The sequence below is a fragment of the Chionomys nivalis genome, chromosome 1, assembly GCF_950005125.1.
Source record: "Chionomys nivalis chromosome 1, mChiNiv1.1, whole genome shotgun sequence".
Classification (NCBI taxonomy): Eukaryota; Metazoa; Chordata; class Mammalia; order Rodentia; family Cricetidae; genus Chionomys; species Chionomys nivalis.
The window spans coordinates 21,108,630-21,180,718 of record NC_080086.1 but is presented as its reverse complement, the minus strand read 5'-3'; the positions used below and the strand labels follow the sequence as shown (position 1 = coordinate 21,180,718).

General features: G+C 39.5%; 2 protein-coding genes and 1 non-coding gene across 6 annotated transcripts; 1 reads left to right on the top strand and 2 right to left on the bottom strand.

Annotated features, from left to right (window-relative positions):
- Positions 1-15,760: 15,760 nt before the first annotated feature.
- On the bottom strand, positions 15,761-33,501 carry LOC130873141 (C-type lectin domain family 2 member H-like). Of its 4 annotated transcripts, none has more exons than XM_057767738.1 (5): positions 33,276-33,501; positions 32,678-32,857; positions 18,030-18,205; positions 17,372-17,478; positions 15,761-16,382 (listed from the first exon to the last, which is right to left on the bottom strand). In XM_057767738.1, exons 2-5 carry the CDS (start codon positions 32,772-32,774, stop codon positions 16,256-16,258), a joined length of 507 nt encoding a protein of 168 aa, XP_057623721.1. In that variant the 5' UTR covers positions 32,775-32,857; positions 33,276-33,501; the 3' UTR covers positions 15,761-16,255. The 4 variants fall into 4 exon arrangements, with proteins under 4 accessions (XP_057623721.1, XP_057623711.1, XP_057623702.1 ...); XM_057767728.1 differs by having other exon boundaries at positions 15,762-16,382; positions 32,678-32,851; XM_057767719.1 differs by lacking the exons at positions 32,678-32,857; positions 33,276-33,501 and adding exons at positions 23,458-23,582; positions 25,055-25,207 and having other exon boundaries at positions 15,765-16,382.
- A 6,243-nt stretch (positions 33,502-39,744) lies between these two features.
- Trnak-cuu (transfer RNA lysine (anticodon CUU)) lies at positions 39,745-39,817 on the top strand. Its single transcript has one exon. It is a non-coding gene; the product is annotated as a tRNA-Lys (tRNA).
- A 22,495-nt stretch (positions 39,818-62,312) lies between these two features.
- On the bottom strand, positions 62,313-66,997 carry LOC130885164 (C-type lectin domain family 2 member H-like). The gene is made up of 4 exons (XM_057786596.1): positions 66,904-66,997; positions 64,099-64,283; positions 63,436-63,542; positions 62,313-62,427 (listed from the first exon to the last, which is right to left on the bottom strand). Exons 1-4 carry the CDS (start codon positions 66,995-66,997, stop codon positions 62,313-62,315), a joined length of 501 nt encoding a protein of 166 aa, XP_057642579.1.
- Between the last annotated feature and the right edge of the window lie 5,092 nt (positions 66,998-72,089).

Here is a 72,089-nt window from a genome sequence, read left to right as displayed (position 1 = left end):
CCCATAGGCTCATGTATTTGAATGCTTGGTCTACAACTGTTGAAACTGTTTGGGGAGGATTAGCAGATAAGGCCTTATTGGAGATGTGACTTGTTGGAGAATGTGTTGATTTATTTCAGTAGTTGGGTCCCCGAGGTTGGTGTTCCAAAAGCTACAACATCCCCGGGTAGTGCTCTCTTTTTGCCTCTTGGTTGTTGTCTCAAGTTGTGAGCTCTCAGCCTCTGCTACAACAGCATGTCTGCCTGCCTTCCTGCTGCCATACTTCCTAACATCTGAAATTTTATTGAAGCTTGCAATAAATTCTCTTCTATAAGTTGCATTGCTCATAGTGTTCTTCACAGCAAATTAAAAACAACTAAGACAGACACTCTCTTAGCCAATGAGCTGCCATAAACCTGTTCTTTATGTTCCAGGGTTCTAGCTTTTGTGAGTGATCACTCATGTTGGAGTAGACTGTGGTGATGTAGCATCTTTGTGTCAATTTTGATCTTGTATGAAAGCCCTCACCGATATTCCTGTAAATAATCCCTAAAGAAGTAAGTCACAAAATAATCCCACACCAGTTTGGAATTATGATTAATAAAAGAGTTATTTATATAAATGGAAAAGCTTACAGATCACCATTCTAGACAACAGCCTTCTACATGACCAGGAAAAAGAGTGAGTACATGGCTACTGCTGCTTTTTCAGGGCAGAGAGACCATGCACAAGTGGAATGGTATCTAAAGGCTATTGGCTGAAGGAGCAGAAGGAGCTTCTGCAGCACCTTCCCCCTTTGTTTAAATAAAAGAGTTCTAAACCTACTACAAAATTATATACAATAAGAACAAATATCCTATTCTAACTATCTCAAATCTTGTATAATAAATAACTTGGCCAAGTCATGAGAAGAAAGTAACTACATTTATCAAGTCTTCAACCCCATCAAAGATCCGAGAAGGGAAATAATGTTACCTGAGTAGTTAGGAAGTGTAATCTAACAACTTCCAAAACATGCAACAAATCACAGAGACAACTGGCTACCTGGGCAATCACCCAAAGTCATGTTTGCAGCGTTGAAGCAACCAACTTTGGCTAAGACCTAGAATAACTGACAGACTCCAGAAGTATATAATATTACCCAAGTAAACAGGAAGTGCATTTTAAGCAACTTCCAAAGCTCTAGAATTGACAGAGACATGTTACTGCCTGGACAGTCACCCAAAGTTATTTTGTACCACTGGGGCATCCATCTTCAGCCTACAGGCCCATAGTATCCAGCAGACTTTTTCATAAAGCAGGAAAATTCAAAGACAGTTCAGTCACTTTCTTCTGTATCCTGAAGAATGTCTTGTGGACTCTTTCATGCATGAATCAGGAACCCCGAAGGAACATCTCACCTTTAGGCAAGTTCAGTAGTCATTTCTCTGTGGGTTCTTTTTGTCCAGTTTATGCAACAGTCCAGGCAAGAGCAGTTTCTTGCCCAAATGGCTAACCAGCTCCATAAGGAGCATTTTTGATGCCCATCTTCCTCTCGAAGTAGCTTGGTGCTGCCAGGAGCAGATGTATTTCATTGTCATGAAAAGCCCTAAGTTATCAAAGCATTAAATGTCATATTCTGTAGTCTTTGAAAGATATGAAGAATGCCTATCTAACTGAAATATATCTCTATATATCTAGAAAATCTAACATGACTACAAGCTTGACTATTATCGATGATTATCCATTAACAACATATATTTCCTAATTGTACATTACATTTTTAAATAAACTACACAATCACAATACCTTAATAAAGATTAGAAATACATATACATATAACCAGATTGATTTTAAATTTATATCAATAAAGTAAAATTTATACCAATGCATATATAATATAATATTATATTATATATGAATATTCCCCTTTAAATGTAAAAGAACATTTATAAACAATATTTGGGAATGTGGGCTCAGTCTTTCTCTCCAAACTGCTTCCTGCTGTATGGGGGCACTGTTATTCAGGTCTTTTATGGTATAACCTGTCTGCTAGGTTCATCTCAGTGAGCAGTTGAGTGAAGTAATTTTTTGAGGGTATTTATGGCAACCTTTCAGGAGGGCAGGGTCCATGAAATCATATCATTGGTCTGGAAGCAATCCACAGGTTCTCATCTTCTGTGAAAACAAAAGAAGAACCTCTTTTCCAAAGCATCATATCCTTAGACCCAAATTCTGAAGTCAAGATACCTTTATAATATACATGGTGGATTAGCTTAGCAGCCCATACAATAAAAAGTCTCTCTGTAGTTAGCTCCTTCACAGTCAAAAAATTCAAAGAAAACACAATAACATACAGAATCTAGGTTCTCTGTAAATTTTCCATTTTTACGTGGCTTATTTTTCTTTATTTCTTTTAACCTATAACCATCTGTACTCTATCTCTTTAAAGACTTTAAAGGCATTAACTTTATTTTAAGGCATTAACTTTATTCTCTATATTCTTTTTCTTCTCTCTCCCAAGTCTATGTACGGCCATCCAACACTGTTACCCATTTAGAGATCTTTCATGTCTGAATCTGTCCTATTGTGAATCTGTAATTCTTTACTATCCAGGAGTACTTCTTAAAATGCTAACCCATCCTTTTAGTAACAGAAAAGATAGAGGAATTCCAGACTGTAGAGGGCCCATAGGTTGAATTACCTTGTTGACAGCCCTTAGATCTGTCACAATTCTCCATTTCCCAGATTTCTGTTTTACAACAAACACAGGAGAATTCCAAGGACTTGTTGAATTCTCGGTATGTCGAGCATCTAATTGCTCCTGTACCAATTGTTCTAAAGCTGCAATTTATCTTCAGCTAGAGGCCATTGCTTAACCCATATTGGCTTTTCAGTTAGCCATTTTAAAGGTAGGGCTGTTGGTACCTCTAAAGGTTTGTTAGTAGCTTTATGTTCTTGTATAGCCTGAATGGCTTGTGACCTTTGTGCATAGTACTTTATTACATTCTTTCCAGAATTATGAGTTCCTGGAACTTCAGGAATGTTAATATGGGTATTCCATTGCTCTAGCAGGTCACAGCCCCAAAAATTTATTTCAATATTAGCTACATATGGCCTTAGCTTTCCTCTTTGACCTTCTAGCCCAATACAATCAACCCATCTTGCACTTTGCTTAACTCGAGATATGGTTCCAATTCCTAGTAATTGAACATATGTCTCTTGAAGAGGCCAATTTGGATTCCAAGATTCTGGAGTGATGGTACTCACATCTGCTCCTGTGCCTATCAAGCCAACAATCACAATTCCATTTATACATATTCTAAGCTTTGGTCTCTGATCATTTATAGAGGTTTGCTAAAATATATGCTTATTTCCTATTTGAATTTCTGACTCATCCTCCAAATTTGAGCCATCATTTAGAACCTTATGATCTTCCACAGAAGGTTCTAGAGTTTTTAATTTTCCTGGTGTGGCATGTCTTCCATAGTTACTGGGAATGACTGGGCCACATTTGTCTTTGGGGCCTGCTAGAGGTCCTTCAGGGAGTTTCCCAAAGGTATTGGGTTGCCTTGTCTGTCTGTTGTTGATCTCCATTCATTGATCCAAAGACTTCCTTTCCCACACCTCCTACACATACTTGAAGACTGAGGTTTCCTATTCTTGCCATACCCAGATGAGGTATTATTCCTAGAATTTTCTTGTCTGCAAACTCATTTTAGGTGTCCTAATTTACCACAATTAAAACATTTGGCAGGTTGATGTTCCCTCATTGCTTTGGAAAATGCTTCACCTACCCAATATTTATCATCGTAGTAAAATGTCTGAAAATTTATTGTATGCTGAATCCATTCATCCATTGGTGCTGATCTAGACCTTAAAGCCCAATTATCTTTTTGCATTCTATGTTTGCATTTTCAAAAGCCAGCGATTCAAGAACTATTCGTCTAGCTTCTGTGTTTGTTACTCCTATGCTCAGAGCCCTAATTAATCTTTGCAAAATGTCAGTATAGGGTTCTCCTTGTCCCTGTCTAATCCTTGTATATAACTTGATCCTTTTCCCTAGTTCTGGTATTCTGTCTCAAGCATTCAATGCTGCTTTGTGGCATAGGGACAATACTTCTTCATCGTAAAGAACTTGGACCTGTGGATCAGTATAAGCTCCCACACCAAGATTTGATCCTGGGAAACCTCCATATGCTTTGCTCTCTTTTACTCTTCCATATATTTGGATTCTTTTCTGAAATAAATTCCAAACATCAAGGAAGGTCTATCTTCTAACACCATGGATGCTAGCTGGGAGAAATCATGGGGCATAGCCCTGACATTAGGAGCCCAAGTTCTTATCATTTCCTTGACAAATGTAGATTGCAAGCCATAAGTAATGACAGCGTGCTTAATTTCCTTCAGATCATTCATCCCTATCAGCATCCATCTACCTTTTTTGGCTCCCTTTGAGCCTTTAGAAGTTGATGCTTTGTCAGAGTAAATTACAGGGTATGTCACTAAAATCCTGGGTAAACCAGTTCTGACAGCCAGTGGTGACAGTATATCCTACCCTTGTGTCTTCTCTCCCTGATCATCAGCTCCAATGATTTCCTCAATCATTTCAAATCTCTTAATCATAATCTCTCGTAAAGCCTGAATCTCCTGACCTGCAAATGTTTCTAGTGATTTCCCTATGATATCAATTTTCTGATCCCCATTCTGCACCTGTGATTCCAAGGTCTTAATGTTTCCTTTCAAAGATAACATCTCCTCCTTGAAATACTCCTGAACATCGTGTAATTTGCCATCCTGGAGGTATATTCTGTCTGTTACCTTATCAAAACTCTGTGATAACTTCTGAACGTCAACTTCAACAGCCTGGATCCTCTCAGGTAAGTTCCTAGTACCCTTAGATATTGAGTCAATTTTGCCTATCATGGTATTAATCCTATCAATTAATGCCATACACTTCCATAATGATATAATATGAATAAAACTGAAACCTAATAACCAGTAAATTGAGGTATCTCCATCGGCATATAGACCTCTTTGATTTCTTCCATAGTGGCAGTAAAAACCATGGCAAATGTCCCATTAAAAACGAAACCTGCCATTTTACATTTTAACCAGCAGACGGCGCTGTTTCCAAGTTGTGACTGGAATTGATGTAATGGTGTCACGACAAATCTTGTTTTAAAATATGCCCTGATACTTGTTTAAAAACTGGGAAAAATGAGTCACTCGAGAGGTTAGTTGTAGTACACAGAGAGAGAAACCCAGAGTCCAGGCACGGAATGAAAACCCAGGGAGCTTCTAGCAGGTGATAAACAGTGAGGCTTGCCCCGGGACACCAGCCCTGCTACTCTGCTCTGAGCCAATGCAGGTTGTCATGACACCGCTGCTGTGAGAGAGGCCCATTGTGCACCCAGTGTCCCTATGCTGGGACAAAGGGTCACACTGCAAATGCCACTGTAGCAGTGCTCCACTCAGTTGTGGTGGGGATTTCAAACAGCATGTCTGTTTGAGCCACTGATACTTCCCAGGGAGTTTTTGTCCCAAGGGGTTTTCAGAGTTCAACAACCACCTGCTCTCTGACTCACACTGCCTAAGCACTGTGCTGCAAGGGGGATTTAAAAACCTCTCAGAAAAGATCAAACCAGGCAGGCAGAGACTGTCCTGGCCCATGGATTCCAGGAGGCATGGAGTTTAAATCCACTTCAGAAGGCAAATTATAGGGTGCTTGGGGACTTGAAGCTAATCCAAGGTGTATTGTCTCCACACACAGACGGTGGCTGAGGCAGGGCTCAATCCAAGCCACACTGGTGGCAGTCAGCCAAGCTGGGGATGGGGAGGGGTAGGGTGTCAGGGTGGTGGTTCTAAAACCAAACATTGGGTACCAGGTAAAGGAGTAAGTCACAAAACAATCCCATACCAGTTTGGAATTATGATTAATAAAAGGGTTATTTATTTAAAGGGAAAAACATACAGATCACTGTCCTAGACAACAGCCCTCTGCATGACCAGGAAAAGAGTCTGGCAGCCAGAAGCAGAGTCCGAAGTAAGAGAGTGAGTGCAGGGCTACTACTGCTTTTCCAATCCAGAGAGACCATGCCCAAGTGGACTGGTATCTTAAAGGCTATTGACTGAAGGAGTGGAAGGAGCTCCCACAGCAAATCCCTATATATTTCTAAGCTCACCTAGTTGGAGTTTGATGATATCTTTACTTTGGCCTGTCTTAGATGAGTACATGTGTTTCTTCATATCCCCAGGAAAGTCTCTCATACAACAATCACACACAGTTTAATGATAGAAAGTCATTGTTTTTCTGATTTTTTTTTTTGTAGAAAAGTACATTTTCTTTTCATGAAGAACTTAGTTGAATACAACCCAATAGAGGACTCTTCCTATCACAACCCTGAGACCCTACCTTCCTTACACATATGATTTGAACACTGTGGTGTTTGGTCTCTGAGAACATAAAAGTGAGTTACACATAGGACTTTCTTATTAGTTTATTAGTAACAAAATGGATTGCAAATCAAAAATGCTAAATGAAGTAAGGCCAGAACACTGAAAAAGTATTTTCCAGAATGAGATATGCTTGTATTTATCTAATCATAAAAATACAGACTCAAAACAGGCATAGCCATTGCCAGATATAGTGTCCCATGCCTTTAATCCAAGCATGTGGGAGGCAGTGGCAGCTAGACCTCTGTGAGTTTGAGGCCAGCTTCGTCTACACAATGAGTACTAGGACTGCCAGAGTTACATAGTAAGATCCTGTCTCTAAAAACAAAAACAAAAAAGCAAATAAAAGCAGCAACAACAACAAAGAATTAATAATAACAGGCAGAGTATATGAAAGGTTAACTTATTTTTATTTTATTTAATTATTCATTTGTGTGTATGTGTGTATAGGTACAGCATAAGTGTGAACATCACAGGACAACTTGCTGGTGTTGGCTTTCTCTTTCTACAGTGTGGGTCCAGGTCAAACTGAGGCCACAATGCTTAATCCATATATCAATAAAGTAAGAAGACTGAGTTGACTGATAACAGACTATATCTGTTATTTCATCCTTTTTAGGATTCATCAGCACAGTATAACATATGATAAAAATTAATTTATTTTGTTCTTAAAACTCAACTGTGTGTAAATGATTGCAAAACTAGGCACCAAATGCCTTTAGGAGTTAATTTTTGAAGTGAATCTAATAAAGAATAAAGTTTGAATGGCATACTCATACATAAAATCTCAAAAAAGTTGAATTAAGAAAATTAAAGGGCATTTGCTTAGATAATACTCTTAGTCCACTGTAATTATAAAATGAACACTGAAGAGTAACATGTAAAAACATTTTGACAGAGTTGATGATCAATTAGTCACAAAGTCTACAGTATTGTTTTAAATACTGTCTAGATATTATTTCATGTTTGTTATTGAGTTTTGCAAAAAAAATTGATCATACCTACAAAAATATTTTTGAGTCCACAGACTACCATGTTTCTTGTGATTATTGGATCATTCTGATGCACTCAGTCTCCCCACATTTTTAGGTCCCCTACATTCAAAGCAAGGACCAAAGAAACAAATTTCAGATCTGGACATAAAAGAAGACCTCACTAATACAGATATGACTATACTTTATGTTTTACTTGAAAAAGGACACTTAAAAGAAATCCTACACTAGTTCAGAATTGAGAATAATAGATGGTTATTTTTTTATGGGTAGACTCACAAATCAGAATCCTCTGCTGGAACAGAGAACAGAAACCAAATCCCGCAGCCAGAAAAGGGGCCAGATGCATTCTCTACATGGGAATAAATAGTATAAGAGGTCACGCCCCAGTGGGTAACTACTGACTGTAGGATTTCCTACAGCCCCTCCCCTTTTGTTTAAATAAGAGAGTTCTAAGCCTAATATAAAATTATATACAATAAAAACAAATTTATTCAATAGATATCCTATCCTAACTAGTTTAAGTCTTATATAATAAATAACTTGGCCAAGTCATGAGAGAAAAATAATTACAACTGTCTAGTCTTCAATCCCATCAAAGATCTGGGAAGGGAAATAATATTACTTGAGTAAGCAGGAAGTGCAATCAAGCAACTTCCAAAATGTGCAACAAATGACGGAGACAAGTGGTTACCTGGGCAATCACCCAAAGTCTCATTTGCAACTTTGAAGCAACCAACTTTGGCTAAGGCCTAGAGCAACTGACAGACCATTTTCAGAGGCAGGAAAATCTTCAAAACCATCTTATCCTGTCTTGGCAAGATTTGATAGTCTTTTTCCTTGTGTCTGCCTATCCATTTCTGGATACCATGTACCTTGTCAGTGGTTAAGGCATGGGCAGTTGCTTGCCCAAAGACCAATTTTGCCAAGAGAAAACAAGTTCCCAGTGGAGTGTCTTCAGTGCTCAACATTCTCTCCGGAATAGATTAGTGCTGCCAGGAGCAATCATGTCTCACTTCAACGGAACCCTAAGTTATTTAAATGCTATATTCTACAGCTCTTTGAAGTGGTTGAAGATTATCTATCTATGCAGAATAAAATCTCTGTATATCTAAAGAACCTGATTAGTCTAACTATAAAGTATGATAAACATAGATGACTATTGATCTATAATTCTTAATACCTATAAAACTTAAAGACTAAGACTTCATATTAGAATATTATATAATAAACAACTGTGCAACAAGTGAGGACAATGAACTCAAAGTGTAAACAATGTATAAGTATCTTGATCAGAAGTAGAAATGTACATTGCAATATGATAAATACATTCTTAAATTGTATCAATATACAAAAATGTTTTAAGCAGAGGTAGAAGCATGCATGCATACAATATGGCAAAATAACTTTTTATTTATAACTAGGCATACAAATATAGTAGACAAAAATAATAACATATTCAAAATAATTTAAGTTTGTATCAATATATAAGAATCTATAACAATGTAAATTGCCTATAAATAATACCTCACAAGTATTCACTCTATTACTCACTATTATTATTAGTGTGAGTAAGCGCACACTAATCTATTATTCCATCCAATTTTTCCTTTTCTTAAAAAGAGATCCTTGAGCCTAAAATATCTCCCCCAACCCTATACCAATTAAAATCAACCCTTAAATGATGTCCCTAACCCTGAGAACAAACTTGGTTGGGAGAGGGGATGTCATCATCTAGAATTACTTCCAGCTGTCATGGGGGTGATCTTCTTTCTATGGGATCCTGTGAAAGTAAAATGATGGTTAAGTTCCAAGATTGCTGTCTGGTATAATTGCAAATAGTTTCTGAGTATTTGGTAGGGTTCTTCTGGTGTTCCTATTTGGAGTTCTGGCCTTAGTGTTGTAAAAATGTGCACCATTTCAGCTAATTAAGTTGGAGCCATCTTGAGCAGCTGGTACCCAAAACAGGTCTTATAGTTGCTCTATCAGCATCATGACATCATATCAACCAGGTGGAGTTGTTATGGGGCCCATCTTATTCCTGAAAACTTCAAAGATTACTGCAGGAAAATTCATTGTTCATTGTGGAAAACTTAAACATTATTTATATAGACATATTCACACACATATTCAATAAAAGGTATGATAGAGATAAAAATAGGTATGAAGAAAAGTAAATTTTTTATAAATTCATTTTTCTTTCTGTTCCATATCAAATGTCTCTTGACATGAGACAGAGATTCAGAAGTTTTCTTTTAACAATATGCTTGGATATAGAGAAGGACAGAGCCATTGTCCAACTCTAAAATCAGCTATATACTATTATATATATATATATATATATATATATATATATATATACATACATACGTATATATGTTTAAATGTATGTGTATTAGTTACCTGACATCATAAATCATGTTCCTTTTTTCTCTATGATCCTTAAGTGGATAGTTATTTTTCTATCTGTCAGTATTCAAACATCCAAGTGTAGGGGAGACCCAGCCAATCACCTTGATAGCAGGGAGCAGGGTGCCCTGAGGATATTTTTACTTATAAAGATTGTGGGCATGCTCCCAGCCACTCCTTCTGTTTTCCTGTTCTCTGCGGGAACCTCTGGTTCTGTAAGTCTATTTTCTCCATTAAAGCTGTATATATTCTTACAATCTGTCTGCATTCATTTACGCCGCTACATTCAAGGTCTTTTGAATTTTTGAAGATTAATATTTTCCTGCAGAGATGAGAATAGAAACCTCGTCCAACCTATATGCTTTCTTTACCATCTGTATGGTTGTCAACATTGTGGATGAGCTGTCATTTCTCTGTTTCAAGAGGTTTCTCCTTTTCAAACTGAATCTTTATTAATTTTGATGGTATCCATAGTTTTTCTTCTCCTGTGGAAACAAGAGCAAAACTCCTTCCCCAACATCTCCTGGCTTCCATTGTGAGGTCTACACATCTTTGAAATAAACTGGCTGATTTAATTAGGAGACTTCTATCATCCAATGTATCTCTGCTGCTGTTGTCCCTTACTCATTAGCGTTAAGAAAATTTAAGGTTAATAAAGCATTATGTAATCTATTTCTAGAGGTATTTTTTACCACTTTGTTTAGCATATCCTTTGTAGTTTCATTGATCTTTCTATAATTGCTTGACTTGTAGGATTGTGTGGTATAGCCATAATATGCTTAATATTATAATAAGCAAAAAACCGTTTTATTTTCTTAGAGATATATGATAGATCATTATCTTTCTTTATTTGTGCAGGTATAGCCATGATGGCCATAATGTCTAATAAATGTGTGATTACTGAATCAGCCTTTTCTGAGCTTAAAGCAGTTGCCCACTGAAAACATGAAAATGTCAATGGTGTGGTGTACATATTTTAATTTTCCAAATTCTGCAAAGTGAAACACATACATCTGTTAGATTGCACTCCTTTGAGTACCATTTGGATTAGTCCCTGCAGGTAGTGGTGTTTGGTTATAGAAAGAGCAAGTACGAAATCTATAATCTCCTTAGCTTGTTGCCATGCAATAGAAAACTCCTTGTTTAAACCTTTGGTATTGACATGATGTTTTTTATGACATTCAGAGGCCCACAACACACTTCCAATCAATAATTGATCAATTTCTGCATCACCTTGTGCTAGAGGATTTGGTAGACCCAAATGGATTTGATGTTTTTTATGTATGTAGGACAAAGCCTATTCCTGATTATATCTTGCACATGGATAAATAATGAAGTCAGTTCTATATCATCTGCTACAAATTCAGCAGTTTCAATATGCAAGATAACTCTTTCTGCATATTGTGACTCAGTAACTATATTGAGAGGTTCTTTAAAATCCCTTAGAATCATATGAATAGCATATTATTCTGCCTTCTGGACAGAATTATAAGGACTTTGTTCCACTTTAATTCTTCTGATTTGTAACTTGTTTTCAATGATTTATTTGCATCAATATAAAATGTACGGTCTTCAGTTATTTGAGTATAACATACAACTTGGGGAAGAATCCAAGAAGTTCTCTTTATAAGGTTAAGTCTATCACTTTTGGGATAATTGCTATTAATTCCCCCCTCCCCCAAATAGAACAAGCCCTTTGCCATGGTTCATTGTCTTCCCATAACTTTTTGGTTGATTCTTTAATATGTTGAGCATCTAGTTGCTCTTGTGCCAGCTGTTCTAAAGCCTGCAACTTTTCTTCAGCTAAAGGCCACTGATTAATTCATATTGGTTTCTCAGTTAACCATTTTAAATGTAGGGCTATTGGTGCCTCTAAAGATTTTGCTTGTATAGCCTAAATGGCTGTTGCCCTTTGTGCATAGTACCTTTTAATATCCTTCCCAGAATTATGAGTTCCTGGGACTGCAGGAATGTTAATATGGGTATTCTATTGTGCCACAGGTCACAGTCCCATACATTTACTGCAATATTAGCCACATACTGCCTCAGCTTCCCTGTTTGACCTTCTGGTTCAATGTAGTCAACCCATCTCATGCTTTGTTTAACTTGAGATACGGTTCCAATTCCTAGTAATTGAACATTTGCCTCTTAAAGAGGCCAATTTGGATGCAAAGATTCTGGAGTAATGATACTCATATCCTTACCTGTGTCTATCAAACCAACAATTACAATGCCACTTATATTTACTCTTAGCTTTGGTCTTTAATCATTTATAGAAGTCTGACAGAATATATGTTTCCTATTTCCTATTGGAATTTTTTACTTATCCTCTATATTTTTTCTTTTTTATTGATTTTTATTGAGCTCTACATTTTTCTCTGCTCCCCTCCCTGCCTCTCCTGTCCCCCCTTAAATCCTCCCCCAATATATCCTGGTATATGATTCAACCCTTTTTGATGGATCTTGTATCCTATTCCAAGCATTTAAAGCTGCTTGGTGACATAGACACAGTACTTCATTGTCATAAAGAACTTAGACCTGTGGATCAGCATATTCTCCTGCACCAAGAATTTGATCTTGGGAAACCTCAACACCTTTTGCTCTTCCTTGCTGTTCCATATGTTTGGATTCTTCTCTGAAATAGATTCTAAACATCAAGGAAGGTCCATTATCTAAAACTGCAGACACTAACTGATGGAAATCATGGGGAGTAGCTCTAGCATTAGAAGCCCAAGTCCTTATCATTTCCTTAACATATGCAGAGTGCAAGCCAAAATTAACAATAGCTTGCTTGATTTCTTTCAGATCATTCATTGCTATTGGTGTCCATCTAGCTTCTTTGACTCCCTTTGAGCCTTTAGAAGTTGACGCTTTGTCAGAATTAAGTATAGGGTATGTCGCTAAAACCCTGGGTAAGCCAGTTCTAATAGCTGGTGGTGGCATTGTATCCTGTCCTTGTGCCTTCTTACTCTGTTCGCCAGCTCCAATAATTTCTTCAATCTTTTCAAATCTTTTTATCATTGTCTTTCTTAAATCCTGAATCTCCTGACCTATATATGTTTCTAGTGATTTCACTGAGGTATCAATTTTTTGGTCCCCATTTTGCACCTGCGATTCCAAAGTTTTATTTTTTTTCTTTCAAAGATAACATGTCCTCCTTAAACTTTTCTTGTATATCATGTAGATTCCCATCTTGGAGGTACATTCTGTCTGTTACCTTATCAAAACTTTGTGATAACGTCTGAACGTCAAATTCAACAGCCTGAACCGTTTCAGGTAACTTTCTAGTACCCTTGGATATGGAGTCAATTTTGTCTATCATAGTATCCACTTGTTCAGATAACCTCTGATTTTCAATAATTTTAATCCTGTCAATTAGTTGTTCATTATTAGTTTGTAAAGATTCTATCGTTCTTAGGAGTGCCATATTCTTCCTACATGATAGAATATGGAAAAGAAAACTGAAACCTAGTAACAAGCAAATTAAGGAATCCCCATATAAATCTTGTATGATATACTCCATTGTATTAGTAAGCAAAGCAGTAAAATTTGCATTAGAAACGAAAACTGCCATATTACCTATTATTCAGCAGGTGGCGCTGTTGCTGAGTCGTGACCAAAACGGGGTCCTGTTTCAGTGTCCACCTTAGTAGATGTTAAAAGCTGGAAAATGCGAGTTTCTCAACAAAGTAAATGTAATTAAATCAATTCCATAGACGGAACCAGAAACCCAAAATCCAGGGGTAGAGAAGAGCAACCTGGAAGCTGCTTATGCCTCCACTTGACAGAGTCTCCCCGAGGGGTTGCAGCTTTCGGCAACTGCTTGTGCTCTGGATCGTGCCACTCAAGCGCTGTGCTTGCAAGGGAGATTTAAAAACGACTCAGAAAAGAGCAAACCATGCAGGAAGAGACTATGTGGGCCTGTGGAGTTTAAATCCACATGGGGAGGCAAACGATAGGGTGTGTGGGGACTTGAAGTCAATCTGAGGTGTTTAAAGGGAAAATATAAAGAACTGCAGCAAGAAAAGCGACTGTGTGATAATTTATGTTAAATGGCTGGTTCCACACACAAGGCACAGGCCACAAGGCACAGGCCGCGGCTGAGGGAGGGAAGGCTCGCGCCAAGCCGAACTGATGCCAGGCAGCCTAGCCGGGGAAGGAGGGTTCCTAAACCAAACATTGGGCGCCAGATGAAGGCGAAGGCGTAAGTCACAAGCAATCCCACACCAGTTTGGAATTATGATTAATAGAATGATTATTTATTTAAAGGGGAAAATACTTACAGATCACCGTCCCAGACAACAGCCCTTTGCGCAATCAGGAAGGGAGTCTAGTCACCTGAAGTGGAGCAGGAAGTAAGAGAGAATGAGGAGGGAAGTAGCCGCTTTTTTAAAGGGAGAGAGACCACGCCCCAATGGGCTGGTATCTCAGCGGCTATTGGCTGGAGGAGCGGAAGGACCTCCCGCAACACCTTGTCTTTATTATTTCCCTAACATATGCAGAATGCAAGTCATAAATTGTAATAGGTTGCTTAATTTTTTTTTAGATAATTCATTCCTTTAGGTATCCATCTACATTCTTTGGATCATTTTGGGCCTTTAGAACTTCTTGCGTTGTCAGAATAGATTATAGGGTAGGAAGCTAAAACCTTGGGTAAGTAATATCTGACAGCTACTTGCAATGTCGAATCCTGTCCTTGTGCCTTCTTTCCCTGTTTATCAGCTCCAATAATTTCTTCAATTATTTTAAATCTTTTTATCATTGTCTTTTGTAAAGACTGGATCTCCTGGCATGTATATATTTCTAGTGATTTCATTGAAACACCTAGCCTGTGGCTCTCATTCTGCACATGTGATTCCAAGGCCTGAATTTTCTCCTTTAATGATAACACCTCATCCTTGGACTTTACTTAGATAGCATACAGATTGCCATCCTGGAGATATACTCTATCTGCTAACCTATCATAACTTTTTTAACAAATTTTGATTGTCAAATTCAACAGTATGAATTGTTTCATATAATTTCTCAGTACCCTTAGGTATGCATTCAATTTTGTTTGTCAAATTGATGTTATATTTTTAATAGTATTAATTTTTTTCAGGTAACTTTTGATTTTTGATGGTATTAATCCTGTCAACTAGCTTTTTATTATTAGTCTGTAAAACTGTATCATTTCTAAAAGTGCCATATTCATTCTAAATGATATAATATGAAGAAAATAACTGAGTCCCAATACCCAATAAATTGAAGTATCACCATAACCATATAAGCCTCGCATAATACAATCCATAGAATTAGCAAAAAAGTTACTAAAAGTTTCCATATTAATGTAATCTGCCATATTTATTTATTTATTACATTTTACGAGATCTGGTAAACTGTTTTGGGTGTAATAATCTTTATTGTGCAGCAGATTCTGTAGTTGCAGAATCGCAGTGGTGACAGAAATTGTCTTGATCTGCTTTAGTTTCCAAGCTGCTTTTGTTTCCCAACTTGGTACTGCTTAAATACACGAAGCAAGAAATTCAGAATTCATCGGCAGGGAGCAAAATCCAGAAGCTGCTTTTGGAAAGACTGTAGGGTGTAACAGAGGGTCACTGACTTTGGCGCTATAATAGCCCCCGATTCTCAGTGAATGTATTTTCATCAGTAATCCAAAGTATATGGATGACTACCATATGTCCAGAAGCTGCACAAACCACCATGAGGCAAGAATCACACCAGGGAACCACACCAGGGAACACAGCAGTCATACATAGGCTTGGAACATTTCCCAATTATTACAGGCAGTAAGCTACAATGTGGTAGGGGTTGTACAAAAAACAACAACAACAACAAAAACAACAACAACAACAACAAAAAAAACCTGCTGAGTTAAAAACAAGTCAAGTGGGCAGGGTTGGTAGAATTTCTGGACTGTGCATTGGCTAGGCCTTTAGGTTGCCCACAAAGTAGGTGTGGAGTCCGAATCCATGTGGGCATCAGATGGAAAAGGACGCTTAAAAGAAATCCCATACTAGCTTAGAATTGAGGATAATACATAATTATTTATTTAGGGGGTAGACTCACAAATCAGAATTCTCTGCTGGAACAAAGGACAGAAACTGAATCCCACATCCAGAAAAGAGACCATATGCATGTTCTACATTGGCATAAATAGCATAAGAAGCCACAACCCAGTGGGCACATAACTACTGGTTGTAGGATTTCCTACAGCATTTGCTCAAATACCTATTACATATAGAACTGACCATGCTTTCCCAAGAACCTTATGTATAATCTTCTAAGTGAGTTTTCATCTTTGCTGTCAACAGACATATTATCATTGGATTTTGATGGTGATTTAGCAGATCAGGAGTGAAGCAACAACTTTAGACAACAGGTAATAGAGATTTCTTTCTCAGGCATGCTATGGCACATTCCCTACCCTGTATTTAAAATCAATGGCCCTTATAAAGACTAGCTTTAGGCTTGCTGCAAATCCATTTCCTGTGTATATAGCCTCTGCCACTGCTGATTCCGTTGTCACTCAGGTAGGCACATTCTCCTCCTCCTCTGATAGGAACCCTAAAACAACAAACACATACAATTTCTGCACAGACTGACTCAGATTCAATCCTGCAATGAAATCTCATCCATCTCCACTACTTATTTGTAATAAGAATCAGAGAAAGGCAGAATCCTTGGAGAACCACTCGTACTAGTTAGGCTGAGCATTCTTTACATTCTTGGAGATCAGTTTGAACACCATTTCTTTGTCATTCCTCCAAGTTGACCCTATAAAGTGTGTACAAAGCATTTGACTAGTGCATGATGTCATGTTCAAATTAACTACTGCCATGGGTGGCCTCAAAGTGGTGATTTTTCACATCTCTCTTGAAGTATTTTATACATGTATATAAGTGAAAAAAATCCAATTCTTAGTAAATTTCTTAATGGTCTTTAGTGATGGATATGATTGGGTTTGTCTGTGTCTTATTGTTGCAGTGAAATGGCTATATTCTAAATGGCTATGCTCACATCCAGGATTGTCTCAGGGCTCTTAGGTGATGAGACATTAGTGGAGGTTCTCAATGCTTCTGCTTCCATGAACAAGTGTAGCTATGCATACAGCTATCTGAAAAGTCCTACATCAGTCATTCTACAGTGGCTTCCTCACTGCTCATCTACAGTTCTGTAAACAGCCAACAAGGGTGCTTATTATCAAGGGAACAGTTTTCAATTGGTAATGGAACAGACAGCATCTACCACAGAAACCATCATTATGCTAAGGATTTCAGGGGATATCACACTAAGAAAATGCTTTGAAAAATGATGGTAAATAAATGGAAATACACAGAACAATTTAAATGTGTAGGGTTGTGAAATTTCCTGGGCTTTATCTATTGCATATAAGCATACACCCTAGCTCTGAGGCACCCCTCCTACTAAGGGTTTATTTTTCTACTTTTCCAGTACAGTTGGCTCCACATGACTCAGGCTTTCCTCTCTTACAGTTACAACTCACACAATCACAACACATGAACACAGTAGAAAAAAGTGGTTTACAAACATACAAGTTGTTATATTCAGTGTTGTTTGTCCACATACAAGGATGCTCTGGTGACTCTCTGTGTAGGCCGATCCAGTGGTCAGAATTACCATTGTATCTCTTCAGGAAATTCTGTTATAAAACACAGAAAGCAAATACATATGTCTCTCTGTTTTAGATGATCCTTGAGTCATTGCTCTACAGCCTCCTTTTGGAAAGACAGTAGGGTGTAACAGAGAGTCACTAACTTTGGCGCTATAATAGCCCCCGATTCTCAGTGAATGTATTTTCATCAGTAATCCGAAGTATATGGATGACTACCTGTCCTACTGTGATTGGGAAAATCCCTTGTTAAGTCTGTCCTGACAGTTATTAACAGTGGTCACCTTCAATATTCAATACCTGCCAGCTTTGGTTAAGATTTATATGACTGCCAAGTATCTTGGTAATTTGTATGTTTGATGATACAGGTTAACTATGGACACCACATGATCAAATGTTTTTGGAATGTCTCAGGATTCCAGTCAGAAGCAGTAACATCACCAAACAGCACAAATTTGTGCTCCCATGTCCCCAAAACCTAGGGTAGGATGGTTCTTCTTGTTTTAGACTTAAGCTCACTATTTCAAGGAATTATACACTCAGCATGACAAACAACAAACCAGTTCCTGATCCTTTCTTACCAGTTCCTTCAGATTGTCAAATAGAGCCAGATTGGCTGCTAGTGCCATGCAGGAGGTCAGGCTTGATGTCCAGTTATTTGTGTCTTCAGAAAAATAAAAACATTTACTTCCAAATCCTATCCAGTCTGTTGGGCAGGTGGAATAGCAAGGTCCAGTAACAAGTTTTTCTTTTTGTACTGAAATGTAGACATTTCAGAAAATATAATAAACATTTCAAAGTCTCCTGTCTTTGGTTAGCTATCAAAATATCAGTTGTGTGCTGTGTGTTTGGCCAGTAGCTTTCCTAACTGATCATTAAGGGAGTCCTCCCAGAAGGAAGGTCCTCAATTTAGAGCCTTCCTGGTGTGGGACAATTCTGTATTCTGTCAATTACATTTTAAATAAATGTTGATAGTCCAGTAGCCAGGCAGGAAGTATAGGTGGGACAACCAGACAGGAAGGAGAGAAGAGGCAATGAGAACATGAGAATTCTGGGAAGAGGGAAGTTCCCTCCGCAGTCCTGCCCAGACACAGAAGAAGGAAGATGTGACCTGCCCTACTGCAAAAGGTACCGAGCCATGTGTCTAACATAAATAAGAATAATGGGTAAATATAAGTTATAAGAGGTAATAAGAACCATGCGCTAATGGGCCAATCAATTTATAACTAATGCAGACTCTCTGTATAATTTCTTTGGGACCTAACAACTGTGGGAACTGGGCAGGACAGAAAATCCAGTCAACACCTTCCAGTGAGTTTGGAGGAAATATTTTTTTTTCTTCTTTGTATTTTGTGTTTTGAGACAGAATCTCATTATGACTTTCTTCCTGGCCTGGATCTCACTGTGTAGACTGCACTTGTCTAGAATATGTAATATCTCTCCTGGCTGTGCCTCCTGAGTGCTAGGACTAAAAATACCATACCTTGCAAAGAAATAATTTCTATGCCCACAGTCCCTTAAAACTGTTCCTGATTCCTGGACTCCTACAGTTTTCTTCCCCATAACCCTCCTTCACATATTCCTTTTCTCTAGACAAAACAAAGATAACTCCTCTCTTGCCTGGATTTACTACAGAGATATCCTACCCTGTAAAACAAGCCATAATCAAAATAGGTCTTCAATACAAAAGCTTTGATCAAGGCTTTCCTATAACTCTACAACATACATTATATATGTATATATATATATGTGTGTGTGTGTGTGTGTTTGTATGTATATATATATTTGTATGTATATATACACATATATATGGTGGTTCTTTTTTTTTAAGATTTATTTATTTATTACGTATACAACATTCTGCCTCTATGTATGCCCATACCACCAGAAGAGGGCACCAGATCTCATTACAGATGGTTGTGAGCCACCATGTGGTTGCTGGTAATTGAACTCAGGACCTCAGTAAGAGCAGCCTGTGCTCTTAACCCCTGAGCCATCTCTCCAGCCCTATATGGTGGTTCTTGTTAGAGGCACTGACAATGACTGTCATGAAGAAACAAAACAACAGATGTTAGAACCATCACCCTTCATGATAGCCACAAATAGCATAAAATATCTTGGGGTAACCCTAACCAAGGAAGTGAAGGATCTATTTGACAAGAACTTTAAGTCTTTGAAGAAAGAAATTGAGGAGGATACCAGAAAATGGAAGGATCTCCCTTGCTCTTGGATTGGGAGGATCAACATAGTAAAAATGGCAATTCTACCAAGGGCAATTTATAGATTCAATGCAATCCCCATTAAAATCCCATCAAAATTCTTCACAGATCTTGAGAGGACATTAATCAACTTTATATGGAAAAACAAAAAACCCAGGATAGCCAAAACAATCTTATACAATAAAGGAACTTCTAGAGGCATTACCATCCCTGACTTCAAATTCTATTACAGAGCTTCAGTATTGAAAACAGCTTGGTATTGGCATAAAAACGGAGAAGTCGATCAATGGAATCGAGTAGAAGACCCTGATTTTAGCCCACAAACCTATGAACACCTGATTTTTGATAAATGAGCTAAAAGTATTCAATGGAAGAAAGAAAGCATCTTCAACAAATGGTGCTGGCAGAACTGGTTGTCAACCTGTAGAAGAATGAAAATAGATCCATATCTATCACCATGCACAAAACTCAAGTCCAAATGGATTAAAGACCTCAATATCGTCAGAACACACTGAACCTGATAGAAGAAAAAGTGGGAAGTACTCTACAACATATGGGCACAGGAGATCACTTGCTATGTATATCCCCAGCAGCACAGACATTAAGGACAACATTGAATAAATGGGACCTCCTGAAACTGAGAAGCTTCTGTAAAGCAAAGGACACTGTCACTAAGACAGAAAGGCAACCCACTGACTGGGAGAAGATAATCACCAACCCCACAACAGACAAAGGTCTGATCTCCAAAATATATAAAGAACTCAAGAAACTAGACTGTAAAATGCTAATTAAGCCAATTAAAAAATGTGGCACTGAACTGAACAGAGAATTCTCAACAGAAGAAATTCAAATGGCCAAAAGACACTTAAGGTCATACTCAACCTCCTTAGCAATCATGGAAATGCAAATTAAAACAACTTTGAGATACCATATTACACCTGTCAGAATGACTAGAATCAAAAACACCAATGACAGCCTTTGCTGGAGAGGTTGTGGAGTAAGGGGTACACTCACCCATTGCTGGTGGGAATGCAAACTTGTGCAACCACTTTGGAAATCAGTGTGGCGATTTCTCAGGAAATTTGGGATCAACCTACCCCAAGATCCAGTAATACCACTCTTGAGAATATACCCAAGAGATGCCTTGTCATATGACAAAATCCTTTTTTCAACTATATTCCTAGCAGCATTGTTTGTAATAGCCAGAACCTGGAAACAACCTAGATGCCCTTCAATGGAAGAATGGATGAAGAAAGTATGGAATATATACATATTAGAGTACTACTCAGTGGTAAAAAACAATGACATCGTGAATTTTGCATGCAAATGGATGGAAATAGAAAACACTATCCTGAGTGAGGTATCCCAGACCCAAAAAGATGAACATGGGATGTACTCACTCATAATTGGTTTCTAGCTGATGGAGGTGGGTCTTCTATAAATATAGGTTGCTAATGGATAATCATTAATAATAGTCAAATTTATAGTCGTGTTAGTTAGATTTTCTAGATATATAGAGATATATTTCAATTAGATAGACATTCTTCATATCTTTCAAAGACTACAGAACATGACATTTAAAATATTTTAATAACTTAGGGCTTTTCATGACAATGAGACACGCCTGCTCCTGGTAGTACCAATCTACTTCAAGAGGAAGATGGGCATTAAAGAGGCTCCTTATGGAGTTTGATAGCCATTTGGGCAAGAAACTGCTCTTGCCTGGACTAGACACAGAGAACCCTCAAAAAAAGGACTGCTAAACTTGCCTAAAGATGAGATGGTTTTTCGGGGTTCCTGACTCATGAAAGAGTCTGCAAGACATTCTACAGGACACAGCAAAAAGTAACTAAACTGTCTTTGAAACTTCCTGCTTCATGAAAGAATCTGCTGGATACTATGGGCCTGAAGGCCAAAGACGGATGCCCCAAAGGTACAAAAAAACTTTGGGTGACTGTCCAGGCAGCGAGATGTCTCTGTCATTTCTAGAGTTTAAAGTTTCTTACTTCTTGTTTACTTAGGTAATGTTATATCCTTTTAAAGGCTTTGATGGAATTAAAAAATGGTTAGTTATAGTTTTCCTTAGTTATGATAAAAGATAAAATAGTTATAAGTATTGTAACTGTAATTCTTGCTTGATAACTGTTTTGCTATATGTAATCTTACTATGTTAAAGTAAAAGCCTTTCTTTTTTGTTTAAACAGAAAAAGGGGAAATGATGGAGGTGGGTCTTGTATTAATCTGTTGCTTTCATTGGTTAATTAATAAAGAAACTGCCTAGGTCCATTTGATAGGCCAACCCTTAGGTGGGTGGAGTAAACAGAAGAGAATGCTGGGAGAAAGAAGCCGAGTCTGGAGTCGCCATGATTCTCCCACTCCAGACAGACGCAGGTTAAGATCTTTCCTGGTAAGCCAGCTCGTGGTACTACACAGAATATTAGAAATGGGTTAGATCAATATGTAAGAGCTAGCCAATAAGAGGCTGAAACTAATGGGCCAGACAGTGATTAAAAGAATACAGTTTCCGTATAATTATTTTGGGGCATAAGCCATGCAGGCGGCCGGGTGCCGGGGACGCAGCCCCACCGCTCATATTACAACATCTAGCCATAAATAAAGGACATTGAGCATATAATTTGTGATCCTAGAGAAGCTAAATAAGAAGGTGAACCCAAAGAAAAAGACGTATAATCATCCACCTGGATACGAAAAATAGACAAGATGCCGGGCAAAAACTGGGAACTTGTGGGTGAGGGGGCATCAGGCTAATGGGAAATAGGGTGAGAAATGTGAGAAGGGGAGGATGGGGGGAGCTTGGGGAAATGGGATAGTTGGAATATTGGAAGGGTGGATATGGGAGCAGAGAAATATATATCCTAATTAAGGGAGCCATCTTAGGGTTGGCAAGAGACTTGACTCTACAGGGGCTCACAGGTGTCCAGGGAGATGTCCCCAGCTAGTACCTTGGGCAACTGAGGAGAGGGAACCTGAAATGATCCTATCCTATACTGATGAATATCTTGCATATCACCTTAGAACCTTCATCTGGCAATGGATCGAGATAGAGACAGAGACCCAATTTGGAGCAATGGACTGAGCTCTTAAGGTCCAAATGAGGAGCAGAAGGAGGGAGAACATGAGCAAGGAAGTTAGGAACACGAGGGGTGCACCCACCCACTGTGACAGTGGAACTGATCTATTGGGAGCTCACCAAGGCCAGCTGGACTGGGACTGAATAAGCATGGGATGAAACCGGACTCTCTGAACATGATGGACAATGAAGGCTGATGAGAAGCCAAGGACAATGGCACTAGGTTTCGATCCTAATACATGAACTGGCTTTGTGGGAGTCTAGCCTGTTTGGATGCTCACCTTTCTGGACCTAGATAGAAGTGGGAGGACCTTGGACTTCCCGCAGGGCAGGGAATTTGGACTGCTCTTCAGTATCCAGAGGGAGGGAGAATGGAGTGGGGGGAGGGGAAGAGGAGTAGGGCCAGGGGGAGGGGAGTGGGGGGAGGGGGCGATGTGTGGGAGGAGGGGGAGGGAAATGGGAAATGGGGAGGAGGCGGAAATTTTAATTAAAAAAGAATGAAATAAAGAAAAAAAAGAAGCTAGAGTTAATGGGCCAAGCAGTGATTTAATTAATACAGTTTCTATGTAATTATTTTGGGTCTAAGCTAGGCAGGTGGCCCGGATCCAACAAGCAGCACTCTTTCCTTCTACAAGTAAGTATAATTGACAGTGTGGATGTGGACAGAATGCTGCAGAATCTGGAGAGTGGGTCACTCACCTGACAAAGCAACAGACAGAGTGATTACAGCTCCAATAAGAACCATAATCACTGCATAGCAACAGTAAGTCCTTGCAGGAGACACAGGGGAGACAGTTCTGAGACTTGTCCTTGGAGCCATTTACCTGAGAACATAAATATGAGAATATCTTGACTTGTATTTCTCTACTGCAATTGCCTGTCACAGAACATCTTGGTTCATAAATGATTTCCTTGGCTCACAGAAGACTGGAGGAAAAGGAAAAAGAATTTTTCTATGGAGTCTTCTATTTAATGAACTAAGAGCTAATGAAGGATCAAGAAACAGAAAGAGTTAAAATCAAGTTGAAAAAGCATCATCATCAACAAAAACTACCCTAGATTTAGTTCCAGAAGAATAGACCTGGATAGAATTTAGTGGACCATAATAATAACAAAAAGAAAACAAAATAAATGTGCCAGGTGTAATGGCACAGGACTGTGATTCTAACCCATGCGAGGCTGAGGTAAGAGAGTGGAAAGTTCAAGGCTTGTCTTGACTAAATAGTGAGCTTGAATCTGAGAGAGGCTACATTTTGACTCTATTCTATCTACCTATCTGTTTCTCTGTCCTATCTGTCTTTCTGTTCTGTCTATTACCTGTCTTTCCAACTACAATGAAATAACTAAATTAAATTCTATGTATTAGCAGAATGAGAATATGCAAAAGGAGCATTTCAGTAAAATCAACAAAACACAGTGCATGTCATTGTCAATTCACAGTAAGAACTCTCAGCATATTAGAAATTGAAGAAACTTCCTCAATCTAACAAGAGTTATCTATGAGTAATTCAAACAAAAATCCAACCACAATCAGCATGAGTGCTCTCCCGCCAGGGAATTAGAGTAAGGCAATGATGTCTGCTCACCATTCTAATGTGACTCTGGGAGTCCTAGCCAGGACAACAGGGCAAGCATAAGAAATGTCAGTAATGCACGATAGAGAGATATAAAAGTGTTGCTATTCACACAACATGGATATATCCAGCAAAATATTGTAGTATGAAGAGAGCTTCATGTTGGTTTCCACTGCCTAGAATTGAAATAATCACACAGAAACTATATTACTTAAATCACTGCTTGGCCCATTAGCTCCAGCTTCTTATTGACTAACTCTTATGTATTAATTTAATTTATCTTCATTAATCTGTGTATTGCCATGTGGCTGTGGCTAACTGGGTAAAGTTCCCTGTGTCTGTCTCCAGTGGTCTACATAGCTTCTCCCTGACTCCACCTTCCTTCTGCCTTGCTATAGGCCAAGACAGTTTCTTTCTTTATTAACCAATAAAAGCAACACATAGACAGTAGGACCTCCCACACCATTTTCCCTTTTCTTTTTAAACAGAAAGGAAGGTTTTAACTTTAACATAGTAAAATTGCATATAACAAAAACAGTTATCAAGCAAGAATAATACTTACAATATTTATATCTACTTTCTTTTTTTTTATCATAACTAAGGAAAACTGTAACTGTCAATTCTTCAACTCCATCAAATGAAGGCGTAAGTCACAAACAATCCCACACCAGTTTGGAATTATGATTAATAGAATGGTTATTTATTTAAAGGGGAAAACTTACAGATCACTGTCCCAGACAACAGCCCTCTGCACAATCAGGAAAGGAGCCTAGTCGCCGGAAGTGGAACCGGAAGCCAGAGAGAGGAGAGGGAAGTAGCCGCCTTTTTAAAGGGAGAGAGACCACACCCCAGTTGGCTGGTATCTCAGTGGCTATTGGCTGAAGGAGGGGAAGGAGCTCCTGCAACAATCAAAGACTCCAGAAAGATATAATATTACCTAGTAAACAGAAAGTACATTATAAACAACTTCCAAAACACTAGAATTGACAAAGACTTCTTGTTGCCCCCACAGTCACCCTGAGTTCTTCTGTATAGTTGGGGCATCCATCTTCAGCCTACATGCCCATAGTATCCAGCAGACTTTTCCACACAGTAGGAGATTTCAAAGACATTTCCACTTATATTGGCAGTTTGTCCGTCACTTTCTTTTGTGTCCTATAGAATGTCTGGCAGACTCTTTCATGAAGCAGGAACCCCAAAGGACAGTCTCACCTTTAGGCAAGTTCAACAGTCATTTCTCTGTGGGTCCTACATGTCCACTTCATCAAACAGTTCAGAAAAGAGCAGTTTCTTGCCCAAATGGTTAATCAACTCTATGAGGAGCCTCTTTGATGCCCATCTTCCTCTTGAAGTACACTGGTGCTGCCAGAAGCAGATGTGTCTCATATCATAAAAAGGCCTAAACTTTAAAAATATTTGGGAATTTGGGCGTAGTACTCTCCAAACTGCTTCCTGCTGTCCAATGGGTGAAGTAATTTTTTGAGGGCTGTTTAAAGCAACCTTTCAATGGGTCTTGGTCCATCAAACCATATTAGCCTGGAAGCAACCCACAGATTCTCATCTTCTGTGGAAATGAAAGAAGAACCTCCTTTCCAAAGCAACATACCCTTAGACCCATATTTTGAATTCAAGGATTCAAGCAATTCCCAAATATTGTTTATAAATGTTTCTTTATATTTAAAGGGGAATATGCTATAGAGATTTGCATTGGTATGGATCTTGGTTTATTGATGCAGATTTAAGGTCAGTCTTGTTATATGCATATTTATACTCTTGATTAAGGTATTGTGATTGTGTAGTTCATTTAAAAATGTAATGTATAATTAAGAAATAAAGGTTAATAGATAGTCATCTATAATAGCCAAGCTTGTAGTCATGTTAGATTTTCTAGATATATAGAAATATATTTCCGTTAGATATTCTTCAAATCTTTCAGAGACCTTCAGAATATGGCATTTAAATGTTTTAAAATTTAGGACTTTTTATGAGATGAAACACATCTGCTCCTGGCAGCACCAGTCTACTTCAAGAGGAAGATGGGCATCGAAGAGGCTCCTCATAGAGTTGGTTAGCTATTTGGGCAAGAAACTTCTCTTTTCTGAACTGTTTGATGAAGTGGACATGCAGGACCCACAGAGAAATGACTGCTAAACTTGCCTGAAGGTGACATTGCCCTTTGAGGTTTCTGCTTCATGAAAGAGTCTGACAGACAGGGGAGAGGGGGAGAGAAAAGGGAAAAGGGCAGGAATGGGGAGAGCTTGGGAGAGTGGGATGGTTGAGATTGAGGAAGGGTAGATTAGGAGCAGGGAAGAATATATTTTAATTAGGGTTGGTAAGAGGGTTGGCTTTAGAGGGGTTCCCAGGTGCCCATAGGTACGTCCCCAGATAAGTCCTTGGGCAATAGAGGAGAGGATGCCAGAACTAGCCTTGTCCCATAGTCAGATTGATGACTATCTTACCATAGATAAGTCAGGTGACAGATGGAGATGGAGACAGAGATGGAGACAGAGATCCATATCAGAGCACTGGACTGAGCTCCCAAGGTCCAGTTGAAGAGAAGAAGGGAGAATATGAGCAAAGAAGTCAGGACCATGAGGGGTTGGTCTACCCACTGAGACAGTGTACCTATTCTAATGGGAGCTTACCAAAGCCAGCTGGACTGGGACTGAACAAACATGTGATCAAACTGGATTCTCTGAATGTGGCTGACAATGGGGAATGACTGAGAAGCCAATGATAATGGCACTGGCATTTGTTGTGGGGAGCTGCGGGCTGCGTTCCTGCTGCCCCGGCTCCCAGCCGCCTGGTTAGCTTATGCCCCGAAATAACAACACACAAACTGTATTCATATAAACACTGCTTGGCCCATTAGCTCTAGCCCTTACTGGCTAATTTTCATATCCCAATCAACCCATCTCTAATAATCTGTGTAGCACCAGTCTTACCAGGAAAGATTCAGCATGTCTGACCTGGTGGCTTGCTTCATCGCGTCTGCTCTGGAGAGGAGCGGCATCGCGTCTGAGCTCACTTCCTCTTCCTCCCAGCATTCTGTTCTGTTTACTCCACCCACCTAAAGGCTGGCCAATCAAATGGGCCAAGGCAGTTTCTTTATTAGCCAATGACCTTCCTCCATCAGGCATTTGTCTCTACTTCATGTACTGGCTTTTTTGGGACTCCAGTCTACTTGGATGCACACCTTCCTAAGCCTGGATGGAGAAGGGAGGGCCTTGGACTTCCCATGGGCAGGGTAGCCTGCCCTCTCTTAGGACTAGAAGGGGAGGGGGTAAAGGGAGTGGAGGAGCAGGAGGGAAATTGGAGGAGGGGAGGAAGTAGAAATTTTGAATGGTATTATTTATAAAGCAATAAAAATAAAAACTAAGAAAAAGAAAATTCAAGGTTAATAAAGCATTATGCTATCTATCTATCTATCTATCTATCTATCTATCTATCTATCTATCATCTATCTATCTATCTATCTATCTATCTATCATCTATCTATCATCTATCTATCTATGTTGGCTTATTTTAGCAGTCTCCAGCATCAAATGTCTCTCTGCAGTCAAAAAATTCAAAGGAAACACAGTAGTTTACATAATCCAGACTCTCTGTGTACATTCTATCTTTATGTGGCTTGTTTTTTTTCTACTTTAAAACAAATTGTGATTGTTTGTACTCTGTCTCTTTAAAGACTTTGTTTTATTTTTTAAAACAATTTACTTCTTTTCCAATTCTCTATACTCTTTTCTTCTCTCTCCCAAGTCTACATAGATTTATTCAACCCTGTGAACCATTTAGATGTCTATATATGTCTGAATCTGTCTTTATTGTGTATCTGTATTCATTTTTTTTTTTTTTTGTCCAGGAGCACTTCTTAAAGTGATAAGCTCTTCTTAAAAACTTAAAATGCACCATTGCTAGGGGAAATACGGCACTTTCTGCTTGCCCTGCCCAGCCCAGAGTGGCATAGCTGTTTGCTGCCTCTGAGAGCCATGCTCAGAGCCCCATTTTTAGGCACACAGCCAGTCTATGTTGCCATTAAGAAAGTTGTAGCAGTCTGCTCACAGACCCCATTTAAATGTTCCATAGCTGGACCTCCAGAAAGAGTCAGAGTTTGTACTGGTAACACAACCCAGAAAGATGGCATTTTTTTTCTTTTGAAAGATGGCATTTTAAAACCGTGGTGTTTTTTTTTTTTTTCTTTTTTTTTTTTTTTTTTTTTCTGCTATCACTGAATCAGGAAAACGTCTCTTAAAGGAGTTGTGGCATGCCATCAGCAAACAGAAAGAATATGTGTTAACTCTGTATTTTTCTCAGGTATTTAAGTGGATTTAGTTGGCCATGTTGGCGCATCAACTTGTATGCTTTAATTACCATTATTGAATAAAGAAAACTGTCTTGGGCCTGTATGGGGAATAAAGGTAGGTGGGGAAAATTAAACTGAATGCTGGAGAAAAGAAGGATGGAGTCAGGGAGAAGCCATGTAGCCCTACCATAGACAGACGCCAGAACTTTTACTGGTAAGCCACAGCCATGTGTCCATACACAGATTAATAGAAATTGGTTATATTAATATGTAAGAGTTAGCCATTAAGAAACTAGAGTTAATGGGCCAAGCAGTGATTTAATTAATATAGTTTCTGTGTGACTATTTTGGGGCTAAGCAGCTAGGAACCAACATGCGGCTCTCCCCTCCTGCAAAAAAAAAATTCCTAAGGAGTCTTTTAAAAGTCTTTAAAAGTGGTGATTGAGTTTACAATACTGCAGGAAGATATATTAATGCACAAAATAATTTTCATTTTCATGCATAAGAAATTGTCAACTGCAAACATATGTATAAGGATATCAATATTCATAGCCCTGCCAAACAAATTATACATCTGATGAAATATGTTCACAATTAATTGCAAGAAGAGCTGCAAGTGCTTGTAACCTTGGAATCATTTCTCCAGTACCTACCGTTGGGATTTTAAAACTCTCAGCACATTGTAGGTGCAATTTCTTTTGGGAGAGAGAGAGAGACAGAGTGACACACATAGACACACACACACACACACACATAGACACAGAGAGAGAGAGAGACAGAGACAGAGAGAGAGACACACAGAGAGGGAGATTCAGACAGCCAGAGAGACAGCAAGCTGAGGGGGTGGGTGGGTGGAGAACAATGCCAATCCACTGTTTAACTTTATATTTCTTTTTAGGGACCAGAGAAGTGTTCATTGCACCAAATCCACTTTATTTTACCTACCAGGTGTGAAGGCAAAGCTTTTTGTATTGTAACTAAGAAATCTTCACTTGAGACAAGCTCTTGTTTACAAATATGTTTTTCATTTTTTACCTTCCAATTGATTTAAATTCGAGGACTGATGTTTGGTTCTGTGATCATTCTGGGTCAGTTATAATACACAGAATAAGCTGTGAGTCTCACCATGAAAATCCAGTGACTAAGCATCCTATGCAGATGAGTTTTCTTTTCTTTTTTTATTATTTTTTTAAAAAAGAAAATAAACTATCTTTTTCTTTTTGCATACCAATTCCTGTTCCTACTCCCTTTCCTCCTCCCATTTCCTCCACCTTTCTCCCACCCCACCCAAATCCACTCTTCAGAGAGGGTAAGGCACATTGCTTTGGGGAAGGTTCAAGGCCCTTCCTACTATACCTAGGCTGAGCAAGGTATCCATCCAAAGAGAATGGGTTCCAAAAAAGTCAGTAGATGCAGTAGGGATAAATCCTGGTACCACTGCCACTGGCCCTGCAGTGCAGAAGAGTTTTCATCCCTTCTCTACCTAAGGATTGTCCACATTTTCCTGTCTATAGCACTCTCTCTCTCTCTCTCTCTCTCTCTCTCTCTCTCTCTCTCAATACACATTGATTTTGAAAAAGAAAATTGAGCCAAATATGGAATAAAATGATGCTTACCATAGTAAATACACACATTAAATATGTTTAATATTACTAGGCTTTGGAGAAAATAGTTGAAATACAGCTTAGCATTTTGTTAAAATGAGCCTACATTTACTTCATGTCCTGGATCAAGGGAAATGTCTCTGTTTAGACACAAAACCTTCCTGTATATACAACAACATTATGAATTAGTCCTTGTATTATGCAACAGTTCAGATATCTCTGAGCTGAGACAAAGTAAACCAACATTTCTCAACACTGGGGAAAATAATTGAAAAAGAAAACTGGACCTCTTGTTTGCATCTGCCCATTTCTTATGACAGTTAAATGTATCCCAATCTGCTTTCCCCAAAAGTCCTTAAAGTGGACTTGCTGGCCAGCTTACATATCCTTTAAACATTTTATAGCCAAAGCAGTTTCTCTTGGGTCAACAAGATGGCTCTGTAGGTAAAGGTGCTTGCAGTTCAAGCCTGGTGACCTGGGTTTAACCCCTGGAACATGCACAAAAGTGAGAGAACCAACTACACATACTCTAAATGGCACATGTGTGAAACCTCCCACCCACACTACCTCCATCATCACAAAATTCAAAACAACAGCTGCTGGAGTCCAGGTCCAGTGGATTTCAAAGACCCTGAAGATGAAGATGTGACACCATTGTAATGAAGGAAATGACTACAAGCTTGTTGTTCAGGAGATGGCCCTGAAAAACTTGAGCATCTTTGTAGTTATTTTATTTTAAAGTCATAAAGCATACATTTTCAGTTTTATTTCCTCAAATATGTTTCAAGAAACCAGATAATAACTCTCTGAAGTATTTTTTTTGCAAGTTTTCATATCCTTTATTTTCCCTAGGCATCTGACTCATAATTAATTTAATCTTATAACCTCATAAGTGAATCTGTACTGACAATATCTTTATTTCTGTCCCTTACAACCATGGCCAAAATAAGAAAATTTATTCTATTGGTACAAGAGCTGGTTGACACTTGGTCAGCCTTTTCTATTTTTTAACTAGTTGAGGTTTTGGCATCTACACAGATGAGTTCATTTTTCCTGAGCTATTTCTTCATGTTCATACGTATTTATTAATTTCCCTAATCCATTCTTTCAAGGGCTACTTTCTAAGTCAGTGTTCACTATGAGATTTTCTGAGAATAATTATGTGCCTCAAGAAACTGCTTGATTTCTATTATGTTCATTTAAGTGTTTAATTGCTTCAAGAATCATCATTTCAATTCCAATATATGTTTTAATAAACCCACATAAATTATTAATATATTTCTATTGTGCCATCCCTCAGCAAGGCAGATCCACCTAAAGCCCTGATAAAGAGGCTACAGGAGACAGTCTTTCTCTACTGAGATAATGTGCTTTTCCTTCCCTGGAACTCCACTCTGTGGTCACCTGTGGAGCTGCAGTCAAACAGTCTGTGAGGCTGGCTGGTTTTTCTGAGCTCTAAATCAGAAGATCTCCAGGTTATGCTTCTCGAAATTTAGGATGCTGGCCAAAACTGAACTTTTTTCACTCTTCCGCTGAACCTACCTGTCTCTCCCATGAAACTCCTTGTTGAACGCTGGGCTTCCCAAAGTCTCTAAAACAGCATATAATATGTCTTTTAAATTTTGGCTCCATAGAAACTTTACAACCCTTTTTATTTCTAGTTGTACATTAAAAAAAAAATATATCATTTGAATTCAGTGCATCAAGATTTCCACAATGGCTTTCTTTTTTAATAAGGTAATATGCAACTTTTCCTTCAAATAGGCCCCCCAAAACCATCTGGGTGTTTCACTTTTGAAAGTTATTTGTTTATTTGATATGTGACTTTTAGTGTTTCCCTTTCTTACTTGTTCTTCTTTTCTGAAACTAAACCCTAAATGTTTATTATAGAAAATATCACATATATCCAAAAAAATCTCCCATCAACAACAACTACAAAAACTCCAAACATTATGATATATTCTCTGTTTGGGATAACTTGTTTCACAGAAACGTGTTTCTGTATGGAGAAAAAAAATGGTTTTAGATATGGGACCATTTGAGTAAGCTGAAATACATCTATATTCTTCATGAACTTGTTTTTTTTTTCCACGAAGCCCATATTCTTTCAGTAAAACAAACAAGTAAGTAAACAAAAATGGAAATAAGCAAAGAGGAAAAAAGGGATAAAATAAGAGAATGAGGGGCTGGAGATGGCTCAGAGCACTGGCTGCTCTTCAGAGGTCCTGAGTTCAATTCCCAGCAATCACATGGTGGCTCACAACCATCTGTACTGAGATCTGGCACCCTCCTCTGGCATGCGGGCATACATCGAGGCAGAATGTTGTATACATAATAAATAAATAAATAAATGAGAACGAAATAGTTAGTCTCTAAATACAGAAGACAGTTTAACAGAAATCCTTCAAGATTCTTAATTTCCATAATTATCCACAAACCAGAAACGCCAGAAGATTTGCCGGAGTTGGAGTTGAACTTCCAAGTGCACTTCCCCTCTCCACCTTTCCTTGGAATCACACTGGATCTGCAAACCATAGGTCACAGAAAATTGAAAGCTGCGCTGTTAGTTTCCTTCCCTCTGGGACATAAGGATCATGGTCGACAGCAACTTCCTGAAACTCACCAGAGTAAAAATTATCAGATAAACAGTTGATAGCAAGCTACACACACACACACACACACACACGCACACACACACACACAAACATGAGCACACATGCATGCCCACACACAAGCACCAATGTATGCACACATACACACTAAAAACAAAGGAAAACCTAAAAATCCAACTAAACAAAAACTATGCTTTGTGCTCTTATAATTGATTCCTTGTTCAATTTTTTTTTGTCCAGAAATAATCAAGTATTGTATACTGTGATAGAGCAATAAGTAATATACCAGATGTCTCCAGGAATCCCCACTCTACAGAGACCCACCATGACAGGCTAATAGTCGGGATGCTCTACTCCTCTGCGAGACCCTGGTGAAGCTTCTCTCTCCCCTTTTAGTTTGATTCTTATTGCATCAAATACATACCCATTTCTCCCTTCTGAAGAAGGTCTGTGCTAGTGGGTTCTGTCTCTAGCAGGCACACATGGAAGCTGGTGAAGACTCTTAAGAAATTATTTTTTTTGAAGTGAGTCTCAGTTCAGAAAACTGTAATTGAAACTAGAGAGGAAGTATTATTGTTTTTGTGTGGAACCCAGGGCGCGTTAAACGAAACCAGCCGCCCCGGGGCTCAGAGCAGGAGCCAGCGCAGACTGGGAAGTTGTGTCCCCCAGTGGCGCAACTCGCCCCCGCCCCTCCCTCCTCTCTTCCGGCGGAGGTGACGGGGGGGGGGGGGGGGTAGGGGGCGAGAGCGATCTTGCAGACCGCCTGGCGGGGGTGACTGTGCCAGAGTGGACTGGCGGGGCGGCCCACCTCAGAGGAGCTGGCAGTGCCAGCTCAAATCCTCTGAGAGAGCCACGGGCACTCTCTACCCATAGAAGGAGAGTAGGGAGTACGTGCCTTTGACTTGGAATGTCTTTAGGGGCCGCTACATTGGAAGGATGGGGATCCCCTGAAGTACTGTTGTCTGTTTATTATGTTTGAGACTGAACTAACGAGGAAAAAAAAAAAAAAAAAGAAAGAAATGGGACAAAACTTAAATGTAAAAATGCAAACAACTTGGCAGCAGCCCATCTAGAGTCTGTATCCCTAGCTCTGAGCCAGGTCTAATCACAGGGAACACACTGCTTGGGCGACAAGCCACTAGACTGCAGGAAGTGCAACATGGCACAGCCCTGGCAGGAGGAGACAACAGGCAACAACAAGGATCACGGCCTGCAGTGGCTCAAGAAGCATCACAGCTCTGGGGCACAGCTGGACCTTACAGCCAGGGAGGTACCTGGGACGTGAGCATTTTCCTCCATGCCCCCTTGTGCAGGCCCTGTCTGAGCTTCTTGAGGGTCTCTGTAAACCCCTTTGGACAGGGAGAGGAACCTACAAGCCTGTGCAAAGGAAATCGACTACTTACAACTGAAAAACTAAACAAATAAAAAACAGAGACTCTGAGATTGTGGCCAGAGAAAAACTAACAAAAATTCTTTTTAGAAACATTAAAAGCCAAGTTCTTCACTGTGATAACACTGTGATATGGTCTCTTCTGCTGGCCAGTGGTTTCCCATCTTAACCCTTTTCTATCCTGATACTGCTTATAAGAAATGTTAAATTATACCAGCCTGTATACTTTAAAAAGTGTTGATTTTAAAGTAAATATCAATGATGCATTATGTTTGAAAATGCTTTTGTTTCCACAGGAAAAAAAATATATATATAAGTTTTAGTCATTTATATCCAATGGGTTACAAAGCCACAAAAAGAATTTAATAAGAATTTACATAAGAGGCAAAAAAGTCTTTAATAAAAAAGACAGGAGACTAAAAATGTCTGGCTAAACCAATAGAACAAAATTCGAGAGAGAGCCACACTTAAAGTTATAAAAGGCCGAAAGATATCAACTATGTTTGCTGTAATTTCTTGTACCTAAATGTTTAACAGTTAATTCTGGTTTTAAAAAGCCTTCTTTGTCTTGTTAAAGGGTCATGTCTATTTCTTAAAAAAATTATGTATGCTTAAAAAGTTAGTCTATGGTAATTATAATTTTGTACTTGTAAATTTTTCCTCTGAACTCTGGTCATTAGATTTGGGTTAGCAAAAATTTGGGTTTTTTTTTTTTTGATATAGATAATGTTAAAACTGTTTTATGCTTTTTTTTAATTGAAAAGCTGCCACCTCAATGCTTTTATACACAAGTATGTCAGTTACCACTGAGACTAGATTCCCAAAGAAAGAACAGTCGCAAAAAGACCTTAAAAACACTAATGCCAGGTGATAGTCACCCAAAGCATCAGCTACAATAAAATAAAATAGGTTATAAAACATGTATGCTTTAAAAATGTTTCATATTGTTAGTGTTTAGATTTTAGCCTCATTGTCTTTGCTAAGATCATCAATTTAAAGGTTCAATCTGATAAAAATATGCTATATAATTCTGATCTTCTTAAAGATACAAATTGTTTTTTGTTTTTATTTTTGTTTATTTTTATTTATTTATTTATTTATTAAAGATTTCTGCCTCTTCCCCTCCACCGCCTCCCATTTCCCTCCCCCTCCCCTGATCAAGTCTCCCTCCCTCGTCAACCCAAAGAGCAATCAGGGTTCCCTCTCCTGTGGGAAGTCCAAGGACCACCCACCTCAATCCAGGTCTAGTAAGGTGAGCATCCAAACTGCCTAGGCTCCCACAAAACCAGTACGTGCAGTAGGATCAAAAAACCCATTGCCATTGTTCATGAGTTCTCAGTAGTCCTCATTGTCCGCTAAGTTCAGCAAGTCTGGTTTTATCCCATGCTTTTTCAGACTCAGGCCAGCTGGCCTTGGTGAGTTCCCGATAGAACATCCCTATTGTCTCAGTGTGTGGGTGCACCCCTCGCGGTCCTGAGTTCCTTGCTCGTGCTCTCTCTCCTTCTGCTCCTGATTTGGACCTTGAGATTTCAGTCCGGTGCTCCAATGTGGGTCTCTGTCTCTGTCTCCTTTCATCTCCTGATGAAGGTTAATATTCAGGAGGATGCTTATATGTTTTTCTTTGGGTTCACCTTCTTATTTAGCTTCTCTAGGATCACGATTTATAGGCTCAATGTCCTTTATTTATGGCTAGAAACCAAATATGAGTGAGTACATCCCATGTTCCTCTTTTTGGGTCTGGGATACCTCACTCAGGATAGTGTTTTCTATTTCCGTCCATTTGTATGCAAAATTCAAGAAGTCATTGTTTTTTTACTGCTGAGTAGAACTCTAATATGTATATATTCCATACTTTCTTCATCCATTCTTCCATTGAAGGGCATCTAAGTTGTTTCCAGGTTCTGGCTATTACAAACAATGCTGCTATGAACATAGTTGAGCATATACTTTTGTTGTATGATAGCATGCTCAACTTCCTTAGCGATCAGGGAGATGCAAATCAAGACAACATTAAGATACCATCTTACACCTGTCAGAATAGCTAAAATAAAAAACACCAATGATAGCCTCTGCTGGAGAGGTTGTGGAGAAAGGGGTACACTCATCCATTGCTGGTGGGAATGCAAACTTGTGCAACCACTTTGGAAAGCAGTATGGCGGTTTCTCAGGAAATTCGGGATCAACCTACCCCTGGACCCAGCAATACCACTCTTGGGAATATACCCAAGATACAAATTGTTAAAAATACAAGTTAATAATCTGTTATCCTCAAATTACTGATATACGTACAGGGATAAGCCTTATTTATTCCCCTGTATATGTTTTTAAAGCTTAAAACTAGTTATTTAAAATAAAGTTTTTTTTTAATCGGATATACCTGGATAGCCCTAAATACTTCAGAAATCTATAAAATATGGCATTTAAAATAATGTTTAAAAAGCTTATATCAGAGACTCCCAGATCCTCACAGTGACCCAAGGTCTCCAAAGAAGACTATGGGACACCACGATGTCTCCACCTGGATAACAACAATGCTGACTGCTGAGTAAGATGCCCCGATGCTATGACCCGCTGCCAGGACCCAGCCCAGACTGTGGACACTGGAAAATTGATTGCACCACTTTTTCCAATAAGGTCAATCTTTTCCATGTCCCTCTTCCACAGAAACCAATCACCTTATGGGCCTGGTAAAGCCTGCTGTTCTGATACTGCTGCCTCCAATGCTTTGGAGACCTGGGTATGACTGTATATGGGCTGGTCTCTGTCATTTTTCTCTTTGTCTGTACTTAAGTATAATTTACTTATTCTTCTAAGATCTCTGATTGTATTAATGGGTAGGGCAGCTATAATATCAGTTTAAGAGCAAAAGGTATCCAGATCCTTCCACAAAGCTATAGCCAGCTTGTTAGGTCATTATATATAAAGGTCTAAGAATAAGTGATAAAACAATGACTACATACTGTTTGGGTCACAAGCTCAGGATTTTCTAATTATAAGTTTGTACACTTTTAACCCAAAGTTGTGTTTTTTCTAGAACTCAAAAGTATGAATCTATTTTTGCTGTTTTATAGATATCTGTTATTTGCTTTTTCTATAATATGGATTTTAATATGGGCCTAAAAGTTTCAAATGTATTAACTTCTGCTCCTAGTTTAAATTTGTCTCAATAGGTTTCCCCTTGGTTGGCAGACACAACCAAGCATTAATGCATTAATTGCTGACTATAACCTGCTCCAAATGACTGTGGAGCCTGGACTTGCTAAAAACTGATGTGAACCAGTTTAGCCTATGTGAATGCTCCCTGGCACTTCAACAGAGTACATAAACCAAATGTTCCTGAAATTTTCTCTTTGTTTTTGACTAGCATTTCACCTTTGTTAACTCTTGACAACGATACCACAAAGTCAGCTGGAACTAATTAAAAGAATACATCATCTGGTAATCCCTGGTTAAAGTGCTAAGTCCAAAAAAAAAAATAACCCTGAAAAGACTCTGAACAGTTTTAGGATTATAAGAGACAATTTGACCAAAGTTAACAAAGCTTGCTCATGAATGAGCCTCCCTAGGACCAAGAGGAGTGGGGAATGTGGGACCCTTACCCCTTATTCTCAAAGGGACAAAAAGGAATTTTCTAGCAGAATGTTTTAAAAATAGAAACTCAGACTTACTTGTTCCCAAGAAGGTAGTGGCCTTTCCCCCTCCCACCTGAGAAATTATGCCTGGCCACATGGTACAGGCTGATAAAGATGGCCTTGCTCCAAGAACAAAGAATTAACTGACATAGCAGGATGGGAGAGAGCAAAAGACCAAATCAGCTTCAAATGGCCTCTTTGTATTTACACCTTTAAAAGCTTACCCCACAGAGGAGCTTCAACTTCTCTCTACCTCACTGCAGTGGGGTTAGAGATGGGTTCCAAACATGTTTGTATTATGCTAATTGAACCTTGCTTATTACAGTCTGGACCTCTCTGGTGATCTCTCTCTGGGGGTCATAATCTGGGCACAACCGTGACAATTCTATTTTCTCCAAAGACAGGGTCTGCTAGTCTGCATGCTATTTCTATGTAACTTAATATTTCCTGAGTAATCTTGTTGATCATAACCAATGTCGATGCTTGCTGCATTTTGTCTGCCCTTCAACAGGAGTATAGGAAAGGAGTATAGGAAATGAGCAGGAATGACTCAAATGTAGCTTCATTATCAGAAACTCCACCCCAATAGGGGTACTGACTCCACCAAACCTGCAATCCCAGGGTGCCCTATGCCTCTTGTAGGAAACTTAACCATCCAGTATCTCTTTCTGCAGTTTGATTGAACAGAGGCTCCATCCCAGCACCTGTTTACTTTTGTTTATACAGTTAGGGAGGGGCCCTAGAGAATCTGCAAAGTTTCTCTTCTCTCAGACCTGTGATCATTTGTCTTCCAGTGGCTCTTGGACTTCCCTTCCATCTTAAGAACTGTTTCAAGTTGGAGAGAATGTTGCAATTCATAGGGTAATACAGGGGAAAGATGACATCCATGGTTGACTCATTGCATACCTGTGAGCACTACTGATATTCTAGAGAGATAGGCATAAACTTGGACTTTCCCAACCACAGAGGGGTGTGCCATTCAAATTAGGTACTGCAGGACTATAGACATCAAAGGATCCACTGAGAACTGAGGACTATTCTAGCCCCAGAGCCTGTACTCCTCAGTTACACCCTGAGCCATCCTTAGAGGAGGCTGTAGGGCAGAGATACTCCATGGGTCATTTGAAACTGAGACTCATGTATTTGCTATCCATGTTTTATGACAAGATTTCCTGAAGGGGGAAATCTGTTCTTTGGATTGGCCTGCACAAAGAGTCACCAGAGCATCAATGGAAGGGAGCAAGCAGCACTGAATATAACAGCTCATAAGTTTTCAGATCCTTTTTCCTTCACTGTGTCCATGTGTTATAATGTGTGTGAGTTCTAGCTATGAGAGATGAGAGTGTGTGTAATCTGATGGCAATTATATGGGAAGGAATAAATGAGGCATTGTTCAAAAGTACAATGTGTGTGTGTGTGTGTGTGTGTGTGTGTGTGTGCACATGCAGAGTCTGTCACATCAAGTTCTACATCTGAAAGGACCGAAAGAACCAGTATAAGTACATGATACCCAAAGAACAAGTTCTTAGCACAAAGGAGATTTATTTGTCCCATAGGGACAAATGACAGGGACTAAAAGGCAATATAGGGGATGGAAAACAAAGGAGAAGGGAAAGGGAAGAAGACAAAGAGAGGGGGAAGGGATATTTTTCCCTGAGGGATAAAGGGTTGTTTCTGGATAGAGAGGAGACTGACATGGCTCATAGATGACTGAAATTTTATAAAGGTAAAAGGGGAAACCCCATAGAAGGATGAGCTGGTTTGCTTTGATTGGGCATGTTAATTGGGACAGTCAAAGGGGACTTTTGATTTCTGGACTTCAATTGTTGTGGGAGCTGCGGGATGCGTTCCTGCTGCCCCAGCTCCTGGTCGCCTGGCTAGCTCAGTCGGTAGAGCATGAGACTCTTAATCTCAGGGTCGTGGGTTCGTGCCCCACGTTGGGCGCCATTCTGTTGTGGGAGCTGCGGGCTGCGTTCCTGCCGCTCCAGCTCCTGGTCGCCTGGCTGGCTTATGCCCCAAAATAACAATACAAAAACTGTATTCTTTTAAACACTGCCTGGCCCATTAGCTCTAGCCCTTACTGGCTAATTCTCATATCCCGATCAACCCATCTCTAATAGTCTGTGTAGCACCAGTCTTACCAGGAAAGATTCAGCATGTCTGACCTGGCAGCTTGCTTCATTGCATCTGCCCCAGAGAAGAGCGGCATCGCATCTGACTCTGAGAGGAGCTGCCCTGCATCTGCTCACTTCCTCTTCCTCCCAGCATTCTGTTCTGTTTACTCCACCCACCTATGTTCTAACCTATGAGGGCCTGTTGAAATATGAGCGGCGGCTGGGCTGCATCCCACCACTCAGCTTCCAGCCACCCAGCTAGCTTTACCCGAAATAATTACACGGAAACTGTAAACACTGCTTAGCAGTTTCTTTATTATTTAACCAATGACCTCCATCATTCAATACTTTGGTTTTTGGACTTTGGTAATGAGCCTCAAGAAGAGGAAGTCACCAAATAAGGGAATATATCTTTGTAGCGAGCTTTAGGAATATAATGTAATAGTTTTTAGCAAGGCAGGAGAAATGGGAGAAAAGGGCACATCTTGCCAGAGCAATTTTTTACATGTTTGGGACCAGTAGGTCACCTTCAACTTCCCCTGAGGTTCCTCCCAGCTAGCTCTACATCTCCCCAAATCTGAGCACCTTTTCTGTCCTTCTGTTCATTAGCTACAATTTTAGAAAGCCCTTATTTGCTGTGGTTTTGTTGCATGGAGTTGCTTGTTCATCCTGGCTGCCCAGTTAGCTTAGACCCAAAATAATTACACAGAAATTGTATTAATCAAATTACTGCTTGGCCCATTAGCTCTAACTTCTTGTCGACTAACTCTTACACCATAATTTAACCCATCTTCATTAATCTGTGCATCACCAGCAAAGTTTCAGCACATCTATCTCCAGTTGTGGATCCATGGTGTCTCTCTCTCTCCACCTTCCTTCTCCCACCATTTAGTTCAATTTTCCATGCCTACCTAAGTTCTGCCCTATCAATAGGCCAAAGCAGTTTCTTTATTCATTAACCAATAAAAGCAACACATAGACAGAAAGACCTCTCACACCATTTCCTCTTTTCTGTGTAAACAAAAAGGAAGGCTTTAACATAGTAAAATTACATATAACAAAACAGTTATCAAGCAAGAATTATAGTTACAATATTTATATCTACTTTAGTGTGATGGTGGCATCTAGGGTATCTCTTTCCCACTCCTTCATCAATTTAAAATTTCTCCTTGCTGATAAACAGCCTGTGAAGCATGTAGACAGAAATGAAGGTGGACACTGGGATTATGAAACCCAAGGAAGTCACTGTGGAAGTGCACGGGTGTGACTAATCTATCCTCCTCTTGCACAGCTGCACCTGTTCACATAAGCACAGGCTCCAGGTCCATGTGAATTCCCTCTGAATTCTCTTTGTCAGAGCACACGCTAAGATAGCTCTTGTTTGGATGACATGCATTTCAGTGGGATATTTTATATATATATATGTGTGTGTAGAAAATATAATATATATGATATTAATAACATATATAAAATATCACATATATGATATTAATATCATATATAACATCATATATATCATATTAATAACTATATATTTTCTGAGACAAGATATCTCTTTGTAGCCATGTTTATCCTGGAACTTGCTCTGTAGAGCATGCTGGTCTTGATCTCGCAGATCCATATATCTCTGCCTCCTAAATTTTGGGATTAAAGGCATATTCCACTGTGTCTGGTTCATATACTATTCTACTATTTCCCTGGAAAATCTAGGGTCCCAATTACTTCCATAAATCAAAGTAATTTATTGTAGGTCTTTACAAAGAAGTCTTTTTTAAAGTTTCACACATTTATGAAATTTCCAAATTTCAGTTTAGAAAGCTGAAAATATCTTCAGCAAAGTTCTTAATGACAGCAGTTTTATGAACGTTGCAGCAATCATGGGTTCAGTGACATATGCCCGAGTCTGGTTGTGTATACTTATTTGTGCATGAGTGATACATGTGTGGAATTCAAACAAAGGCCTCCAGGATATAAATAAATCAAATGTTGAAGTAAGATTGCTCTGATGATGAACATTTGATATTTGCTTATCCACATAAAAAGGCACAGTTGGCTTGTTAGATGTAGTGATGGGGCAAACAGGCCTGCTTTTCATCCCGCCTGACTTCCACATAGCTAGCTTAGCCCTGGAAATAATAACATAAAAACTGTATTCTTTTAAACACTGCCTGGCCCATTAGCTCTTCTTGGCTAACTCTCACATCTTGACTAACCCATTTCTAATAATCTGTGTAGCACCTCGAGGTGGTGGCTTACCGGGAAAGATTCAGCATGTCTGACCTGGCAGCTGGCTCTATGGCGTCTGACTACCCTCTACTTCCCAGCATTCTGTTCTGTCTATTCCACCCACCTAAGGACTGGCCTATCAAAGGCAAAGGCAGTTTGTTTATTAACCAATGAAAGTAACACATAGACAGGTGACTCTCCTACATCATTTCCCCTTTTTCTGTTTAAACAAAAAAGAAAGGCTTTCACTTTAACACAGTAAAATTACATATAACAAAACAGTTATCAAGAAAGAATTACAGTTACAATATTCAGATCTATTTTATCTGTTATAATAACAAAGGAAAACTATAACTAACTATTCTTCGACTCCATCAAAGATTTCAGAAGGATATAATGTTACCTAAGTAAACAAGAAGTAAGCAACTTCCAAAACTGTAGAAATGACAGAGACATCTTGCTGCCTGGACAGTCACCCAAAGTTCCCTCTGTACCGTTGGAGCATCTATCTTCAGTCTTCAGGTCCATATTATCCAGCAGACTCTTCCACAAAGCAGGAAATTTCAAAGACAGTTCAGTCACTTTTTGCTGTGTCCTGCAGAATGTCTCGCAGACTCTTTCATAAATTAGGAATCCTGAAAGACCATCTCACCTTTAGGCAAGTTGAGCAGTCCTCTCTCTGCGGGTACTTTGTGTCCAGTTTATGCAACAGTCCAGGCAAGAGCAGTTTCTTGCCCAAATGGCTATCAAACTCCGTAAGGAGCCTTTTCAATGCCCATCCTCAACTTGAAGTAGCTGGTGCTGCCAAGAGCAGACATGTCTCATTGTCATGAAAAGCCCTAAGTTATTAAAACATTTAAAATGCCATATTCTGTAGTCTTTGAAAGATGTGAAGAATGCCTATATAACTGAAATATATCTCTACATATCTAGAAAATCTAACTAACATGACTACAAGCTTGACTATTATCCACGATTATTTATTAGCAACCTATATTTCTTAATTATACATTACATTCTTAAATGAACTACATAATCGCAATACCTTAGTCAAGAGCAGAAACACATATAAATATAACAAAACTGACCTTAAATTTAAACCACTAAAGCAAAATCCATATCAATGCAAAATTTTCATATCTATATCATATCCCCCTTTAAATATAAAAGAACACTTATAAGCAATATTTTGGAATATGGACATAGTTATCTCTCTCCAAACTTCTTCCTGCTGTTTAGGGGAGCTGTTATTCAGGTTTTTCATGGTATAACCTGTGTACCAGGTTCATCTCAGTTGGCAGTTGAGTAAAGTAATTTTTTTTCCAATGGAGTAAATAGATTTATTTTTTTCTCAGAGCTGGGAAAACACTTCCCGGCACCCATCCCATATAAGCATATACCTTAGTTTATACCACAGTACAGCAATGTCAGCAGCTCAACCAGAAAGTGAAAAAAAAAGACCAAGCAGCATTTTTTATGGTGAAAAAGTGTATATTTAGAATTAGCCGGCTGGGCTCAGTTTAGATGATTCCAATTTTGTTGGCAACATCCAGAGCATCATAATCAGGAGCCAACTGAACATATGCCTTCTTCTCTCCGTTGGGCCTTATGAGGGTGTTGACTTTGGCCACATCGATGTCATAGAGTTTTTTCACAGCCTGTTTGATCTGGTGCTTGTTAGCCTTGACATCCACAATGAACACAAGGTGTTGTTGTCTTCTATCTTCTTCATGGCTGACTCGGTGGTCAGGGGGAATTTGATGATGGCATAGTGGTCAAGCTTGTTCCTCCTGGGCGCGCTCTTCCGGGGGTATTTAGGCTGCCTTCGTAGCCGCAGGGTCTTGGGCCGCCGAAAGGTGGGCGATGTGCGGATCTTCTTTTTGTGGCTGTGGACGCCTTTCAGCACTGCCTTCTTGGCTTTCAAGGCCTTCGCTTTAGCTTCAGCTTTGGGAGGGGCAGGAGCTTCCTTCTTCGCTTTTGGCGCCATCTTGACGAAAAGGGCGTAAAGTAATTTTTTGAGGGTGTTCACAGCAACCTTTCAGGAGGGTGTGGTCTATCATACCATATTGGGAGAGAAGCAATCCACAGGGTCTCATCCTCTGTGAAAATAAAACAAGAACTTTTCCAAAGCATCATAACCTTAGATCCAAATTTTGAAGTCAAGGTATTTCCAAAGTGTCTATCTTGGATTAATTCAGCAGCATTTATAAACAAATATCTTTTAGTGTCTGTTGCTCCTTCCTCAGCATTCAAACAATTCAAAGAGAGCATAATAGCATACAGTGTCAAGATTCTCTGTATTTTCTATCTTTGTGTGGCTTTATTTTAACCTCTATTGTAGTGATAGGTGAGGGCGCCATTTGTAGTGATGAGATGAGCAGGCCTGCTTTTCATCCTGCTCTGCTCCCACACAGCTAGCTTTACACCCGAAATAACAACACACAAATTGTACTCATTTAAACACTGCCTGGCCCGTTATATCTGGCCTCTTCTTGGCTCTCACATCTTGATTAACCCATTTCTAATAATCTGTGTAGCACTATGAGGTGGTAGCTTACTGGGAAAGATTTAGCATGTCTGACCTGGTGGTTGGCTCCATTGCGTCTCACCCAGAGAGGAGAGGCATGGCGATTGCCTCACTTCCCTCTTCCCAGAATTCTGTTCTGTCTTCCCTGCCTACCTATATTCTAACCTATCAAGCCAAGCAGTTTTTTTTTATTAATTAACCAATGAAAGCAACAGATAGATAAAGACCCACCTACGTCATTTCCCCTTTTTCTGTTTAAAAAAAATGATGTGGGAGGGTCTTCTGTTTGTGTTGATTTCATTGGTTAATAAAGAAACTGCCTTGGCCCATTTGATAGGCCAGCCCTTAGGTGGGTGGAGTAGACAGAACAGATGCTGGGAGGAAGAAGGTAGTGGGTCAGATGCAATGGAGCCAGCCGCCATGTCAGACATGCTGAATGTTTTCTGGTAAGCCACCACCTAGTGGTGCTACACACATTAATAGAAATGGGTTAATCAAGATGTGAGAGTTAGCCAAGAAGAGGCACGAAATAATGGGCCTGGCAGTGTTTAAATGAATGCAGCTTGTATGTTGTTATTCTGGGGCTAAGCTAGCCATGCGGGAGTTGGGTGGAACTAAAAGCAGGCCTGCTCGCCCCATCACTACACTCTATTTTGTTTATTTTTAATTTTTGAGACAAGTTCTTTGTATATCTTTGTTCTGGAATAACTCTGTAGACCAGGCTGTCCTTGAACTCACAGAGATCCGTTGGTTTCTGCCTCCCAGGCATTGGGATTAAAGGTGTGTGCTACCACACCTTGAAGTCACAGAGGTCAATCTACCTCTGCCTCTGAAGTGTTGGGATTAAAGTTGTGTACCCAATACTGTCTTTTTTTTTTTTACTTTAAGAACTTTAACCTTTAGCCTACATATATTTTTAACACACTGTAAACCATTTAGAAGTTTTCTGTCTTTGAATCTATCTTTTCTGTATCTCTCTCTCTTTTTCTGACCACATGAGCCTTTAATTTACTAAGGAATATGGGTAGAATTAAAGCCGTGGCTTTGACGGCTGAATCCAGCACATTCCTTAGCTTTCTGCGATTTCAGCCTCATGGCTGAGGTACTGGCTGTAGTCATGTTTATTGCCACAACTCTATGGCATTTCAAGGTCCCTGCCAGCAAGCAAGGTGCAGCATTCTGCTCACAGACCACAATTAGTTGGACTGCCTGACTGAAAGAGTCAGAGTTTGTCCTGGCAGAATGGCCCAGAAAACCGGCATTTTAAAATGGTGCAGCTTTTTTCCTGATATGGCTGAAAACCGAAAAGCATGCATTCAGCTTTTCATCAGCACCATTTAAGTTTTTCGTGGTAGGATCTCTTAAAAGGGCTGTAGGGTTTTGCAGCTAAAGCTGAGTCAGGAAGCCTCTCTTAGATGACAGCGCTTGCTTACCTCTAGCAAGCAGAGCAGACGTGAGAAATTGCTGCTACCAAGAAAACATGCTTTACTCTATTCTTTCCCAAGCTTTCTCAGGCTTTCTGTGGATTCATTTATCCATGTCTGGGAGCCATTTTTAGAAGGAACAGCAGGCTGCGTTCCTGCCACCCAGCTCCCGGCTCCCTGGCTTAGCCCTGGAAATAATAACATGGAAACTGTATTCTTTTAAATACTGCCTGGCCCATTAGTTCCAGCATCTTCTTGGCTAACTCTCACATCTTGACTAACCAGTTTCTAATAATCTATGTAGCACCATGAGGTGGTGGCTTACCGGGAAAGATTCAGCATGTCTGACCTGGCGGCTGGCTCCGTGGCGTCTGACTCACTACCCTCTTCCTCCCAGCATTTTGTTCTGTCTATTCCACCCACCTAAGGTCTGGCCTATCAAAGCCCAAGGCAGTTTCTTTATTAACCAATGAAAGTAACACATAGACAGATGACTCTCCTACATCAGTTAGAGATAATTCTGGGTAATAAATGTTGTTATCCACACTATGAACATTAGTTATTTCTTGTTTTATTTTAGGCTTCATATCAGAGTGACTGAAAAAGGGACCTTTCTGAATAATGAAGGAATCAGAAGTGCCAGAATCAACACAAATTAGACATTAGTTTGTAGCAAGTCATAATTGTAGCCTTTGTTAAATTACATAACATCTTTTGATTATCCAATTAAATTCTTTGAAAAAATAATGTATTTATTTATTTACTTGTATTGGAGTTTTGAGATGGGGGTCTTTTGACATAGCCCTGCTGTACTGTGACTTTCTGTGTAGAACATGCTGGCCTGAAATTTACACAAATATGCCTGCCTTTGCCTTTGAGTGCTGGAATTAAAGGATTATGGTACCATACCTAGCAAAAGGACTACTCATATACATAGTGGTGGGAGTGTAAACTAGTCCAGCTACTTTTGAAACTAGACTGAAGGTTTCACAAACTACTAGAGGCAAAACTGCCATATAACCTAGGTACACCACCTCTGGTGTGTACTCAATAGAACTGATATTTTACTACAGAAAACTTGTACACTCATTTTGGCTCAGTGGTTAAAGCTCAGTGGTACTGATCTTCCAGAGGTCCTGATTTCAATTCCTACCAAACACATAGTGGCACCCAACAATTTGTAATGAGATCTGGCACCCTCTTGAGGAAGAGACCTCGTCAGTCGTCCTCATCAACTTATGTCATGAAACCCAATATGGACAAGTTCAACAGAACTGCCATATACAGGCAGCCAATGCATGCTTAAACGTTGCCAGGGCATACATTTCATTCATTTCCGTTCATGATAGTCAGGAATGTAATCCACACTGATGTTCATTAATAGGTGAATAAATATGAAAAACATGATACACATTCACAATGTAATATTATCCATAAAAAATGAAGTCCTGAAATTTTCAAGGAAATGGATGGAAATAGAAAAAATTGTAGTTAATGTGTTAACCTAGGCCCAGAAAATCAAGCACTGCATATTTTCTCATGCAGATCTTAGCTTGAAATCTCTTGTTTTGTGTGTTTAACATTGAGTACAAGTGGGAGTCAGGAAACTAGAAAGGGATCTTTATGCTAAGAGAAGGGGGATAGAAGATTGTAGATACCATGTTAGTAGAGAGAAGGAATATTGGTGGTAAAAATCCTTAGGCATAGAAGGGCTGGGAACAATGAAGAAAATCAGCTGCTAGTATGGGGAAGGAGTGGGGACTAATCCAAAGCAGGGATGTATGGAAAGCCATACACAACCCAGTTAAAACATATCACTGGAGGGATTGTAGAACAAATGCAATGTGAAAGGAAAAGTGGGAATTCTGGGAGCTAGAACTATGTGGAACTGGAGAAGCTTGAGAAGAGAGGATGGGTAAACCAAAATTGGGATATACTGAGTGCTGAGGATTAAGTGAGGGTAGGGAGATTAAGAGAAGAGGCTGGGTGAACCAAAACTAAGAATATATACAAGTACCAATGAAAACCCACTGCTTAATATGCTAACTTAAAAATCTTACTTAGAAAAAGAGTTGCAATGTTAAATATTTGCATAGGTGGGCAATGTTGTTCCCAAAAGAATTGGGTCAGTAAGCAAAAATTGAAGTGCAGGGAATAGGATACCTCTCTCTGAATTACTGTGCTGGAAGACCACAGCATTCTCTAAAACAATATAGGCTACTGCCATTGTCCTTGGTTATCTCCCAAAACTGTATGGAAAGATCCTATTGCTGAAGACCCTGATGTGGGATTTTCCTCTGTATGCTGTGAATACCACTGGTTAATAAAGAATCTATCTTGGGCATAGCAGGGCAGAATAGAGGTAGGTGAGGAAACCTAAACTGAATGCTTAAAGAAAGAAGGAAGAATCAGGGAGATGCCCTGTAGACACTACTAGGGACAGATGAGCTGGAACCTTACTCATCTTGCCACAACCACGTGGCAATACACAAATTAATAGAAAATGATTAAATTAATATGTAAGAGATAGCTAATAAGATACTAGAGCTAATAGGCCAAGCAGTAATTTAATTAATATAGTTTCTGTGTGGTTATTTGAAGTCTGAGCAGCTGGGAACAAACAAGTGGGCAGCTACTACAAGACTCCATGTGCTTTGGTACAGGACTTAGAGAAATCAATGTCAAACCCACCAGGAAACTTTATCCTGCCTGGCTAGCTTTCAAATAGCCAGCAGATGCTATTCAAGCAGCTAGGCAGAAAAAATAGCCTTTTTTTTCAAGGCTGGACCTATGGACTACAACCTTGACTAGTATGTTTGATGTGCCTACTGCTGCACTAGTGGCACTTTTGTTGACTGGTAACAAAGCACCTTCTGATTGTATCTGAGGTCTGGAGGGAACTTCATGCTTGGAACTATAATGTTGGCCAGAATCCCATGGCTGAGGGGCTAGTAGGCTCTAGGGTAGAACCTGATACTGTTATTTTACTAAGTGGTCATCCAGTCAAATTTTCTTCCAAATATTTCTGTCTGAACATCCAAACCTGGGCTTTGCTACCAGGAGTTTGGTAGGTGGTAGTCAATGCTGAAATTCATAATAGATCAAACTGCTGAGCATAAGGGTCTGAGGACCCACTCACAAATAAGATGTCTTTATCAATTGCCATGCCCAAGGTCCAAAGGATATTAGAGAAGAGTCAGAAAGAACCAGCTGAGGGGAGGAGTGCTGTGAAATAGAAACTTTGATCTGAACATGCAGGAATAAGGGTTTCAAATGTCAAAGTGATGAGTGGCAGGACCTGGAATGAGAAATAAAGAAGACAATAGCAATATCTGGGACCATGGGGTCTTGTATAAGCTGAGGACTTATGCCAAGTGAGTTTATTAAGAAGTATAATATCTTATATACTATCTGTAGGGGGAAATGACCAAGGTCAGCAAAGAGCTAAGACAGGCAATGTTGGCAAAGAGAACATGGGACACATCAGGTACAGCTGCCTAAGGACTGATAAACACTGCTCTAGGGGATAGGTCAGGTTCCTAGAAACAATGACTTTTATTCCTATAAGAAATTGACTCCTGTGTCAGACAGACCTTTCTCAGTGTATTCCTGGAGGAAGCCACAGTATTCAAATTCTGTTTGTATTGTAATCATACGTCTTGGGTCAGTTTGGTTCCCCACAGTACATGACAGGACTATAGCACTTAAGAACTCACATTAGCTGAGCTTATCTGCACAAGCTGCACAATAAAGATGCATATAAACTTCTGACCTACATGGAAGGACTTCTCCATGCCCCTCATCTTACTAAGAAGGTATTGGCAATTGATAGCTGCCTGGAGTAGGGGAAATCATTCAAGAATTCTTGATATTCTCTCTCTCTCTCTCTCTCTCTCTCTCTCTCTCTCTCTCTCTGTCTTTATCTCTTTTCCTTTCTCTATCCACTCTTCCTTCTTAAAATATGAATGGAGAGACTTGTTCCCATTCCTCATGGCATCTTCTTTTCTATCTCAATCCTCCTGTTGAACATAATTCTTCAGTGTTATTTTCTACAGTAAATCATAATTCATAATATTGTCCCCTGGCTTCTCCTACTTCTCTGTCTCTGCCTTCTCCTCCTTTTTCCTTGCTGATTTTTTATGTGGATTTTTTTCTTCTGATTGCAGAATTTTCTTCTGTATTTCTTTTGGTATAGACATTTAAAATGTATTTTCCTATGAATTTCACCTTCAACAGTGAGGCAACACCTTCCCCAGGAGTCTATTCTTCCCAGGTAGCAGGGGCAGCTGTGAACTAAGGAACAGGTGCATCCCAGTTCAGCTTAGAGAACCAGGGAGTTTACTGTGGCTCTCAAGGGACACTGTTGACTCTTGAGTCCATGTAGTATGAAAAAATCCTGGGAACAATTAAAGGTAATGACTTACAAAAATTGTTAAAAAGATAAAAAATAGCAAAATGTTATGAAAATTAGCAGCCTGTTCCCTCTGCCTCACTGCCCTTGAGTCTTCTGTTCAGTCAACCCGACATGGTAGAGAGATTGGATGCATGAGGAGCATAAAGGACAATGTTTCATCAGGCAAAGGTCGCAGCTTTTGGAGCAAAAGCAGACACATTCAATATGACTCTTGAAGCTTGATGGTTGTTTGAATTCATACATGTGTAGTTTCAAGAGCCATGATTCCCAGAACACAGTTGTCCTAAACTCCTGTCCTGTACATAGGACACCTTTAGAGTAAATCTGACTTTTCAGATATTATTTAAGTAGAGACCTAGAGATGGAAAGATTTTACTGGATCAAGTAGGTTGTCTAACCTGACCATGGAGTTCCTTAAGAGAGACACAGAACATCAGAGAAAAAGTTAAAGATGCTACACTGTTGGGTCTGAAGATGGAAGATGGGACTCTTCATGGGAAGCAGGTAGTCTGTATAGATGGTTAGGCCAAGGAAGAGTTTGCCTTTAAACCTCCAAAAGAAACAAGGTCATATTGGAAATTATAGTCCAACAAGATGTTTCGAACCTCTCTCCAGCCTTTAGATCTATGATTGAGATTCATGTTGTTGTTATTTTAAGCTTACTTTTCTATTTTTAGGTTTATTTATTTTATATTTATGTGTATAGTTGCTTGTGTGTGTCTATGTCTGTTTGTCTGTCTGTAGAACATGTACATACCTGGTGTCTGCTGAGGTTGGAAGAGGGCGCTGGATTCCCTGACACTTGAGTAAGGGTGTTTATGTGCTACCATGGAGTGTTAGGAACAAAAACTGATTCCTTTGCAAGAGCAGCTTGGCCTCTTAGCTGCTGAGCCATCTCTCCAGTCCCTTAGTCTTATTTTGCTTTTAAGTTAGAGTGCTAAAATAAACATGGTATTGTTTGTTTCTTTTCCTGTTTTTTCTTCAGGAGAAAGTCTCATTATGTAGCCCTGAATGTCCTGGAACTCACTATGTAGACCAGGCTGGCTTTAAACTCACAGAAATCTTTGTGCCTTTCAGGTGATGAAATTAAAGGCTGCATACAGCCTAAAATTGGGGTCTTTGTGGATCCAGCCCCTCAGACCTTTTCAGGGTCCAGTTAAGGCATTTACCAGTGAAACTAAGTGATCATTACATCTGCAAGCAAGGTAAAACCAGGGCATGCTTATTTTTGTTTACTTGTGTGGACAGCTATGAAACAACAGTTTTAGGCATGTAGCAATTCTATGTCATTTGCTATCTGGAGATGTCTTAAATGAAATACTTTTCCCTGGAGACTTAACACTGACTAAATGCTGCCAATAAAGATAATTTAGAAAGATAGAACTCTATGTTTACATGGGAAGAAGGAACAAAGTGGAAAACAGGTTTTTGGACTGTGTGACTGCTTTCACGTAAAGCTAGGAGATGTTATCAGTATACCCCAAATTATAAGAAAAATTGTGCCCAATAAATGATCAAAATGTGCTGAGCTGTGGGAAATATACCCCAAACTTGTAACACGTGGGAATAAGCTACAGGAGAAATCTACAGCCAGTCCATTCAAAAAGCAATAACCCCAACAACCTTGTATCTTGGTTTACATCCTCCAACTGAATTTTTGATTCTGACGGGTTGACCTTATGAAATGATGGATGAATAATTGCTGCATAATCCCGCTGCTTGTAGCACTTTTAAACATATAAATTTTCTATCTCCTGAACTGCATCTAAACAATGTTAGGCACAGGGAACACTGTGAACACTGTTAACATGTGACTGTCTGGGTTCTGTAGCTCACTGCCTTGCATGACAGAAGCATACATACTGTTAATCAGCAGCCAGGAAAACAACAAAACTCAAATATCATTTCATTCATCTAGTGGGGATTTCCCGTGAGAAGATGTCTTGAACAGCTGTGACCTGTAGGTGGCGACAGTGTCCTACAGAGGCTACAGTCTAGTGGAGATTGTTGCTGCTCTTCTCATTTTCATCTCCGTAATAGGACACACAATGATCTAAGCCTTACAGATTTACTGAGTCTGGTGAGACAATTCATGGATAAGCTTGTAATGCTGCCTCCTTTGGCCCATTTTATTCTATGACAAAACCCTGCACTAGGGGCTACAAAATTTCTCAAGATGTTGAATTATAAATAGAATATAATTTTGTTGTTATGTGATTTAGAATTCAGGGTAACAATGCCAATCAAATTCCTTTCGTGGGTTAATTTTGTCATGCTGCAGTTTCCTCTGAGACCATCGCAACCTTGATTGGAGGTTAGGAAAACAAAAAGTTAAACCACTCAAGAGAGCTTCAGAGCATCCCTAAAACCATCCAGATTGTCTAGGTCCCCACCTCCACAAGAGCACATGTGCAGTAAGTGACTGCTGAGAGTCACTGTCAGACAAGTCCAGCTGCCTGGAAGAACCAGAGACCAGAAGGATTGTCTAGAAGAGGCACAGACCAACTGAGCATCTAGAAAGGACACTTTTGGAATTTGAATTAGGATGACTCCTATAGACTCATGTGTTTGGATGCTTGGTCTACCATTGGTGAAACTGTTTGGAGTGGATTAGAAGAAAAGGCTTTATTGGAGATGTGACTTTGTTGGAGGCTGTGTAGACTTATTTCAGTAGTTGGGTCACTGAGGTTGGTGTTCCAAAAACTACACCATCACGTTCCAAAAACTACACCATCACCCGGTAGTGTTCTCTTTTTGCCTCTTGGTTGTTGTCTCAAGTTGTGAGCTCTCAGCCTCTGCTCCAACAGCATGTCTGCCTGCCTTCTTGCTGCCCTGCTCCCCACCTTCTGAAATTTTAGTCAAGCTTGCAATAAACTCACTTCTATAAGTTGCCTTGTTCATGGTGTCTCTTCACAGCAAAATAAAAGTAACTAAGACAGACACTCTCTTAGCCAATGATCTGCCATAAACCTGTTCTTTATGTTCCAGGGTTACAACTTTTGTGAGGGATCACTCATGCTGGAGTGGACTTTGGTGATGTAGCATCTCTGTGCCAATTCTGATCTTGTAGGAAAGCCCTCACCCATATTCCCTGTAAATAATCCTTATAAATCTCTGAGTTCACCAGGTTGGAGTTTGATAATATCTGTACTTTGGCCTGTCCTAGATGAGTACATGTGTTTCTTCATCTCCCCAGGACAGTCTGTCACACAACAACCACACACAGTTTAATGATAGAAAGTCATTTGTTTTTCTGATTTATTTTTGTAGAAAAGTACGTTTCTTTATGAAGAACCGAGTTGAATACAACCCAAGAGAGGAATCTCATAGCCACAGTCCTGAGACTCTATCTTCCTTATGCATATGATTGGAACACTCCTGTGTTTTACATAGTGTGCTGGTCTCTGAGAATACAAAATTAAGTTACATTGGACTTTCCTATTAGTTTATTTGAAAGAAAATGGACCTCAAAGCAAAAAGAACTAATGAAGTAGGACACGAACACTGAAAAAAGTATTTTCCTAAATAAGATAATACTTGTATTTATTTAATAATACAGACTCAACACAGGCAAAACCATTGCCAGATATGGTGGTGCATGCCTTTAATCCCAGCACTGGGATGCAGAAGCAGGCAGACCTCTGTGAATTCTAGGCTGCCTGGTCTACATAGTGTGTGCCAAGACAGCCAGATGTACATATCAAGATCCTGTCTCAAAAAAACAAAAACAGGCTCTTTGGGCACATAACACCATCCAGCTCAGTCTGTCTGGCGCTGGGGGCAAATCCTCAGGGCAAGTAGGCAGGCGAGACTTCCTTTGTTTCACTGGCATGCCTGCACCAACCAAGGTAGGCGCTTTGTTTACGAACTACCCAACCTGCACAGAGATCTGATCTTGGCACCAGGAGAGACAGCAGTGGGGTGAGTTTGTGACCAGCGGCGGCGGAAGCAGCCCTGGACAGGGAACTCTGAAGTTCCTCATCCCCCTCCCTATACTCCCTGGGCTCCCTGCAGGGGCTCTACACCCCGCATACTGCCTCCCTCTTCTTGTCCCACCCAGCTTGCATCCAGAACCCCTCTTCCTTCTGCCCCCTTTCCTCTTTGGGCACATAACACCATCCAGCTCAGTCTGTCTGGCGCTGGGGGCAAATCCTCAGGGCAAGTAGGCAGAGGAGACTTCCTTTGTTTCACTGGCTTGCCTGCAACAAGCAAGGAGAGACATCACTGGAGCACCAGGAGAGCTATCACTGCAGAGAGCCATCACTGGGAAGGTACATCAGTAGGCAAGGAGACCTGATCCGGTAAAAGAAGATCCATAGGGGAGCTTTCGGAGAAAGAGATGGGCAGGCGCCAATGCAAGAATTCACCCAACAATCTGAAAAACTATATAAAACCACCAGAACCCAGCGACCTCCCAACAGGAGGACATGAACACCTTAATCATGAAGAAGTAGATAAAATTGACTTTATGAAAGTGATTGACGCCCTTAAACAGCATGTAAAAAATGCCCTTATAGAAATGGATGAGAAGTATAACAGAAAGTTTGAAGAATTGAGTAAATCAGTGAATGATACCCTAGGAAACCAAGGAAAAACAATCAAACAGATAATGGAAACAGTTCAAGACTTAAAAACTGAAATGGAGGCAAAGAAGAAAACACAAACAGAAGGCCAACTGGACAGGGAAAATCTAGGTAAACGAATAGAGACTACAGAAGCAAGCATAACCAACAGAATACAAGAGATAGAAGAAAGAATCTCAGATTCTGAAGATACCATAGAGAAAATAAACACGCTGATCAAAGAAAACAGCAAGGCCAACAAACTCTCATCACAAAACATTCAGGAAATATGGGACACAATAAAAAGACCAAACCTAAGAATAATAGGAATAGAAGAAGGAGAAGAAGCACAGCTCAACGGTCCAGAAAATATATTTAATAAAATTATAGAAGAAAACTTTCCCAACCTAAAGAAAGATATACCTATGAAGGTTCAAGAAGCATACAGAACACCGAATAGGCTGGATCAAAAAAAAAAATCCTCTCGCCATATAATAATCAAAACACAAAGCATACAGAATAAAGAAAGAATACTAAGAGCAGCAAAGGAAAAAGGCCAAGTTACTTATAAAGGTAAACCTATCAGACTTACACCTGACTTCTCTATGGAAACCATGAAAGCCAGAAGGTCCTGGATAGATGTACTGCAGAAACTAAGAGACCATGGATGCAAGCCCAGACTACTATACCCAGCCAAGCTTTCGTTCACTATAAATGGAGAAAACAAAATTTTCCAGGATAAAAACAAATTTAAACAATACGTAGCCACAAATCCAGCCTTACAGAAAGTAATAGAAGGAAAATCACTAACCAAGGAGTCCAACAATGACCACAATATCTCAGACAACTAGAGACCCTTCACCAGCGCAACACAAAGAAGGGGAACACACAAAATTTACAACTTAAAAAATGACCGGAGTTAACAACCACTGGTCATTAATATCACTTAATGTCAATGGACTCAACTCTCCTATAAAAAGGCACAGACTAAGAGATTGGATACGAAAACAGGATCCAACATTCTGCTGTTTACAAGAAACACACCTCAACCACAAAGACAGGCACCTACTCAGAGTAAAGGGTTGGGATAAGGCTTATCAAGTAAATGGACCTAAGAAACAAGCAGGGGTGGCCATACTAATTTCTAACAAAGTTGACTTCAAACTTAAATCAATCAGGAGAGATGGAAAGGGACATTTTCTACTCATAACAGGAACAATTCATCAGGATGAAGTCTCAATCCTGAATATCTATGCCCCTAATATAAAAGCACCCAGGTACGTAAAAGAAACATTGTTAAAACTCAAGGCAGCCATCAAACCGCACACATTAATAGCAGGAGACTTTAATACTCCTCTCTCACCAATGGACAGGTCAATTAGACAGAAACCTAACAGAGAAATAAGAGAATTAATGGAGGTAATGAATCAAATGGACTTAACAGACATCTATAGAATATTCCACCCAAATAGGAAAGAATATACCTTCTTCTCTGCAGCTCATGGAACCTTCTCAAAAATTGACCACATACTCGGTAACAAAGCAAACATCCACAGTTACAAAAAAATATTAATAACCACCTGTATCTTATCAGATCACCATGGATTAAAGCTAGAATTCAGCAACAATGCTAGCCCCAGAAAGCCTACAAACTCATGGAAACTGAATAGTCAACTACTGAATCATACCTGGATTAAGGAAGAAATAAAGAAAGAAATTAAAGTCTTCCTTGAATTCAATGAAAATAAAGAAACAACATACTCAAACCTATGGGACACTATGAAAGCAGTCCTGAGAGGAAAGTTCATAGCACTAACTGCCCACTTAAAGAAAACAGAGAAAGCACACATTGGAGACTTAACAGCCCACCTGAAAGCTCTAGAAAAAAAAGAAGCACACTCACCTAGAAGGGGTAGAAGACTGGAAATAATCAAACTGAGGGCTGAAATCAACAAAATAGAAACACAGAAAACAATTGAAAGAATCAATGAATCAAAAAGCTGGTTCCTGGAGAAAATCAACAAGATTGATAAACCCCTATCCAAACTAATCAAACGGCAGAGAGAGAATTTGCAAATTAATAAGATCAGAAATGAAAAGGGGGACATAACCACAGACACAGAGGAAATTCAGAGAATCATTAGATCTTACTACAAAAGCCTGTATGCCACAAAACTGGAAAATGTAAAAGAAATGGACGCTTTTTAAGATAAATACCATATACCAAAGTTAAACCAGGACCAGGTGAACAACCTAAATAGACCTGTTAGTCGTGAAGAATTAGAAGCTGTTATCAAAAACCTCCCTTCCAAAAAAAGTCCAGGACCAGATGGTTTCAATGCGGAATTCTACCAGAACTTCCAAGAAGACCTAATACCTATTCTCCTTAATGTATTTCACAATATAGAAACAGAAGAGTCATTGCCAAATTCCTTTTATGAAGCTACAGTAACTCTGATACCAAAACCACACAAAGACCCAACCAAGAAAGAGAATTACAGGCCAATCTCACTCATGAACATCGACGCAAAAATCCTCAACAAAATTCTGGCAAACCGAATCCAAGAACACATTAGAAAAATTATCCATTATGATCAAGTAGGCTTCATACCAGAGATGCAGGGCTGGTTTAACATACGCAAATCTATCAATGTAATCCATCATATAAATAAACTGAAAGAAAAAAACCATATGATCGTTTCATTAGATGCTGAAAGAGCATTTGACAAAATTCAACATCCCTTTATGATAAAAGTCTTGGAGAGATTAGGGATACAAGGGTCATACCTAAATATAATTAAAGCTATATACAGCAAGTCGACAGCTAATATCAAATTAAATGGAGAGAAACTTAAAGCCATCCCACTAAAATCAGGAACACGCCAAGGCTGTCCACTCTCTCCATACCTCTTCAATATAGTTCTCGAAGTTTTAGCAATAGCAATAAGACAACATAAGGGGATAAAGGGGATTCAAATTGGAAAGGAAGAAGTTAAACTTGCATTATTTGCAGATGATATGATAGTGTACATGAGCGACCCCAAAAACTCCTCCAAAGAACTCCTACAGCTGATAAACGCCTTTAGTAATGTGGCAGGACACAAGATCAACTCCAAAAAATCAGTCGCCCTCTTATACACAAAGGATATGGAAGCAGAGAAAGAAATAAGAGAATCATCACCTTTCACGATAGCCACAAACAGCATAAAATATCTTGGGGTAACTCTAACCAAAGAAGTGAAAGATCTATTTGACAAAAACTTTAAGGCATTGAAGAAAGAAATTGAAGAGGATACCAGAAAATGGAAGGATCTCCCTTGCTCTTGGATTGGGAGAATCAACATAGTAAAAATGGCAATTCTACCAAGGGCAATTTATAGATTCAATGCAATCCCCATTAAAATCCCATCAAAATTCTTCACAGATCTTGGAAGGACAATAATCAACTTTATATGGAGAAACAAAAAACCCAGAATAGCCAAAACAATCTTATACAATAAAGGAACTTCTGGAGGCATTACCATCCCTGACTTCAAACTCTATTACAGAGCTACAGTAATGAAAACAGCGTGGTACTGGCATAAAAACAGAGCAGTTGACCAATGGAATCGTATAGAAGACCCGGATTTTAACCCACAAACCTATGAACAACTGATTTTCGATAAAGGAGCTAAAAGTATACAATGGAAGAAAGAAAGCATCTTCAACAAATGGTGCTGGCACAATTGGATGTCAACCTGTAGAAGAATGAAAATAGACCCATATCTATCACCATGCACAAAACTCAAGTCCAAATGGATCAAAGACCTCAATATCAATCTGAACACACTGAACCTGATAGAAGAGAAAATGGGAAGTACCCTACAACATATGGGTACAGGAGATCGCTTCCTATGTATAACCCCAGCAGCACAGACATTAAGGGCAACATTGAATAAATGGGACCTCCTGAAACTGAGAAGCTTCTGTAAAGCAAAGGACACTGTCATTAAGACAAAAAGGCAGCCTACTGACTGGGAGAAGATCTTCACCAACCCCGCAACAGACAAAGGTCTGATCTCCAAAATATATAAAGAACTCAAGAAACTAGACTTTAAAAGGATAATTAACCCAATTAAAAAATGGGGCACTGAACTGAACAGAGAATTCTCAACAGAAGAAGTTAAAATGGCCAAAAGATACTTAAGGTCATGGTCAACCTCCTTAGCGATCAGAGAAATGCAAATCAAAACAACTTTGAGATATCATCTTACACCTGACAGAATGGCTAAAATCAAAAACACCAAGGATAGCCTTTGCTGGAGAGGTTGTGGAGAAAGGGGTACCCTCATCCATTACTGGTGGGACTGCAAACTTGTGCAACCACTTTGGAAATCAGTGTGGCGGTTTCTCAGAAAAATTGGGATCAACCTACCCCTGGACCCAGCAATACCACTCTTGGGAATATACCCAAGAGATGCCCTATCATATGACAAAAGCATTTGTCCAACTATGTTCATAGCAGCATTATTAGTAATAGCCAGAACCTGGAAGCAACCTAGATGCCCTTCAATGGAAGAATGGATGAAGAAAGTGTGGATTATATACACATTAGAGTACTACTCTGCGGTAAAAAACAATGACTTCTCGAATTTTGCATGCAAATGGATGGAAATAGAAAATACAATCCTGAGTGAGGTAACCCAGACCCAAAAAGAAGAACATGGGATGTACTCACTCATAATTGGTTTCTAGCCATGGATAGGGGCCACTGAGTCTATAATTTGTGATCCTAAAGAAGCTAAACAAGAGGGTAAACCCAAGGAAAAACATATAGATATCCTCCCAGCTATGGGAAATAGACATGATTGATGGGCAAAAAATTGGAATCTTGGGGGGGGGTGGGATGGGTTGAGGGGTGATGGGGAGAGAAAAGTGCGAAGGAGAAGATGAGGGGAACTGGGGGAATCGGGGTGATTGGGGATAAAGGAAGGTTGGATAGGGGAGCAGGGAAACTCATACCTTAGGTAAGGGAGCCACCTAAGGGTTGGCAAGAGACTTGAACTTGGAATGGCTACCAGATGCCCAGGGCAATGTCCCCAGTTAGTTCATTGGGGCACCTGAGGATAGGGAACCTGAAATGAACCTATCCTATAATCATACTGATGAATATCTTGCATATCGCCATAGAACCTTCATCTAGCGATGGATGGAGATAGACCCAGAGACCCACACTGGAGCACCAGACTGAGCTCCCAAGGTTATAATGAGGAGCAGAAGGAGAGAGAACATGAACAAGGAAGTCAGGACCATGAGGGGTGCACCCAACCACTGAGACAGTGGGGCCGATCTATTGGGAGCTCACCAAGGCCAGCTGGACTGCTACTGAAAAAACATGGGATAAAACCGGACTCTCTGAATGTGGCGGACAATGAGAGCTGACGAGAGGCCAAGGAGAATGGCACAGGAACTTTCATCTGGCGATAGATCGAGAGAGAGACAGAGGCCCAATTTGGAGCAAAGGTCTGAGCTCTTAAGGTCCAAATGAGGAGCAGAAGGAGGGAGAACATGAGCAAGGAAATCAGGACCACGAGGCGTGCACCCACCCACTGTGACAGTGGAACTGATCTATTGGGAGCTCTCCAGGGCCAGCTGGACTGGGGCTGAATAAGCATGGGTTGAAACTGGACTCTCTGAACATGGCGGACAATGAAGGCTGATGAGAAGCCAAGGACAATGGCACTAGGTTTCGATCCTAATACATGAACTGGCTTTGTGGGAGCTTAGCCTGTTTGGATGCTCACCTTCCTGGGCCTGGATGGAAGTGGGAGGACCTTGGTCTTCCTGTAGGGCAGGGAATTTGGACTGCTCTTCAGTATCGAGAGGGAGGGGGAATGGACTGGGGGGAGGAGAAGAGGAGTGGGGATGGGGGAGGGGAGTGGGGGGAGGGGGCAATATGTGGGAGGAGGGGGAGGGAAATGGGAAACGGGGAGCAGTTGGAAATTTTAATTAAAAAAGAATAATAAAAAAAAACAAAAAAAAAAAACAAAAACAGAAAGCAAATAACAGCAGCAGCAACAACAACAATAACAACAGCAATGAAACAAATGTGATAGGCACAGTCTCTATCAAAGTTGAACTTAAAAAAATATTTATTACTTTTTGTGTGTATATATGCGTGTGGCTTCAGCATAACTGTGGACATCACAGGACAACTTGCTGGGGCTGGTTTTCTCCTTCTACCATGTAGGTCCAGGTCAAACTCAGGTCACCAGGCTTAGTCCATATAGCAATAAAGTAAGAAGATGGAATTGACTGAAGGCAGACTTTTTATCTGTTATTTAGTCCATTTTAGGACTCATCAGTACAGTATAATGATAAAAAATTAAATTATTTTGTTCTTAGAACTCAACTGTGTGTAAATGATTGCAAAACTAGGCACCAAATACATTTTAAAATGTTCAGTAATTAACTTTTTTATGCATTATTAGGTTTGTTTTTGACTGAAACTAATAAAGAATGAACTTTGAATGGCATACTCATGTAGGAAAGTCTCAAAAAAAGTTGAATTAAGAAAGTTAAAGGGCATTTGTTTGGACCATGCTCTTAGTCCACTGTAACTAAACAGGAACACAGAGGAGTAAAGTGTAAAACATTTTGACTAAGTCCATGATGAGTTAATCACAAGGTATACAGTATTGGTTTTAATACTGTCCATATATGATATCATATTGGTTATTGAATTTTATAAAATAATATTGACCATGTGTACAAAAATTCTTATAGTCCACAGACCAAGCACCACATTTCTTGTGATTATTGAATCATTTCCATGCATTTAGTCTCCACTCATTTTTAGGTCTCCTGCGTTCAAAGCAAGGACCAAAGAAAAAAATTCATATCTGGTCATTTAAGTGGAGTTCAATAATATACATGCATACATACGACTATACTTTGGGTTTTACTCAAATACCTATTAATTTATAACCATCAGTGCTTTACCAAGAACCCTTATGTATAATCCTCTCAGTGAAATTTCATCTTTGCTGTCAACACATAAATCATTGGATTTTGATGATGATTTTAGCAGATCAGGAGTGAAACAGCAACTGTAGATAACAGGTCACAGAGCATCTCTTTCTCATGCATGCTCTGGCACATCCCCTACCCTGTATTTAAAATCCATGGCCCTTTTAAAGAGTAGCTTTAAGCTTGCTACAAATCCATTTCCTGTGTATGTAGCCCCTGCCACAGCTGATTCCGCTGTCACTCAGGTAGGCACATTCTCCTCCTCCTCGGATAGGAAACCTAAAACAACAAACACACACAAGTGTGCACACACTGACACTGATTCAATCCAGCAACGAAATCTCATCCATCTTCACTGCTAATTTGTAATAAGAATAAGAGAAAGGAAGAGTCCGTGAGGAATCACCTGTACTAGTTAGACTGAACTTTCTTTTCATTCTTGGTGTTCAGTTTGAACACCACATTTCTATCATTTCTCCAAATCGACTCTATATATTGTTTAGAAGGCATTTGACTGGTGCTTGATGTCATGTTAAAATGAACTGCTGCCCTGTGTGGCCTCAAAAGGGTAATTTTTAAATTCTGTCTTGAGTATTTTACACAAGTATATAAAAGTGGGGAAAATCCAATAGTTAGTAAATTTTTGAAAGGTCTTTAAAGATGGATGTGACTGGGTGTGTCTTACTGTTTCAGTAAAATGGCTCCATTTGAAATGGCTCTGTCCACATCTAGGATCGTCTTAGTGCTCTTTGACGATGAGACTTTAGAGAAGGTTCCCAGTGTCCCCGGAGTCTCTGCTTCTGTGTACAGGTGCATCTGTGCACGCAGCAGTCTGACTAGTCCTACCCAGCAGTTCTGAAGTGGTTTTCTGGGGTTTCAGAGCCCTCATTGCCCATCTGCATTTATGTAAACAGCCAACAGCAGTGTTTATCATCAAAAAAAATTTCAATTGGTAATTGAGCAGACAATATCTACCCCAGACGCCATAATCCTGTGAAAGATTTCAATGGACATCACACTAAGTAAATACTTTGAAAATGATGGCCATTAAATGAAAACACAGAGAAAAAAAATTAAATTTGTAGGGAGGTGGAACTTCCTGGGGATTAACTATTGCATATAAGTATATACCCTACCTCTGAGGTACTCCTTCAACCTAAGGGTTTATTTTTCTACGTTTCCAGTACAGTTGGCTCCACAAGACTCAGGCTTTCGTCTCATATAGTCACAGCTCACACAATTACAACTCATGAAAACAGTAGAAAGAAAAGTGGTTTACAAACATACAAGTTGTTATATTCAGTGTTGTTTGTCCACATCCAAGGGTGCTCTGGTGACTCTCTGTGCAGGCCGACCCAGTGGTCAGAATCCCCATTGTATCTCTTCAGGAAATTCTGTCATAAAACACAGAAAGCAAAGAAAAACTGTGTCTCTCTGTTTCAGATGACCCTTGAGTCTTTGCCATACAGTCTCCTTCTGGGAGGGTAACAGGGTGTAACAGAGGGTCACCAACCTTGGAACCATAATAGCTCTCAGATCTCAGTGGATGCATTTCCATGTATAATCCAAAGTATATGGATGATTACCTGTCCCACTGTGACTGGTAAAGACCCTTGTTAACCTTATCCTAGCAGTTATTAACAGTGGTCACCTTTAGTATGCAATACTTGACAGTTTTGGTGAAGGTTTTATGACCACCAAGTATCTCAATAGTTTGTATGATTGACATTACAGGTTGATGATGAACACCACATGATCAAAAGTCTCTGAAATGTTTCAGGGTTTCAGTAAGAATCAATAACATCAGCAAATGGCACAGATCAATGTACTTCTATGTCCCCCAGTGTCTAGGGTAGGATGCTTCCTCATGTTTCAGACTTATGCTCACTATTTCAAGGAATTGCATACTAAACATAACAAACAACAAACCAGTTCCTGGTCTTTTCTTACCAGCTCCTCCAGACTGTCAAATAGAGCTAGATTGGCTGCTAGTGCTATGCAGGAGGTTTGGCTGGATGTCCAGTTTTTTGTGTGTTCAGAAAAATAAAAACATTGACTTCCAAATCCAATCCAGTCTGTTGGGCAGGTGGGAGAGCAAGGTCCAGGGCGCTCAGTGACCAGTTTATCTTTTCTCACTGAAATGTAGACAATTCAGGAAATATAATAAACATTTCAACGTCTTCTGTCTTGGTTAGGTATACAAATCTCAGTTGTGTGATGTGTTTTGTGCAGTAGCTTTCCTAACTTATCATTGAGGGATTCCTCCTAACAGGAAGGTCCCCAATTCAGAAACTTTCAGTGGGCTCTGAAGAAATGATATATTTTTTCTTCTTCTTCTTCATATTTTGTGTTTTGATACAGAATCTCACTATGACCACCTTTCTGGCTTGGATATCCCTGTGTAGACCACACTTGTCTAGAATATATAGTTAACCCTCTTGGCTGTGCCTCCTGAGTGCTGGGACTAAAGACATAAAACCCTGAAAGGAAATAATTTCTATGCCACCAGTCAATTAAGGATGTTCCTGATTCCTGGAATCTTACAACTTTCTTTCCCTTAACCCTCCTTCACATGCTCTTTTTTTCTTGACAATACAAAAAGAACTTCCCACTTGCCTGGGTTTACTATAGAAAAATGCCAGCCTGCAAAATATGGTCAAAATAGGTCTTTGATACTAAAATTTTGTACAAGTCCTTCTTATAACTGTACCACACACACACACACACACACACTTACACACACACGCACATGCAAATGCACACACACACACACACACATTGCTTCTCTTCTAGGAGCTCAGAATGACCATCATGAAGAAACTTGACAACAGATGTTAGAACCATGAGCAGAAATGGGAACACTTATTCACTGCTGGTGGGAATACAAACTGATACATGCAATTTGGAGGTTCCTCATTGAAAATAAAAATAGACCTGCTATCTGATTTATCAATGTCACTCCTTGTCATATATGGAGAAAACACATCCTTCTACAGAGCATCTTGCCTTTCATGTTTTTTGCTGCCCTATTTACAATGGAAGGAAATGGACCTGACCTGGATGCCCATCTACTGATGAGTACATAATAATGTGGAACACATCCAAAATTGAATGATATTTTAGCCTTAAAGAAAATGAATTTGTAGAAAAGTGTGTGGGAAATTATATTAAGTGAAGTCACAAAAACTTAGAAAGAACGGGACCCATTTTCTCTGTCACATGCAATCTCAGCCTGAGATGCACTGTGAACAGCTATGAGTGTGATCATAGTATAACACAGAGAAGGAACAATGAAGAGTGACATAAGGTGACAAGCAAGGAAAGGATGCAGCAAAGAGCATACAAGTTATAAAAAATGTTAGAAAAGAATTGGTTTTCTAGTTTAAACTCTGTGGTACTTCATTAAACTGACATATAAAGTCTAAAACCATAACTGAAACTCCACAGCTTCAGTGTGGCTATTCTAACTGTGTAGAAGTTAGGTGAGATACCTGAGTTTGAAACTTAACATGCGTTTGAGGGCCCATGTTAATGGAGCTGTGTGATGTTTTTAATCTGAGTCTATTATATAAAATGATTATATACATACATATAATGGATGTAAATGTGGCATCTCTCTCTCCTTCCCCTCGTCTTGCTCCCTCCCCCTCTGTGTGTCTGTGTGTCTGTGTATCTGTGTGCATGTAAAAGAAGGTTTGAAGGCTGCAAATATTCAGAGGGCATTTTAGAAGAATAATAGATATTCTTCTTTTATAACTTTGCCTTTTCCTTACTTTAACAGATAAGAATGAATGCACTCCTCTTTCAAGGTCTAGTGAGTTCCAGGAAATATGTGACCTGATAGGACATAAATACCAGAAATGACTGCCCACACATTAGTGATGGGGAATTTTTGTAGCTGTTCTCAGGTCCCCAAGGCCTCAGAGAAAAGTGAGAATGACTGTTCCTTCTTTTTATTTGACTATTTTCTGAGCTATGTATTAGTTTAGGCTACACTAACCAAGACTTGATGGCAAATATTTGTCCTGTCTAGACTTGTATGTATTATTCATTGATGTGGTCAAAATGACTCTCTAGCAATGACAGCAAAGTTATTCAAGATTTTTATCACATTCTTCAGAACAATCTTCAGCTAAAAGCTTAGGAATCACATGTTCTGGAATTTTCTATTTAATATTTTCGTATTGTGGTTGAAGATATCAACTGAAACCAGGAGTCATGTGCGTGGGGTTCCCTGTATCTTCCCTAATGATATTACTCTTCACTGTTCTCACTTCCTTTTAGCCACAGCATCTTCCTTGTAGATCTCTGCTTAGTTTTCCTCTCCTTCTCTGCCTTGAATAGATACCTCACATGGCATGTGTCTAAGCCATCGGAAATATTAGATGTTTACATTACAGTTCACAATGGTAACAAAGTTACAGTTATGAAGTAACAATGCAAATAATTTTATGATTGGGGGTCACCACAAAATGAGTATTTATATGAAAGGTTTGCAATGTTAGGAAGGCATAAAACCACTGCTCTAGAATTACTGATTGTCCACTTCCCAGGGATGCTGAGCCTAACCAACCTCCTGTGCACACCACAGCCTATGCAGTGCATCTTCCTGTTAGACCCTAAGTTCCCACAGAACAGGAATTTCTGGTGTGTTTTCTCGGGAGTCCTTAACATGAGTCCTTCCTTACAGTATCAGCTTATAAGTATAACCAACAATGTGAATGTGAACAGAATGCTTCGGAATAAGTCACTTACCTGACAAAGCTATAAGTGTAATTACAGCCACAGTGAGACCCATGTTCACTACATAGCAGCAGTATAGTTTTACAGGAGTCACGGCGGAGACCATTCTGAGACATTTTCCTTGGAGCTCTTTATCTCGAAATATAAATATGAGAACATCAATCTCAAGAATATTTTAGGGAAAATGGTAAATTTACCTCAGAATCATCTGTAGATTTGACTTGTATTCCTCTATTGCAAATGCCCTTCACTGATGAAGGATGCTTAAAATAAATCCCACATTAGCTCAGAATTGAGAATAATAGACAGTTATTTATTTAGGGGTAGACTTATGTGTAGTAAGGAGGAGAGGTGGGCTGCTTCCCGTCGCGCAGTTCCCAGCCACCTGCTAGCTTTACCCGAAATAATTACACGGAAACTGTATTCTTTTTTTTTTTTTATTTTTATTTTTATTCTTTTTTAATTAAAATTTCCACCTGCTCCCCGTTTCCCATTTCCCTCCCCTCCTCCCAAATATTGCCCCCTCCCCCCACTTCCCTCCCCCTATCCCCACTCCTCTTCTCCTCCCCCCACACCATTCCCCCTCCCTCTCGATACTGAAGAGCAGTCCAAATTCTCTGCCCTGCGGGAAGACGAAGGTCTTCTATCTACTTCCAGGAAGGTGAGCGTCTAAACAGGCTAAGCTCCCACAAAGCCGGTTCATGTATTAGGATCGAAACCTAGTGCCATTGTCCTTGGCTTCTCATCTGCCTTCATTGTCCGCCATGCTCAGAGAGTCCGGAATCAACCCATGCTTATTCAGTCCCAGACCAGCTGGCCTTGGTGGGCTCCCAATAAATCAGTTCCACTGTCACAGTGGGTGGGTGCATCCCTCGTGGTCCTGATTTTTTGCTCATGTTCTCCCTCCTTCTGCTCCTCATTTGGACCTTAAGAGCTCAGACCGTTGCTCCAAATTGAGACTCTGTCTCTACCTCGATCCATCGCCAGATGAAGGTTCTAAGGTGATATGCAAGATATTCATCAGTATAGGATAGGGTCATTTCAGGTTCCCTCTCCTTAGTTGCCCAAGGTACCAGCTGGGGACATATTCCTGGACACCTGCGAACCCCTCAAGAGTCAAGTCTCTTGCCAACCCTAAGATGGCTCCCTTAGATAGGGTATATACTTCGCTGCTCCCGTATCAATCCTTCCTATATCCCAACCATCCCAATCCCCCGAGCTCCTCCCATCCTCCCCTTCTCATGTTTCTCATCCCATTTCCCCTTTGCCCCATGCCACCTCACCCGCAAGTTCCCAGTTTTTGCCCTGCAATCTTGTCTACTTCCCCCTCTCCATGCGGATGACTATATGATTTTCTTTGGGTTCACTTTCTTATTTAACTTCTCTAGGATCACAAATTATATGCTTAATGTCTTTTATTTATGGCTAGAAACCGATTATGAGTGAGTACATCCCATGTTCCTCTTTTTGGGTCTGGGATACCTCACTCAGGATAGTGTTTTCTATTTCCATCCATTTGCACGCAAAATTCGAGAAGTCATTGTTTTTTACTGCTGAGTAGTACTCTAATATGTATATATTCCACACTTTCTTCATCCATTCCTCCATTGAAGGGCATCTAGGTTGTTTCCAGGTTTTGGCTATTACAAACAATGCTGCTATGAACATAGTTGAACAGATACTTTTGTCATTTGATGTGGCATCTCTTGGGTATATTCCCAATAGTGGTATTACTGGCTCTTGGGGTAGGTTGATCCCAAATTTCCTGAGAAATCGCCACACTGATTTCCAAAGTGGTTGCACAAGTTTTCATTCCCACCAGCAATGAATGAGTGTGCCTCTTTCTCCACAACCTCGCCAGCAAAGGCTATCATTGGTGTTTTTGATTTTAGCCATTCTGACAGGTGTAAGATGGTATCTCAAAGTTGTTTTAATTTGCATTTCCCTTATCGCTAAGAAGGTTGAGCATGACCTTAAGTGTCTTTTGGCCATTTGAATTTCTTCTGTTGAGAATTCTCTGTTCAGATCAGTGCCCCATTTTTTTATTGGGTTCATTAGCATTTTAAAGTTTAGTTTCTTGAGTTCTTTATATATTTTGGTGATCAGACCTTTGTCTGTTGCAGGGTTGGTGAAGATCTTCTCCCAGTCAGTGGGTTGCCTTTTTGTCTTAGTGACAGTGTCCTTTGCTTTACAGAAGCTACTCAGTTTCAAGAGGTCCCATTTATTCAATGTTGTCCTTAATGTCTGTGCTGCTGGGGATAAACGTAGGAAGTGATCTCCTGTACCCATATGTTGTAGAGTACTTCCCACTTTTTCTTCTATCAGGTTCAGTGTGTTCAGACTAATATTGAGGTCTTTAATCCATTTGGACTTGAGTTTTGTGCATGGTGATAGATATGGATCTATCTTCATTCTTCTACACGTTGACAACCAGTTCTGCCAGCACCATTTGTTGAAGATGCTCTCTTTTTTCCATTGAATACTTTTAGCTCCTTTATCAAAAATGAGGTGTTCATAAGTTTGTGGGTTAAAATCAGGGTCTTCTACTCGGTTCCATTGATCGACTTCTCTGTTTTTATGCCAATACCAAGCTGTTTTCAATACTGAGGCTCTGTAATAGAGTTTGAGGTCAGGGATGGTAATGCCTCCAGACGATCCTTTATTATATAAGATTGTTTTGGCTATCCTGGGTTTTTTGTTTCTCCATATAAAGTTGATTATTGTCCTCTCAAGATCTGTGAAGAATTTTGATGGGATTTTAATGGGGATTGCATTGAATCTATAAATTGCCCTTGGTAGAATTGCCATTTTTACTATGTTGATCCTCCCTATCCAAGAGCAAGGGAGATCCTTCCATTTTCTGGTATCCTCCTCAATTTCTTTCTTCAAAGACTTAAAGTTCTTGTCAAATAGATCCTTTACTTCCTTGGTTAGGGTTACCCCAAGATATTTTATGCTATTTGTGGCTATCGTGAATGGTGATGCTTCTCTGATTTCCATCTCTGCTTCCTTATCCTTTGTGTATAGGAGGGCAACTGATTTTTTGGAATTGATCTTGTATCCTGCAACGCTACTAAAGGTGTTTATCAGCTGAAGGAGTTCTTTGCTGGAGTTTTTGGGGTCGCTTATGTACACTATCATATCGTCTGCAAATAATGAAAGTTTAACTTCTTCCTTTCCAATTTGAATCCCTTTGATCCCCTTATGTTGTCTTATTGCTATTGCTAGAATTTCAAGCACTATATTAAAGAGGTATGGAGAGAGTGGACAACCTTGTCGTGTTCCTGATTTTAGTGGAATAGCTTTTAGTTTCTCTCCATTTAATTTGATGTTAGCTGACGGCTTGCTATAAATAGCTTTTATTATAGTTAGGAACGACCCTTGTATTCCTAATCTCTCTAAGACCTTTATCATAAAGGGATGTTGAATTTTGTCAAATGCTTTTTCAGCATCTAATGAAATGATCATATGGTTTTTTTCTTTCAGTTTATTTATATGATGGATTACATTGATAGATTTTCGTATGTTGAACCAGCCCTGCATCTCTGGGATGAAGCCTACTTGATCATAATGGATAATTTTTCTAATGTGTTCTTGGATTCGGTTTGCCAGTATTTTATTGAGTATTTTTGCGTCGATGTTCATGAGTGAGATTGGCCTGTAGTTCTCTTTCTTGGTTGTGTCTTTGTGTGGTTTTGGTATCAGAGTAACTTCAGCTTCATAAAAGGAATTTGGCAATGACTTCTCTGTTTCAATATTGTGAAATACATTAAGGAGTATAGGTATTAGGTCTTCTTGGAAGTTCTGGTAGAATTCTGCATTGAAGCCGTCTGGACCTGGGCTTTTTTTGGTGGGGAGGTTTTTTATAACAACTTCTAATTCTTCGCGACTAACAGGTCTATTTAGATTGTTCACCTGGTCCTGGTTTAACTTTGGTATATGGTACTTATCTAAAAATGTGTCCATTTCTATAACATTTCCCAATTTTGTGGCATACAGGTTTTTGTAGTAAGATCTAATGATTCTCTGAATTTCCTCTGAGTCTGTGGTTATGTCTCCCTTTTCGTTTCTTATTTTGTTAATTTGCATATTCTCTCTCCGCCGTTTGATTAGTTTGGATAGGGGTTTATCAATCTTATTGATTTTCTCCATGAACCAGCTTTTTGTTTCATTGATTCTTTGGATTGTTTTCTGTGTTTCTATTTTGTTGATTTCAGCCCTCAATTTGATTATTTCCAGTCTTCTACTTCTCCTAGGTGAGTCTGCTTCTTTTTTTTCTAAAGCTTTCAGGTGGGCTATTAAGTCTCCAATGTGTGCTTTCTCCGTTTTCTTTAAGTGGGCACTTAATGCTATGAATTTTCCTCTTAGCACTGCTTTCATAGTGTCCCATAGGTTTGAGTATGTTGAGTCTTCGTTTTCATTGAATTCAAGAAAGACTTTAATTTCTTTCTTTATTTCTTCCTTGATCCAGGTGTGGTTCAGTAGTTGACTGTCCAGTTTCCATGAGTTCATAGGCTTTCTGGGGATAGCATTGTTGTTGAATTCTAACTTTAATCCATGGTGATCTGATAAGACACAGGTGGTTACCGATATTTTTTTGTAACTGTGTAAGTTTGCTTTGTTACCGAGTATGTGGTCTATTTTCGAGAAGGTTCCATGAGCTGCAGAGAAGAAGGTATATTCTTTCCTATTTGGGTGGAATGTCTATAGATGTCTGTTAAGTCCATTTGATTCATTACCTCCCTTAATCCTCTTATTTCTCTGTTAGGTTTCTGTCTGATTGACCTGTCCATTGGTGAGAGAGGAGTGTTGAAATCTCCTACTATTAGTGTGTGTGGTTTGATGACTGCCTTGAGTTTTAGTAATGTTTCTTTTACATAAGTGGGTGCTTTTATATTAGGGGCATATATATTCAGGATTGAGATTTCATCCTGGTGAATTGTTCCTGTTATGAGTAAAAAATGTCCATCTCCATCTCTTTTGATTGATTTTAGTTTGAAGTCAACTTTCTTAGAAATTAGTATGGCCACACCTGCTTGTTTCTTAGGTCCGTTTGCTTGATAAACCTTTTCCCAGCCCTTTACTCTGAGTAGATGTCTGTCTTTGTGGTTGAGGTGTATTTCTTGTAAGCAGCAGAATGTTGGATCCTGTTTTCGTATCCAATCTCTTAGCCTGTGCCTCTTTATAGGTGAGTTGAG

What these genes read in the sequence shown, in the direction of transcription:
- LOC130885164 (XM_057786596.1), bottom strand. Translation starts at nt 66,997, where the DNA reads ATGGTCTCCGCCGTGACTCCTGTAAAACTATACTGCTGCTATGTAGTG. An exon ending in TACACTTATAGCTTTGTCAG is followed by an intron (nt 64,284 to 66,903) that starts GTAAGTGACTTA and finishes TCTACATTTCAG; the next exon opens with TGAGAAAAGATAAACTGGTC. An exon ending in AACACTGAATATAACAACTT is followed by an intron (nt 62,428 to 63,435) that starts GTATGTTTGTAA and finishes TTGTTGTTTTAG; the next exon opens with GTTTCCTATCCGAGGAGGAG.
- LOC130873141 (XM_057767719.1), bottom strand. Translation starts at nt 23,578, where the DNA reads ATGGCTCCAAGGACAAGTCTCAGAACTGTCTCCCCTGTGTCTCCTGCA. An exon ending in TCTGTCTGTTGCTTTGTCAG is followed by an intron (nt 18,206 to 23,457) that starts GTGAGTGACCCA and finishes TCTACATTTCAG; the next exon opens with TACAAAAAGAAAAACTTGTT. An exon ending in TTGACAATCTGAAGGAACTG is followed by an intron (nt 17,479 to 18,029) that starts GTAAGAAAGGAT and finishes GTTTTATAACAG; the next exon opens with AATTTCCTGAAGAGATACAA.